This window comes from Zalophus californianus, chromosome 10 (genome assembly GCF_009762305.2).
Source record: "Zalophus californianus isolate mZalCal1 chromosome 10, mZalCal1.pri.v2, whole genome shotgun sequence".
Lineage (NCBI taxonomy): Eukaryota > Metazoa > Chordata > Mammalia > Carnivora > Otariidae > Zalophus > Zalophus californianus.
The window spans coordinates 25,069,986-25,127,557 of NC_045604.1; the positions used below are offsets into that span (position 1 = coordinate 25,069,986).

The window sequence follows — 57,572 nt, forward strand, 5'->3', positions numbered from 1 at the left end:
TCTAAACTCACTTTATTCCCCCTTTTATGTGCCAACCATCATTACTCAGGGCATGGTTCCAGCAACTCAAAGGAATACCGAACTTAGCTGCATGCTAACAGTACTGAAAATAACCGTAGTCTCTTTTAGTACTTCAGGTGGGGCCACTCATCTTCATCTGAGAGCCCAGGGAGATGTCAGGACTTGCCTCCCTGTCCTAAGACTGGTGCGTGCGTGCGTGCGTGCGTGCGTGGCAAGGTGGTATGATGCGGTGGGTGTACAGTACTAGGGTGAGGACCAGACTGTCGTCCTGCCAGGCTGGTGGTGGGACCGAGTCTACTGCACATATGAATCTAATACTTCCACAAACAGAAGGTCCCCTTCACTGGGGGGCTTCCAGCAGCCGCAGAAGCAGTTCCTAAACCAGCTAGAGGTTTTGCATGGTGCCCACTAACCTGCATGTTGTCCTGCAGGCTCTGACCCACACGCTCCCACCCTCGAGCCTTCCATTCCTTGTTCCTCCCCACCCTACCCCGGGGGGGGGGGGAGGCAGCATCCCGTAAACCCAATTCTCACAGGGCCCACCCCATTGAGTGAGCTCTGAAGCCGAGCTTCACATTGCACCCCACCCCCTCCACCCACACAGCTGAGCTCACCAGGGCCGGCCTCTTTTGCAACTTTCCCAAGTCTGTGCATGAGAGGGAGAGGAGGGAAACAGAAGGAAGTCGCTTGGCCTCAACAAGCTGTTCTGATCCAAAGCCTTTTTCCTCTGAACCAGCTGAGAACTTCGCTCTACGAGGAGACCGCCGGACTCAGAGAAAACGCCGCCTGCCCTCGGAGGCCAGATGCTAAGCGGCCACAGCTGTAAGTGCCCTGGAAGTTTTTTTCGGTTCTTCTGTCTGTCCCAGCAACCCCCAGAGGTACTGGGGTTTGGGGGTGGGGTGGGGGGGGAGTAGAGGCAAGGCATGCAAGGATGAGGCTTAGAATCTGGCAGCTTCAGGGCTTAGATCCAACCCCAAGACCCCCCACGCCAGAGAAACATCTAGGGCATGGCAGCAAGCCAGGCAGGAAGGACTTCCCCGCCCAGCCCAGGGAGCTGGGGCCCGGCTCAGGGCTCTGCAACGGTCTCAGCAGGAGGACACAGCTACTGACTCAGCTGAGGAGGGCCAGCTAACGCCCTGGGTCGGCTTGCCACATCAACAGGGCACCTTCTTGGGTGGAACCCTCTGGCCAAAGAGTCTCACCGGGGAAGGAGGAACTCCTAGAGTTAAGAAAGTGTCCTTCTTGTTTTAAATCGTGAATGTCTTCCGGCACGGCTCTGCAATGCTAAGCAAGCAATGAACAGAGCTGGACAGATCTGGGTTCTAGTCTCAGCTTGCCACTAATTAGTTGTTCTTGACTCAGGAACCCAGTGGACTCTGCTGGCATTTTGTAAATTGCCAAGTGCCCTATAAGCGCTAGGCATTATGCATTAATAAAAATAATTTCTTTGAGCTTGTCAATCGATGCCCCAACACACAAGATAGAGATAATAACTAGTTTGTAGCCTCGGATCTACATAGTGCTGATGCATAGTAGGCACATAGTACATGTGCTGGATGGATGGACAGATGGACGGACAGATGGATGGATACATGGGGATGAATGAATGACTGTTTATTGGAGATTCAATATTCCCAGCATGGGTCAGGCTCTGTGGAGGGATAGAGAAGTGGGAGGCAGTGTCCTGTCCTCTGGGCACTGACATTCTACTTAGGGAGACAAGACTAATACTTCCAAAGAACTTAAAGAACACGAGCAAGCGCTGAACCTCCTGAAACCAGGGCTATGGGTGCACTTCCTGGAGGGAGCAGGTCTAGACCTGCTGGGATTTAGGAGGGTAAGGCAGACTTGTGAGCCTTCCCTCAAGGCAATAAAGCTTTCACTCCATAGATAGCTTCTTTTCAAAGACAAACTTTATTCCCATGATTGTAAATCCCATTATTTTTAGGGTGGATATATTTATCATTTTCCAAGATGTGGGATCAGGGAGGGGAGGCACTGAAAGTGGGGTAAGGTAGTAGGAGCAAGGTGGGGAGACTGCCTGCTTCAGAATTCCCCTCTGCCCCTGCTCACTGGCTCCTAGTCGGCAGAAAGGACACCTCACCCAACACCAGCAATGCAGGAGATTGTACCTGGGTCCTGGTTGGGGCCAGTGGGGTAGGGAGAGAAGGAAAGTGAGAAGGTAAGAGCAGAGCAGATCCAAGAGCCCTTGTAAGACTGGCCCCGAGCCCTAGGGCTGTTGTGGGGGGGGGGGGGAGGGCGGACATCAACCCAGTCTTTCTTGCTCCCCAGGGACTGAGCTACACCGTAGCTTGGGTGGGCAGGACCAGGGCTCCAGGCTTAGAAGGATTGCCAGGCAAGAAGGGGAGACGAGTTAGTCACATGCAGTAGACAGTGAGTCGCCTGCACATTTTTCTCTGGGTGGACCGGGGCTGGCTGAAGGCAGCCTGCTTTTTTCCCTGTTATTTAACAGTGGAAGGTGATGACTCAGCCTGGCCCCTAGGAGGATGCCCAGGTTTGAAGCATCCGAGGCAGCTGAGTGAGTGGGAGGAGGCTCAAAAGGGCAGCTGTTGCCAAAGTCTGGCCAAGGGCAGAGCCCAGAGGACATGGGAAGGGACTCAGCCACGTCTGAAATCTGCACATGCCTCCTTGGTGAGCCCAGCCAGTGTCTTCTGCCAAGATGCCTTCCCTCACCAATGACATGGTCCTGGTCACCTTCCTGTTGCTGCTAGTTATCCTGCGTGCAAGGACCAGGCTATTTTAAATAGCAAGCTCAGCAAATATCTACAGCGGCAGAATACTTTAAGGGCACATCCAGGGAAGGGGCCTGGGGGCAGGGGGTTGGGGGTAGGGAAAGGGAGCTCAGAGTCAAAGCCAAGGTGAGTCACAAGGGTTTGAAGAAGAAAAGACTCAAGAAAAACTCAAGGAGAAGCCTTGAAACCTCAGAAGGCCTGGCATGTGGCAGAGGGATTGAGCATGTTTTATGTGGCCCCAGGAGAAATCCACAGCTAGTGGAGGGAAGGAGCTCTATGGGGGCAGGTCTAGCTCTGTCTTCCATGATGTGGTTGAGATGGCTCAAGCATTGGGTGGGGGTTAGACTAGATCATCTTTGAGGTCCCTCTACAGTGCGCTGGAGCTGGCTCCCCACTGGTAGCTTGAAACCAGCCGTGGTGGGTGTATCTACACGGCAGAAGGTGGCAGGTGCTACAAATCTGGTCTCTGCCACCACCCCCATCCCATGCAATTGTTAACCATTTATCTGGGTCTTCCCCAGTTGGGGGAGCCTGTGCTCTAAGAAATGACGTGTGCCACCCTGCAGAATAAGCCACAGCCATGAGCCATGTCTGCTTCACCCACGTGGGAACACACTCACCAAGGTCAAGCAATTCACCCAAGGTCACGAATGTATGGAGAACTCTGATTCCAAAACTCGTGATCAATCCCTGCTACTAGGGGACCTCCCTCTTCTGCCCCAGACACAAAAGTCTTGTCAAGAAGTCACATTCAGGGGTGCTTGGGGGGCTCAGATGGTTAAGCGTCTGCCTTTGGCTCAGGTCATGATCCTGGGGTCCTGGGATCGAGCCCCACATCGGACTCCTGGCTCAGCGGGGAGCCTGCTTCTCCCTCTCCCTCTGCTTGTGCTCTCTCTCTCTCTCTCTCTGTCAAATAAAAATTTTTTTAAAATCTTTAAAAAGAAAGAAAGAAAGAAGTCACACTCAGATGACTTTGGGCTGCCATCCACCCATGTGCTCTTTTTAAAGAAATTTTAAGGTTTTATATTTGATATTGTTTAATTACAATAACACCGAGCCTTATGTAGCAAATTTTAAAACAAGACATATATAAAATAAAACAATAGCTCCTAGCTTCTCATCTCCCTTCCCCCAGCTCCTATTATTCATTTAGAGTGTCTCTCTCCATAGCTTTCTGTATATACAGGACAAGCACAAGTATAATATTAAATATATGGTCAACACATGTGAGGTTGTTGTTTTTATACAATTGAGATCATACTATACAAAATGTTCGGGGATGTTCTTTTTTACTTAAATTGTTATCATATTTTTCTACCTCATTACTTCCCTCTTTTTAAAACCGCCTAGTATTCCAAAGTCTGAATGGATCATAATTTATGTAGAGACTCTCTTATCGATGGGTACTGGGTCACAACAACGTTCTCCAGCAATTATCTTTGTATAAAGGTATGTTTGAGCATAGGTACGTTTCTACAGGACAGATTTCTAAAATTAGAACCTGGGGTATTACATTTTGATATTGTCAATTTCCCTCCAAAAAAGGCCAGGCTTTTCATAGTCTGTCAACAATATACAAATAGCGCTTCTGCTGTACATTTGCCGACACTAAATGTTACCATCAGTCTTTTTAATTTTTGCCACTCTCTGGCATGTAAAAAAAATTGGCATTTTTAAATTTTGTATGTCTCTAAAAATGAGTAAGGTTGAGTATCCTTTCAGAGCTTACTACTTATCATTCATAAGACTTCTGTTGGTTGCTTATTCATATTCCTTGCCCGCTTTTATGTTGTATGTTATTTTTGATTACCTGTTGGGAGTTTCCCAGGTAGTGCATACTGATCCTCTGTTATACACACACACTGTCTACCTCCCCCGCCCTCACCCCCAAATTCCCCTTCGTAAGCACACCAGCTTCGCTGCCCTACGTCAAGCCCACACCACCCAGCCCTGAGCCTCTCTGACAGGGGCACCAAGTGGCAGGTGTGTGATCCTTGTTCTAGTCTTATGGAAGACAGTAGAATGAGCAGGTAGGCCTGGATTCAAATCCCAGCTCCCAGTCCAGGCCCTACCATTCATAGGCTGTGTTTTTAGAGAGAAACTACCTCCCGTCTCTAAACATCTGTATCCTCAGTGGTAAAATAGAGACCAATAGTGTCGGTCCCGCAAGCTCCTTTTGTGTGTTAATAATAGTCATAAAAGGGACGCCTGAGTGGCTCAGTCGTTAGGCGTCTGCCTTCAGCTCAGGTCATGATCCCAGGGTCCTGGGATCGAGTCCCACATCTGGCTCCCTGCCCAACAAGAACTTGGCTTCTCCCTCTGCCTGCCACTCCCCTGCTTGTGCTCTCTCTTGCTCTCCCCCTCTCTCTGACAACTAAATAAATAAAATCTTAAAAAAAAAAAAGAACCAGATAAAAATTAAAAAAAAAAAAGAGAAGTCCAAAAGAGCTAACATTTCTTGAACCTTTAATGTGGGCCAGTAAATGTATTACAATAATATAGTATATGTATTCTCATAATGTATTCACTCATTTAACCTCACAATGAGATGCATATTTGAATTTGCATATTCACAAAATCCTCAACTCAGTGCCAGGCTAACAGCGTATAGTGGGATCACAGACGTCTCCAACATGGAGGCATGGCCCTATCACAGCGCGTGAACACACTGCCCTCCAAGTAAGCATGCCGAGTCTTGACCATGGTGGTCAGTCCTCACACAACAGCTCTTGTTCGGCAGACCTGTTCCCTCTGCTCCCATTTGTACCTCTTGTCCCTTGGGCTGCTTTTCTCTCCATCTCCTCCAGCTCTGCTAGGGTTTTGGGGGGGTACACCACACCCAAGCCCAGGGCCCCAGATCTTATGCACGCAGATTCTACGGGTCCAGACTCGGGAGGTCAGGAGGCAACGTGGCAGAGGAGCTTCTCTGGGCTTCAATTCAAACCGTGGCTCATCCACGTACCACCTGGATGGCCTTGGATGACTTATGAGTGAGGCGGCTTTTCAGAGTCTCAAGGACTCACCTCACAGAACTCTTGGGAGGATTCCCTGGGCTCTACGAGAACGCAGAGCAGGCCCAGCGGGTGTTCTGCCGGTGCGACTTCCTTCCCCTCTGTCTCCACCTCCCTGTGGTTCTGACTCCCTTTCTAAGGCACTGTATTAGCTTTCGAAGCTAAGTTAGCATCTTGTACCAAAGCCTTTAGGAAAGAGCTCAGCGTGGCTCCCGCTCCCCTTCTGGGGTCGTAACTGGTACTCGGAGACATGCTGCCTTTCTGAGGGTTCTGAGACATTTCTCCCTTGGGTGCCTTCCCTCCGGGCGGTGACATCCCTACAAAATGCCACCCTAACTAATACCTGGAATTACCTTCATCTACCTGTCTGGAGCATAGGGAATGTTTGCTGCAAGAATGAAGGAATGAATGAATGGACAGAATCCTTGGTCTGATCCCCACGACCCATCTTAAAACTTGCTTCTTCTCCCTGCTTTCCTATCTCCATAGGAAGATAGGCTGTATTTTTAGAGAGAAACTGCCTCCCGTCTCTAAACATCTGTATCCTCAGTGGTAAAATAGAGACCAATAGTGTCGGTCCCGCAAGCTCCTTTTGTGTGTTAATAATAGTCATAAAAGGGTCTTCCCTTCCCTGAAGCAAATCGTCCACCTTCTCCATTCACCTGTTCCCAGAGTTTTGATTACTTCATTCCCTCCCTCTGAAATATCACCCCCTAACCACAAGTCTTGTTTCTTCAGGGCCCAGTTGGATTGCCGGCTTCTCTCCCCACCCGCAAATTCCCACAGCACTTTCTCTGTGCTCCTGTTGGGATGCTTTACACCTTCTCTTTGGTGTCATCACTCAGCCCTGTGCTTTCTCCCAAGTTCCTATTGGTTCCATCTTTGTGCTCCTCCCTGTGTCTGTCGCAAAAGCAGGGCTTTGCAATGCAATAGACATGTAGGTCTTTTTGGAATAACTGTCATGGATCACCAAGACCTGTTGCCCACCATGCCAACCCAGCCCTCCTAGGTTATGGCAGAAGGTCCAGTGACACCAACTCTGGCTTTTGGGACAAGCAGCTCTGAGCAGAGCCTCAAATCACTCTTGGGCCGTTGCATGGCTCATGGAGAGTCACCAACAGCCCTCAGCCTCTGGGGGCTTTTGTTTGAGCTTTGCACTAACTAGGCAATGCAAGGCAAGCCTCTTGTGGCCAGTGAGTTACAGCTCCAGTAGATAAAGCAGGTTTCAACCAGAAGGGACCTTGAGTCTTTGGGGCCCAACTTGTTCATTCGCTAGTTGGAGAGCCAAGACTCAGAAAGGGGAAGTAACTGGCCCAATGCCCCACAGTGGCAAAGTGAGAGAATGAGAACCAAGGCCTCAGGACATCCAGTGTAGAGCTTTTTCCAAGTACCAGGGGAAACTCAAGCTGGCTCTTTTAATACCTCAGCCAGGCAGAGTCAGATCAAGGTTTGCTCAGTATGCCTACCGAGTACATCCAAGGATAGGAGACTCAGGAGTTGGGAATTGTGTATACATAAGTGTGCATGTAAGGGCAGAACCCAAAAAGCCAGTTAAGCAAACCCCCTGCGACAGTTTTGCTTTAGCTTGTTAAAAAATAATAATAACAATCAATATGTGCATGTCTATAGAAAATGCACACACGCACGTATGTGTATTTCTCTTATAGGAACAATACCTGTTTGCCATGTTTGTTATTTAAAAAAAGGAACATACTAAAAAGCACAGAGAACACATGTTAAATTGTGTAATTTCCTACCACCCAGAATTAATCACTTAAATTTGTTGTATATTTCTTTCTAGCCCTTTTTCTATGTAAGTGGGAACTCATGTCCATAACTGGGGTGGTATTGTATATACAGTTTAGTGTCTTCTGTCTTTCATTTAGACCCCAGGAGGGGCACCTAGGTGGCTCAGTCAGTTAAGTGTCTGCCTTCGCCTCAGGTCATGATCCCAGGGTCCTGGGATTGAGCCCCGGGTCGGGCTCCCTGTTCAGCAGAGAGTCTGCTTCTCCCTCTCCCTTTGCCCGTCCCCACTGCTCATGTTTTCCCTCTCTCAAATAATAAGTTTTTTTTTTTAAATAATTTTTAAAATTTTAAATAATTTTAAAATAATTTCTAAAAGTCTTTAGACCCTATGCATAAGCATTTCCCCACATTAATATAATATTCTCAAAAACTCCACATTAATAGTTCATTGTGTGCCATGATTTATTTACCCACTTCCTTGTTGTTGGATGTTCATAAATAATACTGTGCAGAACATTCTTGAACAAGAATCTTTGCCTGCATTTCAGATTAGTTCCTTAGGACAAATTCCTAGAAATGGAGGGCAGGAACATTTTTAAGGCTGTCAATACTTGCTGCCAAGTAGCTTTCCAGAAACATGTACCAATTATACCCCCACCAGCTGCATTGGAGAAGAGCCTTTTGATTCTGTGATTACAGCAACACCTCGGGATGGGGGAGGGGCACTCTCCCATCCAAAGCCTCTCAGGCAGTCCTGACAATGGACCCCTTGTCCTGCCCCCATCTCCTCTTCCCACACTGCCCTCCATCCCTGGCTCCAGGCTTGACTGTCCTCAAGGCCTCTGTTCAGTCCCGTCCATTCTTCTTGGCGCTCCAGGCTGCCTCCAAGAGCAGGGTTGGTAAAGCTAAAGGGTGAGTGATATGCCTGTCCTATGGGGCCACCACACTTCCAGCCTTGGGGAGGCCCCAAGAGGAAGTTGGAGGGGAGGTGGCGTAAAGGTTGCTGATCATCCATCTCTTTTGGAAAACAACCCCACCTGAGTCTGGGCCCAGAGCAGTGATCTGCACATCAAGGGAGGGAAAGCAGAGGCCAGCCTGCAGGGGACTCTGGCTGTAGGGGACTCTGACCAGCATGCAGCTGACTCCTGTTTCCCTACAGGCTCTGAAGCCCCTCCATGAATCCCCGGAAGAAGGTGGACCTGAAGCTCATCATCATCGGAGCCCTGGGGTAAGCCAAGATCAGCTCAGGGTGTGGGGGTTGGGAAGCAGCCCCTACCCAAGGGCGGTGAGACCTCCTGAATATTTCCCACCTACCATGGGTCCCTTTCTGATTCAGAGTGGCACCAGGGAGGACATCCCACCCCCAGGAAGAGAGCTCAGATGGCAAAAGAGCCTGGGAGTCGGGCTGCCTGGTTTCTGCTTTATTTGGGTGGGTCCTGGCTTCTAGAGTCCATTCCCTAATCCCTTGCTGCTCACTGTGGTCCTTGGACTACAAGTGTTAGAAATTCAGAATCTTGGAGAGATGGCAGCAAGAGGGGCATGGCAAGATCTGAGAATGGTGCGTGTGTGTGTGTGTGTGTGTGTGTGTGTGTGTGTGTGTGTATGTACGTTGTTCACATGTGTCTGGGTATTTGTCCTCAGTGTAGGAAAGACTTCCCTCCTCCACCAATATGTGCACAAGACGTTTTACGAGGACTACCAGACCACACTGGGGGCCAGCATCCTCTCCAAGATTATCATCCTGGACGACACAACTTTGAAGCTACAGGTGAGCAGCTCTGCCTTCCCCTCTTCAGCATGCATACCTGAAAATCATCCCACATTCCCTAGCTAGCCACTCAGACAGTAGTGTGCACCAGGAGCTACAAAGGTCTAGAGCAGAGATCAACAAACTTCAGCTCATGGACCAAATGTGGTCCACCACCTGTTTTTGTAAATAAAGTTTTATTGGAACACAGCCATGTCCACTGTTTACTTATGGTTATGGCTCCTTTCACACTACAATGGCAGAATTGAGTAGTTGCAACAGACGGTATGGTCTGCAAAGCCTAAAATATTTATAATGTTGCCCTTTAAGAAAAAATTGCTGATCCCTGATCTGGAAAAAGAAAAAAAAAAAGGACAAATCCAAGGGTTGGGAGGCCCCACTCCTAGTCTCAGGTTCACTGGAAATCTTGGTAAGTGGCCTTGAGCAAGTCACTCCCAAGGTCCAAATCTATCCGATGAGAATAACTGTGCCTGCCTTGATGACCCAGGGGAAAAATGAGAGTTCAGATGATAGTGCAAAGATGCTGTAGTGTACATGGGCCACAGGGTTAAGATGCCTGTGGGTGAATGGACCACAAGCGCCTGTGTCTGCTTCCTACCTGGGAAAGGAAACTTTGCCATCACGTGATCCAGCTGGGCCCACCTCCAGGCACTCATTGCAGCCCAACGGGGTGGCTGTTCTTCCCCTCCAGATCTGGGACACGGGCGGACAGGAGCGGTTTCGCTCCATGGTGTCCACATTCTACAAAGGCTCCGATGGCTGCATCCTGGCTTTCGATGTCACCGACCTAGAGTCCTTTGAAGCGCTGGATACCTGGCGGGGTGATGTTCTGGCCAAAACTATTCCAATGGAGCCTTCCTACCCCATGGTGGTGCTGGGAAACAAGATTGATCTCGCAGACCGGCAGGTACCGTCCATACTTTCATTCAGTCACCAAACATTGTGTGAGCACCTACTACACACCAGGCCCTGTGGTAGAGCCCACACATAGAGAGCTGAATCAGACACAGTCCTTGCCTTAAGAATCTTGTAGTCTAGTAGTGGATACAGACACTCTAAAAGATGATTATGATAAATGCAATGATAGAGATATACCTTGGATATTTGGGGACCACAGTGAAAGGGCATCTACTCAAGCCCAGAATATAGAAAGGGCTTCCTAGGGGAGGTGGATTCAGCATGAGCAAAGGCAAGAAATAGCATGATGTGAGTTGAGAAGTGAAAGCAATTTTGTCTAGAGACGGGGAATGGAAGAATTAAGGCATCAGAGGAAGGCAGGTGGAATTTGAGTTCTTATAGAACAGTATTTCTACCCAGGGCCAGGCAGGGGATTGCAGTTATAAATTCTTGACTCTATAAATTTTCTGGGAATATATTTTATCAGCATGAGTGTATTCCAGATTATCTGGCTAACCACATGACAGCCGGTCTGCTCCATAGCTATAGTGACCCCACTCGTGTAGGTGTTTACTGCTATAGTGGAATTGATTAGAGCTCTTTCCTTATTGCGTACTAATGAAAAAAACAAGAGAGGTAGTCTTAATTTGTAAAAGATGCTCTTGTGCCAAATGAAGCTTAAATGACACCAAAAAGAGCCATTTGAAGAAGGTTGTCTTAGTGTTTCAAAGGGAGAAAAGAAATGAGGAACTGAGCCATCATATTTGAGCTACATTTTCACAACGGTTCAAATAGAGAAAAGGATAGAACTGAGGCATCATTTGGAATGATGGATGGATGAATGGACAGACAGACAGATGGACAGGTTGGATGGATGGATGGATGGACGGACGGATGGATGGATGGATGGATGGGTGGATGGATGGGTGGATGATGGTGCTTCCAATGAAGCTACCACCATCATTAAGAAGAGCCTTCTGTTCAGAAAGAGATGAATTTAGATGTGCTGAGTTTAAGGAACTTGTAGAACGACTAAATGGAGATGACAGTAGAATATACAAGAATAAAACTTCAAAGGAGATGTCTGTGCTGGAAATAGAAATCTAGGCATCATCAATTCAATGGTCACTTCAGGTTTCAAATTTAGTGTCAACTCTTTAATTGCAAACATCCAGTCTCAGGTAATAATCAAAGTCCTAAGTTCATTAAAAGGCAAGTTGTCTCCCTTTCTTTTTTCCACTTGGGGCAGTTATAGGTGAGAAACTATGGTCTAGGTGGAGGGAATGGTCCTTTGCCTATCACTGCCAACTTTATGTGGCCTACACTCCCTCCCCTTCTCTGGATAATTGTGGTTTCAGACCCTGTCAGGAATGAAGCAAGAGGGAGAAGAAGTCAGCAGAGCAGGAAAATCCTTATTTGATGGGTACTGTCACAAGATAGTTTGTACTCTCTGGCCCCGGCAGGTGTTTCAAGTCGTCTCTTCCATGGGTTACCTTTGGATCCATAAGAAGCCTCCACTGGAAGCATTTACTGTCCCTCCTATGACAAGCGTCTTGCATTTTCCGCCTCTCTCTCCTCGTCTTCTGATTTTTCATCCTCCACCCAACTGAGGGCACCACTTCCTGCAGGCAGCCCTCCTGATGAGATTTACAACAGCCCCAGGCTGGCCAGCTCTCTGTGGAGCCTCCATCTCCTTCACAAGGCTTGCCCTCGAATTCTGGCTCCCTTGTAGGAGCAAGGGTGATTGGTTCTCACAGCAGTCTGTTCTCTCTCTGCCCTGTTGCCTTTTGCCTTAGATCCCTCGAAGGCATGCCAGGCACCTGTCTGCGGTATCCACCAAACTACAGGGGTCGTATGTTAAGCTTTTCAAGTGGCCTCCTTGAAGCCTTCCTTTTTTTTGGCTAGAGGTGAGGCTTTACCTATTCTCCCTCTTGCAGGAGGGTAAGGCATATACCCACAACACAACTATTTCCAAAGAAATCCTTTTAATCCTCCTCTCATCCTTTTATATTCATGCTGTGGGTTTTAGAGCCATCTAACAATTTCTTGGTCATGAACCTTTGGAAATGGGCAAGGTCCTGGGGCGGTCTGTCTCCCAACCCACTTTATATCTGACATCCATCAAATTGTAGTGCCTCTGCTGAAACTTCCATTTTAACATCCTGCTTCATGAACCTGTAGGTCATAGAGTGGGAAGTTGAAGGATTCCAAGCCTGAGAGTGATCTTTTCTCAGTGAAATCAGAGGCACCAGCTTCTACTGAGCAGGAGAAGGAAGGGAACCAAGTAGAAGTCTCAGGAATCATGGTGAAGCTTTGCCAGTTACTCTGGAGAGAAGTCAAGGACAAAGATAAGAACTGGTGGGTGACACTAGAGGCTCAGCGAAAGAAGGAGACCAGGAGTTAAAGCTGGCATCTGCAGGTTGGGTGTTTCTCCAGCAGCCACATGTGGGTGGGGAGCCAGGAACGAGGGACCTGGGACTAAGGTGTTTCCAGACAAGAGTAGCTGAAGAGTAGAGGTGTGGGGGCATGGACAAGCCACCAAGGAAAGAAGAGAGCCAAGGGGAGGTTTGAAGGAGCAGGCAGCTGCAGTGTCCAAGGCGGAAGGGCAGAGCAGAAGGAAGGAGGGCGGAAGGAGGTCGAAGGGAAGGAGACTGTGTCACAGAATGGGAGGCCAGATTCAATATTTGATGGAGGTCCTGAGTCAAGACCTGGGAAGAAGAGGCTGAAGTGGAGAGAAGATGCATTCTGTTGGGGGGGCAGGAATTGTGAGGCTACCCTGAGCGGGGGCGGGGGGCACGGGGTGAGGATGACAACAAGCAGGTGATGACTCCGAGGGGTGGAGGGGAGTCCATCCAAGCCAGGGGAGGGGCTTTGCTCTTCAGAGAGAGGAAGGAGAGAGACCTGAAAGAGGCAGTGAGGGCCCAGGCAAGCCCATTCTGGGGCCTGTGGTGAGCGACACATGGAGATAGCCCCCACTGGTGAGGGCGACAGGGGGAAAGTCCAGAGACTCCAGGAAAAGCCAGGGCTCAGCCAAGCCAGGGAAGTGAGGGAGGACCCTGGAGGAGGGAGAGTGAGGGGAGTTTGTCTTTCTGCAGGCAAGCCCCCCACCAAGGGCATGGCAGGGTGGGGGTGGGGGAGGTAGAGTAAACACCAGAGGTGGGGAAGCTCAGCAATAATGAAATGAGGGCAGGGAAGTGGAGAGGAGGAACCGGTGAGTGAGGAGGGGTGAGGCTGGGAAGCCGCTGCCCTCCAGGGTCTGTTGTTTTGTCCCAGCTTAGCAGGGGGGTTGGGGAACAGAGAAGGCCAGCTGAGAGACGTGCTCTGGGCTCTCACGTGCACAGGGGTGAGTGGGTAAGAGCCAAGGGCCACCTGAAGGAGCGCCTTCTCGGGACTCAAAGCCATGCCTGCTGTGTGCCCCTGGTCAGCTCCAGTGTCCTCACGGGTGACATAGAGCCCAGACTCGGATTTCATGAGCTGGCCTGGGGATTGAAGGTAGTGGTACCAGAAAGCAGCACGTGACGAGCTTAATACACCGCGGGGGTTGCTAGCCTCGCTCTTATTTCCTCCACGGGATGGGCTGAGAAAACATGCAAGTTTTTCCCACTTCATAAAACAGAAATAAATATTTAAAACTATACTGCCAGATTTAGGATGAGGGGAAAGTTCTGGAGATGGGTGGGGGTGATACCCATCCATCCATACCCAACAGCGGGAATGTGCTTAATGCTACTGAACTGCGAGCTTAAATATAGTTAAAATGGTAAAACTTATGTTTATGTATATGTTGTATACGTTACCACAATAAAATACATATATATCTGTGTATTATATATGTATGTATCATATATATGCGTGTATTATATATACATATATTTATCACCAGAATGATTTTAAAGAAATGGTTGACTTTTTTTAAAAAAATCCCTATTCCGTCTATAAAAGGTCATAGTGGGAAAATATCAGTTTGATAGAACAGCTCTGCTAGCACCCAACCTACAGGGAATTTATTCACTGGAATGTGAATTCTTTGCTCTATGCTCAGGTAGGCAATTTCTAACTCATCACTGATCCATAACATGGGAATTGTATTTTCCGAAAATATTCTGTTTTTTTTGGTAGCGGTTTAAGATGTGCCTGACTCACTAATGTTAACATTTATACAATTGATCATTTAAAATGCATAGGAGATGGAGGGGCGCCTGGGTGGCTCAGTCGTTAAGCGTCTGCCTTCGGCTCAGGTCATGATCCCAGGGTCCTGGGATCGAGCCCCGCATCGGGCTCCCTGCTCAGAGGGGAGTCCGCTTCTCCCTCTCCTACTCCCCCTGCTTATGTTCCCTCTCTCACTGTGTCTTTCTCTGTCAATAAGTAAATAAAATCTTTAAAATAAAATAAAATAAAATGCATAGGAGATGGAAAGGCATCATACATAAAATTATGCAAACTGAGCTAGATTTGTGAAACGTTTGGCCTCTGATGAACAAGCAAAATTGTAACAGAAGGAAAACGTTAATAGTATATATTATCAACCGAAAGCAAAATTAACCCAGGTAATGCTTTTAAAAATTTTGTATTTCCCATAATAAAAATAAATAAATAAAATAAGTAAAAATTTTGTATTTCCCAAGTCCCCAAGTAGCACACCCTGAATTTATTGCCACAGTCAGAGCCCAAAGTAAAAAGAACTGTCATTTTATAAATAAAGAGAAGACAAGATGATTTAAACTATCGTGAAACCACAACAAGAACTGGAAGTGAATAGTGAAAGGTGCTGTCTGGGTGGCTTTCTTCCCAGGCCAGCTTGTGGAGGTTGAGTGGGGAAGGAGAAAGCGTGAATGAAAAGAAGGTTAATTCTTTTTTAAGATTTTTTTTTTTTTTTTTTTTTTTTTGAGAAAGAGAGAGAGCACGAGTGAGTTAGAGGCAGAGGGAGAAGCAGGCTCCCCGCCTCTGAGCAGGGAGCCCGATGCGGGGCTCGATTCCAAGACCCTGGGATCATGACCTGAGCTGAAGGCAGAAGCTTAACTGACTGAGCCACCCAGGCACCCCAAGAAGGTTAATTTACAACATAATCTCGACTGACATTTGGGGCGTGTATTTAACCACTCCATATAAACCCAGCAGAGAAAGATCGGGGCAAGTGAGATAAAACGCCTATCACAAGAGGGCACCAGACAGACCCCCGTCACTGTCCAGTGGGAGAGAACAGAGCTGAGCTGTGCTGAGCAGATTGCTGCTGCAGGCTTGTCCTCCCAGCTCTGTTGCTGGGTTCCACGGGCACTAATTCTGCTTCTCACACCACGAAATATAAAAGATCTCCCTACATCCTGGAGAAGGGGAGGCCTTGACGTCTTTTCACTTGACCTCAGTTTTTACTGCAACTCCTGTGCATGCTCATCACCTGGTGGGGCCGGGGGGGTGGGCTGGGGGTGGTTAGAGAGAAGGAAGGCAGGAAGGCACTGTAAGAAGTAAGTCCCGTCCTCCCACTGGAGGATTTTAAAAGGTAGGAAGCCCTTTGCATTCCTAAGGTGCCATCCAGGTACAACAGTGAGTTCCTAATGCTTATTTATTTGTGGTTACTGGTGAGGACAGTACGAATCACCAGCCACCCTTGCTTGACCCTTCCTCCAAAGAGTTCAGAATGTTCCTGAACTGTGAGCCTTCTTGGTTGCTCACCAGGCCTTGGGCATCCGTGCTCCATGGAAGGAAGCAGTCCTGGCCAATTCTAGGGCCCTCCTCCTAAAGGCAGGAGGGTCTTAGAGATCAGAGGCCAAGACCAAGGCCTAGGGTTTCCCCCCAGGACCTGGGCATGGGGTGTGGATGTGTCACCTAGCCCCCAAAAGACAGGCTGCTTAGCTGAACCCAGGCTGCACCCTCCAGTCTTAGGTGGCGAGCCTCCCAATGCCAGGGCAATGCTGGTGTCACTGGGAGAGACAGCTGTGAGCCCCTGGTGCTGCCACCACACGTGAGACCAGGGAAGCAAGGACCAAAGAGACAGGGGACAGGGATGCTTCCTTTAATCCCAAAGAGACAGTCATTCCTAGAACCTGCAGGAGTGAGGGAGGCAATCTGATTTCCCCCTGGCTGCGCTGTCCTCTGGGAGAGAGGCAGAATGTCATTTGTCCATGATAAAAACCCTGGCTCCCTTAAGTAAAATGAAATCATGGTTACAAAGTACCAAGCACAGCAATGTTCGATATATGGCCATTTCCTCTTCCCGGAAATTATTAGGCATTAAACTGAATGGCTCCAATTGTCTTTGGAAGTAACTCACGGGACTTGCCAAGCGCTTTCCAAACCAACATGCTCAAACTCTGATCGGCCGTTTGCAGTCGGGTGGAGATATACTCATTCCGCCCACACCGAGTGTGGCCCATGGTGCCAGGTCAAGAGCTGAAAAGACCCTGAGCCTGAGCTCAAGGAGCCAGTGGTCTAGCGGGGGAGGCGGCTGGGCAGAGTCCTCACGTGGTGCCCTGCAGAGGGCAGCTCCGATCCCACCGGCACACTGAGCTGGGCGTCACTGCCGCTCTGCCTTCTCAGCTGTGTGGCCTGGGGCAAGTTGCTAGACCCCTCTGAGCCTCAGTGTTCTTACCTATAAAGTGGAGCTATTAAGACCCATCTCACAGGGTCACTGGTGGGATTCAATGGATTAATATGACAAGATATCTAACTCAGTATCTGGCGCACAGCAGCGGCTTACCAACTGTTCTTAGGACTCTACCCTGGGGAAGAAGGGTTAGCAAGGACCTGCGTGTCTGCTCAGCAACAGACCTCCTGGGCACAGGCCCTCATCAGCCTGCTCAGGGGACAGAAGTCCTCCACCCTGACTAGCGTGTGTCACGTTCATCTCCTTTTGATGGGACTGAAGAAGGAGCCAATGGCAGGAAGAAGTGCCTAGTGTGGGCCTTAGGGGGGCAGCCTGGTATGGTAGGTTGTGATTCTCTTCCAAGCCTGTATGCAAATCCTGCTCAACCTCACACACCCTGAGCACAGTCCTCAGTTTCCCCATCTGGAAAATGGAGCTAGCAATAACCACCTCATAGAGTTATGTCAAGAAAGAATGCACGTAGGGACGCCTGGGTGGCTCAGTTGGTTAAGCATCTGCCTTCAGCTCGGGTCAGAATCCCAGGGTCCTGGGATGGAGCCCCATGTCGGGCTCCCTGCTCAACGGGGAGCCTGCTTCTCCCTCTCCCTCTGCAGCTTCCCCTCCTTGTGCTTCCTCACCTTCCCTCACTCTCTCTCTCTCTCCCTGTCAAATAAATAAATAAAATCTTAAAAAAAAAAAAAAGAATGCATGTAAAATTTTGGAAACACGGAAGATTCTCGATAAATGGGAGTGGGGGGGAGATGGTGGGGATGTGACGGTGGGCAATATGATGACAGTGGGGATGGTGGCGGTGATGATACAGGGGCGGTGATGATACAGGGACAGTGATCATGTCTTCCCCTCATTCAGGTGCCCCCGGAGGTAGCCCAAGGCTGGTGTAAAGAGAAGGATATTCCCTACTTTGAAGTCAGTGCCAAGAATAACATCAATGTGGTACAAGCCTTCGAGATGCTGGCCAGTCGGGCTCTGTCCAGGGTGAGTGGCTATGGTGGCAACACCTCCAGGGCTGCCCCCAAGGATGGGAAACTCAGGAGCTTCCAGAGAACACACCAGGCGCAGGTAGGGCTGTGGGTAGGACAAGATTGCCCATCGTCTTCATTAGTTCCGGAATGGGCCCAGCAGTACTCTGATTCTGGGCCCCAGAAGGCCAGAAGTATAAAGCTCCCTTAGAGGGTAGAGTCGGTGGCCCCTCAGTCGGGCTGATTATCGTCTATGGAGTTTCTAAAACGTACGGTTCTGCACCTCACCCCTGGACATTCTAATGCAGTAAGGGTTTGAGAAATGATGATCTAGTTCAATCCTGGCTGGTGGCAGAGACGCTCCACAGAGCCGTGCATCTGCCCAAGTGGAAGATCAAAGCTGCAGGGTTTGCTGACATCCTCCAATCAAACAGCCGGATAGCTGTGGACCCTGTGTTGAGTGTATCATCTGTGCGGGGCAGAGTGCAAGGCTCGGGGCCCCTTGCTCTCTGGAGGCAGTCTGATAGGCCCACGTGTGGTCACAGTACAGGTGTGTGCTGGGGAAGCATTTGGCGGGGGACCTCAGAGGAGGGGCACACAGCCCAACTGTGCGGGAGGAGGGGGGAGGACAGGAAGGTCAGGGAAGGCTGCCTGGAAGCGGTAGCAGCGTTTTCATCCCCTTCCAATATGGAGTCTGGAAACTCAGAAGAGGGTTCATGAGTGATCAGCACAGGGAAGGAATCAGCTTGTCTCATCATTCTGCCACATTTAATCAGGATGGGCTTCTCAGAAGAGGGGAGAAGCTCATGGCAGCAATGATTTTGAATTGAGGAAAGGAGCACGGGAGATTGGGGGTTTCCCCTCTGTGGAGGTGCCTGCCGTTGTTGTGGGGGTGCCTGGCCCCATGCTGCCCGTGGCCCTGGGGAGAATGTTCCTTGGCCCTGCCTGTGGGCGTCCACCAGGGAGAGAGCCGGCAACCACCTCCAAGGGGCCGCCTGCCCGGGGAGAGGCCCCAAGCGTGCCATGCAGACCTCTCAGAGCCTTCGTTTCAGGGTTTGCCCCCTCCAGGCTGTTTTTATGCTTCCTCCCCAGCCCCCAGCCCTCGCTGCCTCGGGTTAAAGGGAAACTGGGGGTGCCCGTCTCTAGCGCATGATCAAGAGGTGTGGTTTTATGACACCATCTGCGACGTTGGCTCTGAAAGCCCCAGATGAGCCTGCTTACGCCATTGCCCTGGAAAGCAGAGGAATGTTGTTTGACCTTGTATGGTGGTCTGTGATAAATGATCCTCCACAAACACGGGGCAGTGATTTGCCAGATGATGAGTCACAAGGAAGCTCCCTCAGCCCACAGCCCGTTTGTGTGTGGTCAGCAGCTGCCCTCTCTGAAAAAGGAGTGCCCTTTATTCTTAAAGTTACCTCTTTCCTGCTGTGTCAACTTTCTGGAGCTTTCTACTGGTTCTGTTGTGGTGGTCGTGGTTGTAGTTGCTGTTTTAATACCCCACTTGTTAAAGGAATGGCTTAGCAAGCCCAGGTCAGTCCCTCGTGTCGACGGCGGAAATTTACCGATGAGAAGTCTGGAAGTCACAAGTATGGCGTCCACAGTCCTGCTGACCTGCATTCGAATCCTGCCCTGGTGCTTTCAAGTAGACCCATGGGCAAGTCATTATGACTCCTCTGAGCCGCCGTTTCCTCATCTGTAAAGTGGAAATAACGCAATCCCAGAAACACTTATTGAGTTCTCAGGCTAGGGCTGGAGCTCCGGACCTCGGTGGCTCTGAGGTCAGGTAGAGGAGTAAGACATTCACAAACAGGCTGTCGTAGACGTAAGTGCCCCAGAGGGAGCAAGGTCAAGGCACGGAGATGACTCAGTGGTGGCTGGTGGAGAGGGTGGGTGAGGATGTTACCCAGAGAAGTGGCATGTGACTTGGGTGTTGAAAAACGATACACAGATTGCAAGTGGACACGGGAGGGGGGAAGGGAGGGCAGGAGAATGACAGAGAGAAGGGCATGGCCAGAAGCCCAGGCACCAATCTGCAGGGCCCACGTGAGGAACCAACTGTGGGTCTGTCTGTAGAAGGAAACGTGGCATGAAGGGAAGTGGGGTATGGGGCAAGCGAGGAAGCCCACAAGGTCAACAGCACAGATCATGAAGGCCTGGAGAGCCCCAACCAGGACTCGGATTTCACGCCGCAGGTGCACACTGTCCAGACGTCGCCACTGGACCCGAGGCATACGGGGGCTCACCCGGTACCTTGAAACCCCACTGGACATGTCCTTTACTCAGAAACTTGAAGGAGAAATATTTTCACATTAAAACAAAGCAAACAAACTACCAGAGCATAGAATGTAAAATTCACGTGGATGTTTACAGTGAACCTGGATGTTGCACATCTCTAGTTTAAGGTCAAACACATTTTCAAAGACATTTTCTACAAAAGCTTTCCCCCTCCTTCCCAGGGAGGTAGTTGGAGTGTTTGAGAGGGAGATGTGAGGGGTGGGCAGGGGAGGGAAGCCCCAGGCTGGGGCTCCAAAGCCCAGGACATCTGACATTAAGTCCTGGCTCTTCCTCTTACTGTATGTCCTACAGCAAGTCATGCAGCCTCCCTCAGCCACCACTTGCCTCTCTTTAAGTACAAATAAGAATAATGGGGCTGTTGCAAGGGCCAAAGAAAGCAATTCATTGTACAAGAAGGCATTAAACAAAAGGTAGCTGCTTTAAAACAGGAGCTGTGTATAAGGGTTTCTGGCAGGGGTGTTTCCTGCTTCATGGAGGATGGGCCCCATGGGTGGATGAGAAGGTACCGCAGCAGTCCAGGCATGACAGAATGAAGATGGCAGGACAGGGTGGACTCAACAGACGTTGGAGGGAGAGCCTCAGGGGTTGATGATGGTCGAATATAGGAGAGAAGGAACCAGGAGTTATTTAGGTCGATGACCAGGTTCCCAGCTTGGCTATCGGGGGCATGATTGAATAGAATGCTAGGGACCAAGCTAGGAGAGCAGGAACATCACAAGAGGAGAGGGTGATGCGGTCCATTGGGGCACATGACACTCGTAGTCCCTCGAAACATCTGAGTTCTGCAGTGAACTCTGGTTGGAAAGAGTGGTTTTTGAGTCCAGCACCAGAATAGGTCCTCAGCCAACATGTTGAAAGAAAAGATAGTAGGTAGTTACTTTAGTATCCCAGTCCGGCCACTTTCAAGGAGGAGAGTACTTAGTTATTCCAAAATATGATTAAGAATGCCCTCATGATCCAAGAAGGGACACCACCTGCTTCAGGGGATCTGGGATGATGAGATTTTGCTCAGCAAAATCCAGTTGGCACTCCATCCCTGCTGGGACCGGTCAGGCCTGGTCCCTGTGGAGTGAACGGCAGCTTGGAGGCCCAGTTCCTTCGAAGCTAACGAGACAAAGACATAGTGGCCATGTCCAGGAGGGAAGCAGGCTGGCTGTCTAGCAGGTAAGCATGTTGAAATGATAGGACCTTTTTGAGGTCCTCCAGCTGCAAGATCTAAAAGCACCACAGAGGTGACCAGGCTTGAAAGGACAGACTGCAACAGTCAGTCACATCCCTTAGGCGCATCAGGTGCATGCCTGAGGACACTACTATGCGAATGTACAGCTAGATGCACACATCACCTAGAGGACCGGGGCCTGGAGGAAAGAATTACACAGGAGACCTAACTGTGGCCTGCCGGTTACTCGAAAGTTTTGTGGGAAATCTGAGGAGCCAGATGATGCCATGACGGGCCAAAATGGTGTCACAAATGGGAAGCACTCTGGTAACACGGACCCGTAGAGGTGTGACTATTATTGGGTGTAAGAAAGCTGGTGTGAAGACCTCAGGCTTTGCCAGTGTCATGAGCGAGGAAGTTTCTCACACCTTCCAGAGGCAGCGTTCCATTTGAGTCTAGAAATGCGAAGGAGCTCAGAAAGCTCCACCGCTCCTCTGGGCACCCCCACTCTCCTTCCCCGGAGGCTGGCGTTGCAGACGATGGCACGGGTTTCTGGTCATGAGGGGCTCTGGGGTCCCAGCAGGGCCTTGGGTGGACGTGAGGGTGGGGCGTACTCGAGGGTGATGAACCAACAGGCCCTGCCTCCTGGGTCCAAAGATCCAATTAGGAAAGTTCCAGATCCCAGTCAAGGTCTCTGGCTTTCATGATGAGGGAGGGACGCGGAAAATACCAGACAGTAAGAGAATGCTTCCAAAACCTTCCCCTCAGGCGGAGATGGCTCCCTCGGTGTAGAGAGGGGCTTAGCCGGGGACGCTCTGCTCTTCCTCGGCCCTCGCTGGGAGGTTCAGAAATGTCAGGATTGTAACTATGTTCGCTCGGCGGTGTGAGAGGGCCCCGCACCCAGCAGAAGGGGCCAGCAGAAGGACCGGACACACCCGGGGCGGCAGAGCCTGGGGCCCGCACACCAGGCTGGACGGTGCTGGCAAGAAGGAGCCGCTCGGCCCCATTTCCTCTTCTCAGACACGTCGGGTGGGATTCTGCTCTGTCAGGGTGAGAGCTAGGGAAGCCCTGGGGTGTCCTGGGTCAAGTGTGTAGGCAGTGGGGGATCCTCCCCAGCAGAGGGGGAGATCAATCTGGGGTGTGGGCACATCTCCAGAGAGACAGACCTTCTGCAGAGCCTACACTGCCCTCAGCCCCCAGCACTAAGCCTTCCTGTTAAAATTACTATTATATAAATTCTAATAACTCTAAATAACCTGTCTAGGGATCCTCAAGGCCCATCACGCAGGCCAACTAAGGCCCGCGAGACCCTATGTGGGAGGGCTGAGAAACAAGGGCTCTCAAGAAACAAACTATTTGGAAAAGGGCTGGATCCCGGCCCAGCACCATGAGCTCCACACGTCAGCCCAAATGACCACTCAGTCTGGGGGTGACAGTGAGTCATGGGTCTCAGGAGCCAACATCATCAGGGTGCAGCAGGCGAGCCCTGACACCACCTCCTGGGAGCCAGGGCCACAGCATTAGGGCCGTGACATTCACCAGTGGAAACGGGTGCTGCTCGGGGCCACACCAAGGGGCTGAGAGGCACTCACCCGCCGAGTGAGTGCACACCCACCAGCTCGCACACTCACACACGCAATGCCAGCTGTGGGGGGCATGGACACCTGAGCCTGGTGACCGGTGAGAGCCTGGCAGAGTAGAGAGATGAGGTCCCTTTAAGAAGAGACCCTTTCGCCTGGGAATCCGTCTCCTGGAGGAAGGGCCTCCTTGCCCCACCCCACCCTCGCCCCTGAGCCAAGCGGGGTGGGTTCTGGGAGAGAAGTGGCCAGCTGGGTGGGGAGAGGCTTTCTCCGGACATCGCTGGGACCCAAGCGTTTGGGGAGGCGGGCAGAGAAGCAAATAGGGCCTGGCGGAAACGCTGAGTCTATTTTAGGGAGAATAGAGGCCGTGGGAAGGGCAGAGGGTTGACGGGGCTTCTCCAGGTGCCCGGGCAGCGGTGAGGGGAGGCTGGGAGGTGGACGTGGTGAGAGAAGGTTGGGGTGTGGGGGTGTTTGTGGGGAGAGGTCTCCAGCAGAAAGGAGGAGTGGGCTGTCATCATCTCTGCCTGAGGTCAGATGTCAGCTCAGTTACTCCCTCTGGAGAAGGGAGAGTTGTGGGACCTCGTTGGAGGTCAGGAGACTCGTGCTCCGGGCTCCTGGGAAGAACCTGAGGAGGAGGGGAGGAAAGAAGAGGGTGGGGAAGACCAGGGCTCACCCCCCCACACCCCCCGGGGGCCTCAGCTTCCTAACAACACAATAGGGAGGGAACAAAAAGCCCAACCACCACCAGCCAGCAAGAGACAGAAGGCAGGGGAGGCTCTTTGCCTCTCAGGATGTGAACTCTGGCTTCTCTTTTCTTTCCCCAGTATCGAAGCATCTTAGAGAATTACCTCACAGACTCCATCAAGCTCTCACCAGAGGACCAGTCCAGGAGTAGATGTTGCTGACCATCTAGACTCCCGCCCCAGTGCTCAGCGAAGCCTGCCTGGGGCCTGGGCATCCCGGCCCCCACCAGCCCCCCACCCGCCCAAGCCCAGCCCCAGCAGCCTGGCCTCTGTGGCCAGAGCCCTCCACCCCCTCGAGTCTGTACTGGGTCCAGAACAGAGTACAGCCCCTGCCTCGGGCTGAGTGTAGTGAGGACACGGCTGGGCCTTAGGTGCCCCAATGGAACCCAGAATGTCACAGCCAAATCTTGGCCCTGGAGGAGGCACAGTTCCCTCACTGGCTCCAGCCTTCCTGCCACCCGCCCTCCCCGAACACACCCCTGCTCTAGAACGCACATCTCTGCAGACGGCCAGGCCACTGTCTCCGGAGTCCTGTTCTACTCTCCTGTGAACTGGCCTTCCTTGTCCATGCCACCACACACCCGCAAAGCCTCAGCACAGCTTTGCAACAGGGCCCAGCTCAGGCTCCCTTGGTCACCAGGGCCAGAAGGTGAAGGCCTGTACCTCACGTGGGCGCCTGCCTCAACCCCTGGCAGCCACGGTTCAGGCCTGGAATATCGCTCTGTCCCCTCCAGGGTATGGGACTGAGAGAGCTCAGGAAAAGGCACCAAGGACTGGCTCATTCCTCTCTGCTGAATGCTCAGACGACTCCTATAAATCTCTCTGAGCCTCGGCTTGCTCGTCGGTCAAATGGGGGTGGTATGTGCCCTGCCCACCTCAGAATATATGATTTTGAGGACCAGAAGCTCTGCTTAAATCTCAGTTGCTGTCTTTGATATGCATTTATTTATTCCTTCAACAAGTGTTGTTGAGTGCCTACTATGTACAATGCACAGAGGTCTAGTGACAAATGAAGTCAACAAGGACCCTGCTCTCCAGGACCCCACATTCTGATAAGGGAGAGAAGCCATAGACACAGAATTGAAACAGATATTCTCAAATAGTAGATAAGCACTTGAACAAAGCAAACAAGGAAATGGGATTGGTGCAGTTTCAGACAAAATGGTCCAGGAGGGCTTCCCTGAGGAGTTGTCATTTGGCCCAAGGACTAGAGAATGAACAGACTACACTAGAGATCTAGACAAAGAGCATTCCAGGGAGAGGAGGCAGCAAGAGCCAAGGCCCTGAGGTGAGAACAAGCTTGCTGTGTTCCAGGAACAGTGAAAGGACATTCATTTACATGAAGACTCAAAGCTGCTGTCCCTGAGACAAGCAAAGGGGACCCCGCCCCCCCAGCTGCTCCCTGAGCCTCTGATGACTGGCCACCAGAGGGCAGCAGTGCTCCTTCCCTTGCAGGCTGAGGGGCCAGCCACAGAGGCGTCACACTTAAACGGGGGTGCTTTTCTCTCTGTTCTGATCCTCAAAACTGGTCCTCAGGCTGTGAGCATGTTTAACCCTGTGAGATCTGTGGGGTAGGAGAATCCCAATTTCTTACGCCTAGCAAGAAATGGGCAAAAACTGAAACATGAATGATTCAGGCAAGAAATCCACATCAGTGACAAATACTAGAATGAGGGGCCAGGGGACTTCCAGCTCTATTACAAAGCTGTCATCATCAAGACAGTATGGTACTGGCACAAAAACAGACACATAGATCAATGGAACAGAACAGAGAGCCCAGAAATGGACCCTTAACTCTATGGTCAACTAATCTTTGACAAAGCAGGAAAGAATGTCCAATGGAAAAAAGACAGTCTCTTCAACAAATGGTGTTGGGAAAACTAGACAGCCACATGCAGAATTAAACTGGACCATTTCCTTACACCACACACAAAAATAGACTCAAAATGGTTGAAAGACCCAAATGTGAGACAGGAGTCTACCAAAATCCTAAAGGAGAACACAGGCAGCAACCTCTTCGACCTCAGCCGCAGCAACTTCTTCCTAGAAACATCGCCAAAGGCAAGGGAAGCAAGGGCAAAAATGAACTATTGGGATTTCATCAAGATAAAAAGCTTTTGCACAGCAAAAGAAACAGTCCACAAAACCAAAAGACAACCGACAGAATGGGAGAACATATTTGCAAATGACATATCAGATAAAGGGCTAGTATCCAAAATCTATAAAGAACTTATCAAACTCAACACCCAAAGAACAAATAATCCAATCAAGAAATGGGCAGAAGACATGAACAGACATTTCTGCAAAGAAGACATCCAAATGGCCAACAGACACATGAAAAAGTGCTCAACATCGCTCGGCATCAGGGAAATCCAAATCAAAACCTCAGTGAGATACCACCTCACACCAGTCAGAATGGCTAAAATTAACAAGTCAGGAAACGACAGATGTTGGCGGGAATGCGGAGAAAGGGGAACCCTCCTACATTGTTGGTGGGAATGCAAGCTGGTGCAACCCACTCTGGAAAACAGTATGGAGGTTCCTCAAACTGTTGAAAATAGAGCTACCATATGATCCAGCAATTGCACTGCTGGGTATTTACCCCAAAGATACAAATGTAGGGATCCGAAGGGGTACGTGCACCCCGATGTTTATAGCAGCAATGTCCATAATAGCCAAACTGTGGAAAGAGCCAAGATGTCCGTCGACAGATGAATGGAGAAAGAAGAGGTGGTATATATATATATATATAAAATATACATATATATATACACACACAATCGAATATTATGCAGCCATCAAAAGGAATGAGATCGTGCCATTTGCAATGACGTGGATGGAACTGGAGGGTGTTATGCTGAGTGAAATAAGTCAATCAGAGAAAGACATGCATCATCTGACTTCACTGATACGAGGAATTCTTAATCTCAGGAAACAAACTGAGGGTTGCTAGAGTGGGGGTGGGGTGGGAGGGATGGGGTGGCTGGGTGATAGACATTGGGGAGGGTATGTGCTATGGTGAGCGCTGTGAATTGTGCAAGACTGTTGAATCACAGATCTGTACCTCTGAAACAAATAATGCAATATATGTTAAGAAAAAAAAAAAAGAAGAAGATAGCAGGAGGGGAAGAATGAAGGGGGGAAATCGGAGGGGGAGATGAACCAGGAGAGACTATGGACTCTGAAAAACAAACTGAGGGTTCTAGAGGGGAGGGGGGTGGGGGGATGGGTTAGCCTGGTGATGGGTATTAAAGAGGGCACGTTCTGCCTGGAGCACTGGGTGTTATGCACAAACAACGAATCATGGAACACTCCATCAAAAACTAATGATGTAATGTATGGTGATTAACATAACAGTAAAAAAAATTTATAGAATGAGGGGCCAGGAAAACCCATAGACTTCCTGTCCCTGCAGACTCTTCGGGCAACAGACAGCATAGACAGGGCCCAGCCTGAAGGGGGTGGACAAGATGACCACTCAGAGGTTCCCAGGCCACATCAATGCCCGCCATGGAAGTCGCCTGTCTCCACGGAAGTATTCTGCCCTGAGTTCCCAGCAGAGCTGGGATGTCAGCGTAGGACTTCTGATGTCATCTGACTCTGAAGATACCCCCGGAGGTGGGGAATCCTGGGGGGGGAGGGGTCAGCAGGAAGTTTGGGGAGCCTCGTCTCCCTACCCGGCTGTGGAGTCAGGATTGGCTCATCCCGGGCAGTGGCATGGGTCTGGGAGCAAACCAGCATCTCTGTGTGCTTCATGGGCTGGCATTCTGCATGCGACACGGGCTCTCCTGGGAGTCCGTCAGGCTGTGGATTGCATGTGTGGTGTTCAGGCACGCATATACAGCAGCTCGTGCCCCGCAGCGGACATACGAACTGTTTCTAAATGTGCGCCACAAATTATAAATGTGTCCTTCTTTATTAGTCTCCTTTTTGGTGTTTTGTTATTAAGTTTAAAAAACAAACAAGGGGCACCTGGGTGGTTCAGTCGGTTAGGCGTCTGCCTTCAGCTCAGGTCATGATCCCGGGGTCCTGGGATCAAGCCCCACATCAGGCTCCTTGCTCCACGGGGAGTCTGCCTCTCCCTCTCCCTCCACCTGCCATTCCCCCTGCTTGTGCTCGTTCTGTCTCTCAAATAAAGTTTTAAAAAAATAAAATAAAAAGCAAACAAACATGTTTCCATAGTTCAAAATTCCAAAAGATATTAAAGAGAAGACAACAAAATTTAGGACTGGCTTATATAACAGGCAGGGCTCAGTGTGAAATGAAAATGCCCCACCCCTTGTTCAAAAATGATTAAGAATTTCAAGACGGTGACAACGGATCTTTAAACCAAGCACACCGTCCTCGGACAGCAGGTTACACATACTCGGAGCTGTCCCTGAGGAAGCAGCTCTGTTTTCAGTGCTCTCCAGAGTGATAGAGCCCCTGGCCAGGCCCACCTGGCCTGCAGACACATTACAGCTTGAAGATGAGGGCTCTGTCTTTGCCAGAGCCACGTGGAGCGTCGACCCCAGGCCTAAATACTGGGCATTTTCTCCAGAGTCAGGAGCAGGACAGAAAGTTCTGTCCTGTCACTTTCCATGTGACTCGGTACAGACCCACAGGGGGCAGGTGCCAGCAGAGGGAGGCAGCATGTGGCGGGCTGTCCCTCTGGGCTAAGCGAAACCACCGGAGCCCAGAGTGGGGGGTGGGCAGCACTTCTGGGGGGCCCGTCCATCACCATCCCTTCAGAGAAGAAGACCCCAGTTAATAAGACGGCTCTGACCCAGGCCTCCCCTGTCCCACCACAGCCCTGCTCCAAGGGGCAGCTCCAGGCTGCTAATGACTAACGGGGAGGATCCAGGCCAGACTCTGGGCGGCACACACCACTGGGGCTGGTCGGGGGGTGGGGGAGGAGACCAAATCTTATCACCAGATAAACCTGAGCTGGGCCTGGCTGGGTGCCATGCTGCCCCAGGGGTTTGGTGGAATGCTGACTTCTTCTGCTGTTTGCTCCCACTCGACAGAGGCTCCCTCACAGCCCTGTCACCAGCCACAGGCCACTCTCAGCAGAGTCAGATGTGTGGCCAGCACCCACCAGGCGGTCTTGTCCCCAGGAACACACAGGCTGGTGGCAGCCATGCCGGCGGCAACACCCAAGCCTCGTAGCCATGCGTGGCTGGCCCCGCTGTGACAGTAGGCTGAGGATAGAGGACCTGCCTGCTGGGTGCACACCTGGAGGCTCCCTCTAGGACGTGTGCTGGTGGGGGGACATGTGTGCCTATAGATCTGCATGGTGTGTGTGTGTGTGTGTGTGTGTGTGTGTAGGAGGGGTTGTGGGGAGGGGAGGGGATAGGGACTGAGAGAGCCAGACTGTGGGTTTCCCTCATTGAAGTACAGAAAAATTCTAAAGAAGCTCCTAAGATTGGACAAAAGCAGGAAAATAGGTGCAGGAGTGAGGGGTGAGGGATGGACCAGTTACTGTGGAGAGCCTTCCTTGTGTCAGTGAGGCCCCAGAACAGCCCACGGAGGAGGGGTTAGCCTCAGGCTCCAAGGAGACGGCTGAGGTTCCCTCCAGCCTTGCCGGCACAGCCCACCAAGTCCTGGCAATACCACCTCCTCACTCTCTTGGAAGCCATTCCCTTCCCCCCTCCGCTCTGCTCCACCTGGTCCAGGCGGCTGGCGCGTCCTGCCTAGACCACCCTCGGCCCTTTCCGTGGGGCTCCTGCCAGCCCTCTTGTTCCTCTCCATACACTCCACACACCAGCCCTCCCCGCGGCATCCACACAGACAAAATCCCTCCATGATCCCCAAGGCCCTCCCTGCCGCCCTCCCCACCAGGCGCTGCCTGCTCCCCTCAGCTCTCACCGCCTCCCTCAGCTCCACACACAAGAACTTGTCTCGGTTCCCCAAAGATGCCTGTCTCTTGCGCTTCACCGGGCTATTCCTCCTTAGCTGTTAGTCGTCAGCTAACACATCGCTTCCTCTAGCCAGCCTTCTCAGACCCCCAGACCAGGTCAGGGGCCTTCCACGGGCCCCCAGAGTCCCCCACTCTCTGGGCCAGAGCACCACCTCCACCACGGGGGGGGGGGGGGGGGCGGTTCATCAGCTTTATTTACCATCATCCACCCTGCGCCCAGAGCAATGCCTGACAATTACTTGGTATTCAGTAAATATTTTTGGAAGATTGGCTCCTAGAATACTTCATCCTAGTTGTTGGTCTGCATGCCCTTAGACTGTGGGCTCCCTAAAGGCTGCTTTGATTCATCATTAACCCCAGCACTCAGCATAGACATTGGCACATAGTAGATGATACATAAATATTGTGGAATGCAGCAGTATACCACACAGCTATTAAAGAGAATGATGGAACATTCTGTGTCCTGACACGGAGTACAACATCCAAGAAGCATTGTCACGTGGAAAGGCAATGGTGGAATCATATGTATAAGATGCTATCTTTTCAGTAAAAAGAGGCCTAAATAAGACTTTACATTCATTTTTGCTTGTACATAAAGAAAACTCTAGAAAGATGCATAAGAAATTAATAAAAGTGACAACCTTTCAGAGGGGGGACGGGGCAAGTGGGAGTCAGATATAGGAGTAAGACTCTACTTATATAACCTTATACTTTGAATTTTTAACTCTTTGACTGTATTACCTAATCAAACATTTTTTAAAAGGAAAATGAATAGGGGCACCTGGGTGGCTCAGTAGGTTGGACATCTGCCTTCGGCTCAGGTCATAATCCCAGGGTCCTGGAATGGAGCCCCATGTCTGGCTCCCTGCTCAGTGGGGAGTCTGCTTGTCCCTCTCCCTCTGCCCCTCCCTAGCTTGTGCACTCTCTCACTCTCTCTTGCTCTCTCTCTCAAATAAATACATAAAATCTTTAAAAAAAACAAAAAAAGGAAAATGAATATTGGTAGAAGGAAGAAGGGGCAAAACAAGGGAGAGAGGCCAAACTCCAACCAAGACCTAGCTGGCTTCGGTCAGGTACAATACAGAGTCTTGAATCCAAGCCTGACAGATTTGGACTCTGTTGTAGAAGGACACACATCTAAGAAATCCCCTAAGCCCACATGTTCTGGCCAACATGCCAAGTCTCCCATGTGGGACAAGATCAGCTGGGGTTTTTGGTTCGCCTGGGATGTTGGTCAATAACTGAAGAGGTGTTTTCAACCCCAGAGGCTCAGCACTGGAGAGAAACTATCAAGTGTGCACACAGCTCTGTGAATTACCATGTGAATGACTACACATCGGGCTAGGTATTCCCCAAACTTAGTATCAAGACTAACTAGTCAGTAGTCTGGAGCCCACTTTCTTAAGCCCAACCCTGACCCCAGAAAAGATCCTCCTCCAAGGATGGGCTCCAAGATAAACTGGTACAGCTACTTTGGGGCTATATTGAATAAAAGCCCCACTTACAGCCTCTGCGATCCTGCAGCTCCAGCCCTGACATATACAGCCCTTGCTGGTGGGCACCAGAGGACATGATCAAAAACTTTCCTTGTAGCATTTTTTGTAATAGAAAAAAGAAAAAGAAAAGGAAAGAAAAACAAAACAAAACTGGAAATGACCCAGATGTTCTTCTACAGAAAATTGGATAAATAAAATGTGATATATTCAAACCATGGAATTTCACAGCAGTGGAAACAATTAAACTAAAGCCACATACATCAAGTGGGTGAATCTCAAAAGCATATGGAAGATAACAAGCACAGAAGGAGACATATAGTTACCATTTAAGTAAAGTTCAAAAGCAAGCAAAACTAGACGGTTTATCTTTGCACATATTTATCACAAACATATCTGGTAAAACAACATAGAATAATAAAAAACATACAAACAAGGGGATGATGAGCCCAAAACTTAGAAAGCAGTTACCTTGGATGGGGGTCAGGGTTGGAGAGAAGCAGGCGAACGCAATAGGCACCAGACACACAAGGCAACTAGACAGTGTGGGGACCATCCTGTCCCCCGGTTGGGCTGTGGGGCCACAGGCAGTCATCTTATTATTACACTTTGCATCTTAGATGTATGTTACACATATTCTTTTTATGACTCGAATATCCAAATTTTAAAACTTCAACCACAGCCTGGGCTTTGGAGTCAAGCTCACTTGAGTTTGAACCCTGTCTTTTCCATCGTTGTGTGACCTTGGGTATATGACCTGACCACTCAGAGCTTCCATTGTCTCACCTGTACAGTAGGAGTCGTGATGCTAAACCTCGAAGGGTTCTAGTTAGGTACAGTCGGTCCCCCACTTACCCACAAGGGATACATTCCTAGACCCCCCCCCCAGGGATGCCTGAAACCGCATATATGTTTTCCTATACATACCTACCTATGATAAAGCTCAATATATATATTTACAAATGAGACACAGCAAGAGATCAACAGCAATAATTAACAAAACAGAACAATTATAACAATATAGTATAATAAATAAATACAGTATAATACAATACCCAAAGATACAAATGTAGTGATCCAAAGGGGTACGTGCACCCCAATGTTTATAGCAGCAATGTCCACAATAGCCAAACTGTGGAAAGAGCCAAGATGTCCATCGACAGATGAATGGAGAAAGAAGAGGTGGTATATATATATATAATGGAATATTATGCAGCCATCAAAAGGAATGAGATCGTGCCATTTGCAACGACGTGGATGGAACTGGAGGGTGTTATGCTGAGTGAAATAAGTCAATCAGAGAAAGACATGCATCATATGACCTCACTGATATGAGGAATTCTTAATCTCAGGAAACAAACTGAGGGTTGCTGGAGTGGTGGGGGGTGGAGGGATGGGGTGGCTGGGTGATAGACATTGGGGAGGGTATGTGCTATGGTGAGCGCTGTGAATTGTGTAAGACTGATGAATCACAGACCTGTACCTCTGAAACAAATAATATATTATATGTTAAAAAAAGAAGAAGAGGAAGAAGATAGCAGGAGGGGAAGAATGAAGGGGGGGAAATCGGAGGGGGAGACGAACCAGGAGAGACTATGGACTCTGAAAAACAAACTGAGGGTTCTAGAGGGGAGGGGGGTGGGGGGATGGGTTGGCCTGGTGATGGGTAGTAAGGAGGGCACCTTCTGCATGGAGCACTGTGTGTTATGCACAAACAATGAATCATGGAACACCACATCAAAAACTAATGATGTAACATATGGTGACTAACATAATAAAATAAAATTAATAAAAAAATAATAATAATGAAAAATAAAGACACCCTAAAGACAGAAGATAGTCCAAAAATTTAAAAATATGAAATAAATAAAAAATAACCATAAAAACTAAGTAAATATAGTATAGTCTAATAAATAAAGTTATGTGAATGTGGTCTCCTCAGAATCTCTTACTGTACTGTACTCACCCTTCTCGTGATGATGTAAGAGGATACAATGTGTACGTGATGAGACGAAGTGAGGGGAGTGACATAGGCTCTGACGAAGCATGAGGCTACTACTGACCTTCTGAGATTTGTCAGGAAGATCATCTGCTACCAGACCGCAGTTGACCGCGGGTAACTGAAACCGCGGATAAGGGGAGACTGCTGTATGTATGGTGCCTAACTCGTGGTCAGTACTCAATAGGTCAGTGCTGTATGTATGGTGCCTAACTCGTGGTTTTCATTGGTTCAGGAACAGCTGCAGAGATGTTTGTTTTAAATTTATTTGTGAATAAAGGCATAAGACTCTGGCATCCCCATTGCAGGCCAAGGGTGAATAAATGGGAATTGAATGAATGAATGAGTGAAACAAACAAATGAGCTCCTTCATTCCAACCATTTCTCCACATGTCGTCCCCTGAGTGAGCTCTGGGACCCAAATGGTCTGGTTAGCATCGTGGTCACTTCAAACAAAATTTAAAATACCATTCTCACACCCACCCAGAGTCTCTAGAAGCAGGCAACCGGCAAGATTAACTCCAGGAAGATCCTGCCTCCGCTCTCCAAACTGAACCAAAGATCCCTGTGGGAGGAACTCGCTGGGTCCTCCCTGCCCCTATGGCGGCTGGCACAATTCTGGGTCCACACAGCTGCTCACCAAGACAGCTGCTGTGGGGGAAAAGAGGCCTTTGGTGTGCAGGGAGCTCCCCAGACCTTCTTGCAGCCTTGGGCCGTCACTCTTGAATCCATAGGAGTTTCCCTAGACCTTCAAGTCTCAGCAACATTTGTCTTATATACAATGACAGCCCATGATGAGAGGAAATGTAAGTGGATTTCCAAACCCTGAAAATAGGAGAGACTGATATTCGTAGGCCTTCTGGAATCCCTACCAGTCTCTGATTTGATTTTTCCCCCCGTTTCAGACGATATAGCTGGGGGAGGGAATTACGTGTGAGATCATGGCCAGAGTTGTATATTTGAAGTCAGATTATCTTAAGCTTTTGTGTGAGCTTGAGTCAGTATCCTTTCTAGTATCATCTTAGTTTTCTCTTCTATAAAATGGGGCAATAATTATTTCTTGCCTACTTCACAAGGAAGAAAATCATGACTATGTTGGTGATTTGGAAACTCTACAGCTCTATATAATATGATGTAGAGGGGTGCCTGGGAGGTTCAGTCGAGTGAACATCTGCCTTTGGCTCAGTTCATGATCCCGGGGTCCTGGGATCGAATTCCGCATTGAGCTCCCTGCTCAGTGGGAATCTGCTTCTCCTTCTTTCTGTCTCCCTCTCTCTCTCTCTCTCTCTCTCTCTCTGCCAAATAAGTAAATAAAATCTTTTTTAAAAAATATAATGTAGAGAAAGAATACTGCATTTGGAGTCAAGATACCTTGATTGGTTGGTTGCTTGGTTGGCTGGTTGGTTGTTTTTAAGCTGTCAATTATGAGTTGAGGCTTATTATATACCGTCCACTGCTCCAAGCACGTTATGAATAATAACTCATGTAGTCGTTGCCAACAATTCTATGAACTAAGGGTTGAATTATCATCCCCATCAGACAGCTGGGGGAACGGGGCACAGAGACGTTAAGTAACTTGCCACAGTTGCACACTAGTTAGTATGTTGCAAAGCTGCGATCAAGACCCAGGTTGTCAGGCTCCAGAAGCTGGCCCTTAGCCAGCTATTCTGCCTCCTGCTTGAGAGTTTTGAAGCCTACCTCTGCCATTTACTAACTCTTCTATCCTCCATTCACTCATGCCACGTATATTTACCGAGCACTTACTCTGTGCCAGGTGCTGCCCCAGGAAATAAAACAGACTGATACGGGGCTTGCATTCCAGTGTGGGGGATGGGCCACACACCAAGAATCCCATAAGGTGTCCAGAGGGGCAAGTGCAGTGGAAGAAAAACAAAGCAAGGGTAGTAGTCTATTGGAGTTGCTATAACAAAATACCACAGACTGGGTATAAATAATAAGAGTAAACAACAGACATTTATTCTTCACAGCTTTGGAGCCTGGGAGTCCGAGATCAGGGTGCCAGCATGGTCAAGTTCTGGTAAGACCCTTCTCCCGGGGCGCAGACAGCTGACTTCCTGCTCTGTCTTCACGCGGTGGAAGAAGTGTGCTAGCTCCCCGGGGTCTCTTTTATAAGGGCACTAGTGCCATTCAGGAGGGTTCCACTCTCATGACTTACCACCTTCCAAAGGCCCTACCTCCTAACATCATCAGCTTGGGGATTAGAATTCAGCACATGGGGGTGGCTGGCTGGCTCCGTCAGAAGAGTGTGCCACTTTTGACTTTGGGGTCGTGAGTTCGAGCCCCACGATGGGTATAGAGATTATTTAAAAAAAAATAAACTTCAGAATTCAACATACGAATTTTGGGGAAACACACACAGCAGGGCAGGGGGCTAGAGGGCGACCAGGGGCCAATGTTGTTATCTCTTTGGGCCGCTATTCTCTTGTCAAGTGGGCATACGGAGATCTGCTTTGTCTCAGGAGGTCTACGTGATGCATAAACCGTAAAATGCTATCCCAGCGCAGGCTTTGTAGCATTTGCTGTTCTTTGCCTCTCTGTTCCTGTACTACTTGGATCATATCTCTGTTTGGTGTGTTCCCCCTTGTTTCATAGTTGGCCATGTAGGTTTCTGTGTCTCTCAGTAAACTGAAATTTTTGAAGGCAGGACCAGATCGTGGTACAGAATAAGTAGGAAATAGAGGTATAATTATTCATGCTAATAATTGCTCTGTAATGAACCCCTAGTACATAATGCTGAATTTAATCTTCAGTGTAGAAGTTACTATTATCCCTGTTCCCAGAGGAGGAACAGAGGCTCAGAGGGGTAGTAACTTGCCCATGGCCATTCACCAGTGAGTGACAGAACCATGATAGGAACTTGCATCTCTCTGACTCCAAAATCCATGCTCCATCACCAAGCCCAAGCTGTCGTTGGGTATTGTTATCCACACTTACTCATTTGTGCAACAAATATTTCATGAGCACGTTCCAGGTGCTTTACATGGAGATGGAGGAGGCCAATGAGGTATGTCCATACAGAATGTCCATACAGAAGACAGAATGAATAATTTAACAAATGAATAAGATTGCGCTGCTCTCTGGGTGGGGAGGCGAAGGAGGATCTGTCTGAGATGGGGCCTGCAGAGCTGAGCCCTGAGCGATGAGAAGAATCTGGTCTCCAGCAGACCTTGCAGGAAGAACCAACAAAGACAAAGAAGCTGAGGTGGGAATGAGGTGGGCTTCTCCAAGCCATAGGGTGGCCAGTGAGCCTAAAGAGTCTTGAGAGGGGCGCCTGGGTGCCTCAATTGCTTAAGCAACCAACTCTTGATTTCAGCTCAGGTCATGATCTCAGGGTCGTGAGATCAAGCCCCGCGTCAGGCTCTGCTCTCAGCATAGAGTCTGCTGGGGAATCCCCTTCCCTCTTCCTCTCCCTCTTCCCCCCCCAACACCTCTCTCTCTCTCTCTCTAATAAATAAAATCTTTAAAAAAATAAAAATGAATAAAGAGTCACGAGAAAAAGAGACAGCAGTAAGGGGTGAGGTAAGAAAAGAAGCTGGACCCACACCATGCAAGTCCTTAGAGATGGCAAAAAGGAGCATCCAAAGTTTCCAGGCAGAAGAGGGATGTGATCTGATTTGTGTTTTAAAAGAGATATTATTATTGTTTAAATAGCACTGGAGGGGTGCCGGGCTGGCTCAGTCAGAAATGGCGGCCGCTCTTGATCTCGCGGGTAGTGAGTTTGACCTCCATGTTGGGTGTAAACAAATAAACTTTTAAAAAACATAAATAAATAAATAGCATTCAGGTTTGTTAACAGTAAATATAACAATATATTTATAATGTGTTTAGAAGAGAGCGAGTGAACAAAAGAGGGCAGAAAGGTGGAGTGGGGTGGGAGTGGAGAAAGTCGTTCGGCTAACAAAGGACTTTGCAGGTGTTTTCCTTCGGCTCACGTTCAACTGAATTAAGCCTCATTCATCTTGTATATAATAAAAATGGGCTGCAGATGGAAATAACTAAATCAATGTCCAGGGTTCCACTACAAGAGGGATCAGATTTCTTCTCCCTTCTCTTTGCCCCCCAAGGAAAGAGGTGGCTCATAACCCTGGGGGAAGAGGGGACCCATCTCCTGCTGTCTGGAGGAGGTCTCTGTTGAGCCCTTTGGAAGATGCTTCTTAAGACAAGACCCTTCTCTCCAGGAGCAAGGCTCTGATTTCTCGATCAGTTCACTCTCTGTTAGAGCATGGCCTGGGAGTCAGGCTTTCTCTGGGTTCTTATCCTATAGCCTTGGCTGCCCTATGCAAAGTGATGGGAAGTGGACAGACAAACCCAGCCTCATCTCAGCTCCACTCCCATGAATTTATGAGCAGAAACAAGATCCCACAGGGCTATGGCCAAGGGAGGGCTTTAAGAGGGCATCGCACACACCTCAGGATCCTTGGGAGTCCTGGGTCCTGGCAGAGCCCTGCCTCTCTTTCTCCAAGTCAGGTGTCTTACTGCCTGGCTTCTCCCTGTCCCCTTCACTGTTCTCCTACCCAGGCCTCTTCTCCCTCCTAGAGAGGAAGCAGATCCGCATGTTAGGAAGCTGACAAGAAGCAAAGGAAAGAAAACTCCAAGAAAGAAACTTTTAAGAAGCAAAAAGATTATATTTTAAAATTTCTAGAAAACAGAATAATCCCACCCCCAGAAATTGCAAATAATTATGCAAGTTGTAATGCCAATCACTACACGGTCACATTTCCTCCTCATTACTTCCAGCCCTAGCTTTTTGTACCCCTGAAGTTGTTTAGGGGTGAGGGGATCCTGGCAGAACCCGCTGTCCTAAGAACGCAAAGCTTGCAGAGTTGAATTTTTCAACCTGTCACTCCCAGGATTGCAGATTTCTTACTTGGGCTATTTTCCTCCACACCCGCCACAGGGCAAAGCCCCTTTCCCAACCCCCCCCACCCCACCCCCAAGATTTCCCTTTGTCCTAGTGACTGGATAGGACATTGATGTACCATACTTAGACCTGATGGGGCAGGTTTGGAGGAGGGAGGAGCTGAAAACAGACTCATGCTAATAGAGTCTCTTTATGCTAATGATATGCAAATATGGCAGTTTTGTTTTGTTGTTTTTTTTTTTTTTTCTTTCCTTGGCCCCCTGGAGCCAAGAAATGACTTGTCTATGTGCAGTGGACCGAAAAGAGGCCCAGAGAGAGAGCTAGAGAGAAGGAAAGGGAAGAAAGAGAGGCCAAGAGCCCTGATGGATACCCCACCCCCAGACTCAACTGACCCCCCTGGGCAAAGGCCAGCCCACAAGGCAGTCCTGGCCGCCTGGAGGGAGCTGCAGATTCGGGGCGCGGAGCCGGGAGCTGGGGCCGCAGCAGGATGGGTGGGGGTGGGGGAGTGTCGCCTGTGTCCTGAGCTTTCAGGACAGGTGCTACCCCCCTTCCCCCGCCCCCCCCCCACCCTCGGTGGGGAGTGCCTCTGTGCCTCTCACCACCTCCCTCCACCTGTGTGAAGCTCTGCCCCCTGATGCTATTATCTCCCACAGTTGCTCATAAATGACAACGCCCCCCAATGGCCCGCCCAGCACTTCAACCCCTTCTGGCCGAGGGTGGTTTGCCTGAGGATTAGCTCCTCTTTGGAGAGCCCACAATAGCCCTCCACGTCTTTTGTGCCTCTGTTTGCTGCAAATATTAAAGCTCTCTCCTGAAACCCATTACAGGCCCTGGGGACAAAGGCTTTCTGCGGGTCTCTAGGACAGAGCCAGCGCCAGGATGTTCCTGGCTACCGTACCTGCCGCCTCACCTGCCACTTCTTCTCCAGTTACCCCCGGGAGAGAAATAATCCACATTCACACCAGACAGCTCTATGCCAAGGCAGTGGACCGGTGGATGCAATGGTGCCCACACCCCGCTTGCCCAGCAGGGAGGAAGTGGGGTCTGGGCACCCAGGGGTGGGGGGGTGGGGGGGTACAGGCAGTTGGGAGATGGAAGGATCTGGGGGGAGGGAGCTTCAGGTGGAGCTGAGGACACAGCAGCAGGGGCACCAAGGGCTCCCCTGCCATCAGGCCTTCCCAGATGCTGCTACCCATGCCTGGAACATTCCTCCCTTCCACTTATCAGCCTAATTTTCCGAGGCTAGTTTTCCTCATCCCTCCGGTCTCAGCTTAGACTGTGCCTCATTACCTCCTCCAGGAAGCCATCTTTGCTTCTCAAATTTAGGGGTCCCTCCTCAGTACTCAAACCCAGTAATATAACTGCCTGCTCGGAGTCTGCTTCCCTGTCCCTCTGACACCCCAGCCTCTGAGCAACCCAGGGGGCAGTTCCCCACAGCATCCACATATGGCATGACTTCCAGAGCGCGGCAGATAAATATGGTTGAATAAATGAATGGTTGAATGAATTCAGAGGTGTGGGCCATGCCTGGGCCTTGAGTCCCCAGAATTCTGACCAAAGTAAGGTTGAGTCACGAAGGGACCTGGGGAGGGGAAGGACCAAGAATCTCCCACAGCCTTCTCTGGAGACTCCTGTCTAGTGAATATTACTGGGCTGAGAGTCTGTCTACCAACCATAGGATGTTGGGCAAGTCTCTGATCCCCCCCACCCCCTCACATACACACACCACGAGCTTCAGTCCCCTCTTCCGGCAAAAGGGACGAATAACATTGGGAAGATGGAGAGAATGCTCTGGAAATGGCCAAGAAGTTAATGCATGAGCCATTACGTAGGGAGACGTGAAGAACCCTGGCTCGGGGCAAGGGGGCCAACCTCAGGAGAGGAAACAGGGTTCTTCAGGCAGGGCGAGGAGGTTCCAGCAGGCACCCAGCTGCCACCTGTCACAGGAGCTGGGTGGAGACATGGAGGTCCTGCCTCCAGATCTGAAGGCAGAGTCTGCAGTCTCTAGGACTGGGAACCCCAGGAGGCAACCCTCGGGCCTGAAAACAGTTGGCCCATTTCTTCCTGCCCCTTCACTCTCCTGGTTACCGGAAGCAATAAAGCCTGGGCAGAGGGGGGCTGAATCCAACCACTCGCGGTCCAAGTTACTCCTTCCTCTCTGCCTCAGCTTCTGCTCCTGTAAAACAGAAGTAATCGCAGTGCTGTCTCCCAGGGCCGCCAAGAAGCTTAAATGAGACGATTAAAAGGTTTAGCAGGGCCACCAGCACCTAAGAAGTGCTCCAGGAGGACAAGCCACTGTTCCAGTCTGTCCCTGTACTCAGCCTTGCCTCGGTTTGGGGAAGCACACAGATCATCCTTCCATTTTACAGAAGGAAAGCCCAGAGAGGTTCTGGAACTTACCATGGGTTACCGATGACTCAGGAAGGGGAGTTGGACAGACCTAGGGTGCCCCAGTTTCTACTCCCGTTTCCTTCTGGTTTGGGACTTGAATCATTCTCTCATTACTTCATGCGTCCAAGTCCAGGCCACCCCAGGAGGCAGCGACAGATGGTTCTCCTGTGTCTCTCTTAACCCCCCGGCAGTGCTGGGCTGTAGAAACTCTCAGAAACTAAATAGGGGGGAGGCTGACGGACAGACAGATGGCGAGGCAGAAGTGGTTCCCTGATCACTCTACGTGCCCCAGGGAAACCTGAACGGAGCTGAGGACGCCCGCACCCAACAGGGGTGCCCGGGTGGCCCAGGTATCCAGCAGTGGGGAGCGGTGCCCTGGTGACTCTGGCAGCCATGGGGCGGGGGACCTCCGGGAAGATCCCAGGCCTGGCTGGGGGCACTGGTTCTGAGGCAGGAGTATCCCCAAGGGGACAGTCAGAGGCCAGGGCAGCCTGGGCTGCTTGCCCCCAGGCTTCGTAGTCGTAAGGAAGGAGGCTCCTGTGGAAATGTGGCCCCATGCTTGAAAGCCGGCAGCCAGTCCAGCTCTCTGGATGTTTCCCCACAGGATCATGAAGGCAGTGTCGGGGGGGAAACGGGTATCTCCCCAGGGAGGAGAGTGACGGCGCAGAAGGGCATTTCAGCCTTCGGAGCACCACCTCCCATGCCCACCAGGATCCCTGCTCGGCCTCCCCCCTCCTCCCTCCTCCCACTTTGGGGATCCAAACTGTGCCAGTCTCTCTGAGCGAAAACCACACCTCTGCGAGCCACTGCCACCCAGGACAAAGGCTTTCCAGGCAGGAGGGACTCTCCACCTGAACTTCAGCTCAGGAGGGCAGGAATCCTGCCGTTGTTGATGGTTCTCTTTCCTGTGCTGAGCAAGTGGCGGGCACAGAGAAGACATTAAACCATATCTGAGGAAAACAGCTGAATGAACTGCCCTCAAAAAACACCAGGATAGAAACTCCCACAGCCTTCGTCCTGGACCCGTGTCAGCACCTCACAGGTCCCTTCCTGCGTCTCACCTCGGTCCTTTCTTGTTTAATCTCTGATTGTTAGGTCAAGAGTCTAATAAATAAGCCTCTCCAAGTTCTTGGATGGCGATAAGGCGCCCCCTCAGCCTTTGCTGGAATAAGTAATCCTAAAAATATCTTTCATCACTTCCTTGGCTCTCCTCTTGGCCCATCTCCAAGCCCTTCCTCACATTTCCTCCTTGGACCCGAACCTGAGCATTCCTGGCTGGCTTTGCCCAAGAGAGCTCTCCTGTGAAGAAGCCTGAGGTGGGGGTGGGGTGGAGGTGGGGACTGGGAGGTGAGAGCAATTTTCCACTTCAAGGGCTTCCAGCCAGGGGATTGCCTTCCTGCCTGGGTTTCTGAAACTCTGCTCATTCAACCGGTCTTATATCACCACCACCAACCCAGACTCCTTCTTGGCATCCTGGGAGATTATTCCCTCCAGCGGGGTACGGTGTGATGATCTCATGCCATCTCATGCCGGGGCTCATGGCTCCTGACTTTCAGTTCCTCAGAACCCTTCTAGGGAGCCTGTCAGAATGCAGATGCCCGAGCCCCATCCTCAAAAATTCCAATCGCAAGGTTCTGGGGTGAGACCCAACCAGCTTGACCTTAACCAGCCCACCAGGTGCTGCTGGTCCCGAACACTGCCCCCAGACCACCTCTCCTAGGAGACCAGAGAGCGGGACGAGAGGTGGACGGCTCCCGACAGGAAGCAGAGAGTTGGTCTTGCTGCCCATGCCAGGCGGGAGGCAGATGGAGAGGTGGGCAGGACACCAGCCGGGATCTGGAATCTAGCCACCGTGGGAAAGTGAAACCCTCTCCCACCATGTCCCACCTCAGGGCCCAGGGTAGCAAGAAGCCAGAGAAAGAGAGAGGCAGACAAGCCCCAGAGAAGAGAAGAAATGACACAGCCTGGCTGGGCAGCTTCTGTAGTGACAGAGGTTTCCCTGGGTCCCAGGGCAACAAACAGGTGCAGACGGACATCTGATTGCACGAGGGGGCAAGGGCAGGGCGATGGTCCACCTCCACCTGGGGGAGTGGTCCCGCAGTGACCTGTAAGGCTGTCCAGTTGTCCCTCTAGTCTCTGCCTCTGTCTTTCAGGAGTCATTCCAACAGCCCAGCTCAAGGCTCTTGAGCTTCCCCCAGCCTAAAGACGAGCAGAAAACACTCCCCCATTGCCCCTTCACTCCATCTGGTCCAGGAACCCCTTCACAGTCCTGCACTCCGACCCCCAGATTCAGCCAGGCTCTGTGCGAACTTGCTCTCCCCCAGCCACACACATTGGGGAGCCCCAGGGAGTCCCGGGCAGCATGGTGCTCAGGACAAAGGCCTGGCCCAGGATCCTGGCTCTGCCGCTAACAAGCAGTGGGACCTGGGCCAGGGTCCTGGCATTTCTGAGTCCTGGTTTCTTCATCTATAAATAGGACCCAGAGTGCCCTTGAGGATCAAACCATGAGATAAACTGTCGGGAGGAGCCTAGTGTGCAGCACTCACTTTGAACGTTCTCCGTGTTCCTACCGTAGGCCTGCCCAGGGAACCAACGAAAGGAGACGTCTATTCAGCTTCTCTGGTGCTCAAGGAGGTGACTTCCAAACAAAGATGTCCTCACCAATGCTCCTTCTGGGGGGTATCTGGCACTCTCTGGAAAGGGAGAGCTTGATCGATCAGATGCATGTTCTGTTGCCTAGACACTGGCCACTCAGCGTCAGCTGGCCTGGCCTTGTCCCTGGCCTTCAGACACCCTCCCTCTGTAAACCCAAATCCTAAGCAACTCCGAAGCCTGCAGACTCCAGCCCGCACTGAGTTCTTCCATCACTCCCCAGACCAGGTCACCTGTCAGCCGTCTCTCCCCGCAGAGACTCCACCCTCCCCAAGAGCAGACTCTGGGATTTGCCTGTTTAATCCCAACCTCAAATGATCAGGTTCCAAAGAATTCAAATGTCATGAAAGACACAGCACACAAACCGTCCCCAAGCCCGCCCCTCTCTGGGGACTCGGAAGCTAGCAGAGGATTCTGCAGCATCAGGTGAGGTCACAGTGACCCAGCACAGAAATTCAGGCCCGGGGGCGGCGGGGGGGGGGGGGGGGCGTTCTAGTTGGGGGCCTGCCAGTGTTCACCGCTCCTAGTCGGTGGCTTTGGTGAAAGAGAGACCCCCCGCCTCCCCCCCTCCCTGCCCCCCGGCAGTGCTGGCCACTAGCAGAGACCGTTCTGCTCACAGCCAAATGATAGTACGAGGAACTGCGACGTTTTGCAATACTTTTTACTTTCCAGAGCATGTTGAATATTAGAGCTGGAAGGAGACTTAGAGACCACATCCCCCTCCCACCTCCACTTTGCAGATGAGGAAACAGGAAGTGACCTGCCCAGAGTCACCTTGGGAGGGCGAGGAGGCAGAGCTAGAGTCCAGATTTCCTGGCACCCTGCTCTCACTCTGAACCCCACTGGGAGGGGCAGGATAAGGGGCTAGGGAATTTACCAAGCACTCAGGAATCATCTTTCATTTAGTCTTCTCTACCCTACCCTGTTAGGCAGGTGTCCTTAGGAACATTTTAATTTTATTCTTGTGGAAGGGGGCTCAGCGGGCTTGGGGCACTTGCCTAAATTCACACAGCTGGCAGATCTGGAGCTCTGCCCCTGGGAAGCCAATTATGACAAGCTCTATTAGAGACCTGAGCTCTTTGCGCGTATCTGGGCTTAAGGGAAAAGGGCCCTTTGCCTCCTGGGTGGGAGTCGGAGAGCGCCGGTCATGGTGGGAGATGGAAGGAAACCTCACTTCATAGACTCTTACCCTCACAACACCCTGAGGGGACTGTTCCCAAGATTACACAACTCCTGGAAGCTAGTGGCCGCTCTTGAGACCAGGCAACATGGAGATCTTCTCATTCTGGGGTGGTTGCATCCCTTGGTAGCCCTCCACTTTCATATAAAAGTCCCACGGTGGGGGCAGCTGTGTGACCCAGAACTTATTCATTCACTCACTCATTAAACAAACACACATGGAGTGCCGATCACGTATCAGGCAGTGTGCTAGACCCTGAGGATGCCAAAGTGAATAGGACAGGGCAGCAGAGCCAGAGGGGCTGGGGTCCACCCTGGCCCTCCTCTCTCTTTTTTGTTGTTGTTGTTGTTAGATTTTATTTATTTATTTGACAGAGAGAGACAGCGAGAGAGGGAACACAACCAGGCGGAGCGGGAGAGGGAGAAGCAGGCTTCCCGCCGAGCAGAGAGCCTGATGCGGGGCTCGATCCCAGGACCCTGGGATCATGACCTGAGCCAAAGGCAGACGCCCAACGACTGAGCCACCCAGGCGCCCCTGGCCCTCATCTCTTGACCACTAATCTATACTCTTAATTGGAGAGACAAACACATCAACAAGGAATTGATTGTTCATCGTGCTAGGTGCCTTGATAAGGCTGTGCAGAGGCTCAAGGAGCCCAGGGAGGGGCACCTGGTCCCAGCTGGTGAATGACAGAAGGAAAACGTGGGCTGAGTTCAGAAGAATGTATAGATGTGGGCCCAGCAAAAGAGAAGCAAGGGCATTCCAAGAAGCAAGCATAGACCGCATAAGCAAAGGTGTGGAGAAACATGTAGCAGAGCACGAATAAACTGCACCTGCTTAGAGAAAGATCTGGAAGGGTGTATGCTCAGCTGCTAAGGCTGGTTATCTCAGGAAAATTAGATTATGGAGGCTTTTGCTTTCTTATTTGCACATTACTACTTTGTGTGAAACTTTTGCAATGAGCAAGAATTACTTTCATAAGCAGAAAAAAATAATACACAAGGATCTTTCTGCGTATGATGGAACTTTAAGAAGCAGGGTGTTTGTGGAGCATGAAATTGGAGGGGTAAGTGCAGGGAGCTGTCAAAAGTCCCCAGGGCCTGGGGAAGAAGTGGGTCTGACTCCAGCCCCCAGGCAGTGGCTGGAGTGCTCCTTAATTGGGTGAGGCCTTTCCTGGGCTGCCACAGGGCAGCCCCGGGGGAATGTCCATCAACTTGCGCTGATGTATTCCAGGGAGTAAGCAGATCTTTGGGGCTCTGGTGCCCCCCAGCTAAAGCTCCACTTTCCGTTAGGCTGGGACCAGGCTGGGGTGAAGCTGAGCGGTGGTTTCACTGGCAACAATGAAGGGGTTCCGGGCTCCTAATCGGGGTTTTTCTCTTGGCCCCCGTCTCTGCTCCACCACCTCACTCCCCAGCCTGAACCTGGGCTAGATCAGTGAAGGACAAAATGCCTGAAGCTCTTTGAAGGTCGTTTACAAAAAAATATATATTTCTTTCAACTTTTTGACCTTTCAAAGGAGTTTTCTACAGATATCACTTTCTTTTAACACCCTCAGTATTAGTAGGAGCTTCCTCTATTTGTCCTTTGCCAGAGAAGGAGGAAGCAACTTGCAAGCTCTAATTCAGATGAATCAATCAAACATGCACACATTTACAGTGGGGACTGTAGGAAGTGGTTGCAATTTGAGGGGCACCAACAATGTCCCCAATCCAGAAAGACTTCTTCACTGCTGTTTGAAATTTTATTTTAGGGCTAGGCATGTCTCACCCTCTTCCTACAGATTTTTTTTTTCTTTTTTTCCCCCTACTATAAATGCCCTAGAAAGGAAAGGCTAGGAGGAGTTAGGTCCCCATAACTCAACTCAAGTTTGTTGGTGCATATTTTCCTCTGTGGGGATCACAGACTGAGATGGTGTTGTCAGTTCCACTGCTTGAAGAGCTCAGAGAGGGGCGGAGGGTGTCTGGGGACAGGGGGTTGCGGGGAGGCGTCCAGCCTGCTGAGCACTCGGATTTCCCTTCAGGTCCAGCAGAATCAACTGAGAGTAATTGTCTAGGTCCCTTGGATTCTCCATACCCATTTCCCATTTCCCACCAATGCCTAAAATGCCTTTGCTGAAGTTTGTGCCTTTCCACCCAGGATGTGCTACAGGACGGGGCGCGTCAGAGAACTCTGAGCCACAGGAAATCTTGATACAATCCTTGAGCCTGCTTTGACTCAGAGATTTGGTGGGTTTTGGGGGTGGGGTGCTCTCATATTATGAATAAACCTGAACGAAGTCTATGGTGGGATGGCTCACTCACATGCACTTTTGAGGAAATACACAATTCTTCCATGACACTTTTGAAACTGTTCATCTGGTCTACTCCCCACATTTTTGTTATTTGGGGTTTTCTGGCAGCTGCCTTTGGGTCTTTCAGACACATACCAACTCACCCTTCCTCCCTGGTTCTGCCAGCACAGCATTACTTTTCTTTCATCAGAGTTTTAAGCCTTCGGTGCTAGATCTCTGGGTTGATCCTAATAATGCCTAAAAACCTAGGATAGCTTTTTCAAGAAACATGGCACCCCCTGAGCACTGCTGAGTTAGCTGGGGACACGGTCAGGGCTCCCTGTCCTTAGGGAGCCTCCGTGGAAGTCAGAGAGGCACAGGGTTGGGGAGCCTATCGGGGCCCCATTGGGAGATAAAAGTGGGAACAAGTCAATACCCAGTGGAGGCGGTGACTCCGTGGAAGGCGGTCCAGTTACAGTGTAACCGGCTATCAGTTATGGCGTGTAAATGACTGGTTATCAGATCCTTCTGGGGTGGGGGAGGGGTGGGAGAGGGCATGGGGAAGGGGGTGGGGGAGGGCATGAAGAAGGCAGAGGCCTCGGGGCGCCCAGCCGGCCGAGTGGGAAGAAGATACAAAATGGGGGCCAGGGGAGGGCAGTTCGCAGCAGGGAGGAGGGGCTGCTGAGAAACCTCGCACACCCCACAGATCTCCGGGGGGGCCTCAGCCCTGTTTAGCTGGTCAAGGACAAACAGAATGGGCGTGCTGAGGTTTTGACCATGCCCTTGTAAACACAGCTTCCCTGCATTGAATGAAGATTAGATTTGGGGACTTGGTTTTGGGTGGTTTAAAAAAAAAAAAGGTCTGGGCGCCTGGGTGGCTCATTTGGTTAAGCGACTGCCTTCGGCTCAGGTCATGATCCCAGGCTCCTGGGATCGAGTCCCGCATCGGGCTCCCTGCTGAGCAGGGAGTCTGCTTCTCCCTCTGACCCTACGCCCTCTCATGCTCTCGCTATCTCATTCTTTCTCTCAAATAAATAAATAAAATCTTAAAAAAAAAAAACGTCTGACTTTATATAAAGTAGACTCTTTCCCAGAGAATGTGGAGTCATTTTGCTGAGGGAGAGAAACCTTCCCAAGCATACCTACTGTATGATTTCCATTATACGAATGAAGTTATAGAATAGGCAAAATGAATCCGTGGTAGAAAATCAGGGCAGTTGTTGGGTGGGGGTGGAGTAGGGTTTATGGGGAAGGGGCATAAGGGAACTTTCTGGAGCCGTCATCAAATTCGGTATCTTGATAGGGGTTTGAACTGCACAGGTGTAGGCGTTTGTCAGAATTCATACATGCCACGCTTGAGATCCATGCATCGTCACATGTAAAACTTAAAAGAATTAACTGAAGAATATCGAACTCTTGTTAATGCTATGATACTGGAGTACTGGCTACATGGGTACTCACGTCTGCACCTTTAAAATGCATCCAGGGGCGCCTGGGTGGCTCAGTCAGTTAAGTGTCTGCCTTCAGCTCCAGTCATGATCCCAGGGTCCTGCGGGGAGCCTGCTTCTCCCTCTCCCTCTCCCCACTCGTTCTCTCACTCTCAAATAAATAAATAACATCTTTAAATAAATAAATAAAATGCATCCAAAAATACGAGGGGTTGATGGATGGATAGAGGGTTGGAGAGCTGGATAGACAGGGGATAAAGCGCGTTTCAGGAAACACTAATGGTGGAATCTAGGTGGTGGGTCTGTGGTGCTCACAGACCTGTATGTTTACAATTTTCATAATAGAACGTGGGTATAAAGAGAATCCAGTCATCAGGGAATCATCCTACCTCTTTAGGACCTTCTTCATTCCTCTCCCAGGGCCTCGGTTCCTCCCACTTGGTGGATTCTGGCTGAGCAGAGTGGCAAGTCCCCCTTCTTAGCACTCATCACCAGGTTCCCCTCCTGCGCGATCGCCTGAGTTCCTGCACCTGGGCAGACCCCGTGCCCTGACGACCACTCCAGATGTCACTGGCCCACTGGACACCGGGAAATGCTGCATCCCACACACTCCTTACCATCTCCCTGTTCTAAGGACCAAAGAATCCTGCTTCCTGGATAACTTTTTGGCCAGCAGGCAAGTAGCCCCTTGTGGCTGAATTCCAAGCCCGGAATCCCTCTTTCTCTCCCATTCCCAGGCACAGAAATAAGTAAGAAATAAGTAAGGGGTATAGAACCTCTGCATCCCTTACTTTGTTCTTTTATTGCTTTTCTTTCCGCCTGGGCTTGAAGAGGTTCACAATAGAGACTGCACGCCTTATTTATGCAGGTGCCTCTGGGCAAGTCCAGTTTAAGGGTCTCCCCCACTCCCACCCTTATCCCCATGATAAGGGGTAAGGGAGAGGGATAAGCATATCTTTCACATTTATAACGACTACCACACTTCTTTCAGAAGATTTCACACTGTTCAGTCTCTGATCTAATGTTCTCACCCCAGAAAGTTCTCCTTTGTGTCTAACTTAGATCCTGCATGCTGCTTTTCTATAGAAGCCAAAGGGTTGTGGGGCCTAGGGTCTATGGCTCTCAGCATGTGCGTGTTCTCATGTCGGGTGCACAGGGCTGTGTTTGTATAATTGGTGGGGCAGCAAAATCAGGGGCACTGAGGTTAAACCAACCTTTCTTCCTCACTGGCCCTTTACCCTGCTCTCCACCCAAGCACCGGGTATGGCTGGGGCCGCTCAAGGTGAAAGAGCAAGTCCCCCTCCTCCCCCCAAGTCTCCCCAGGCTGAGGACTTCTCTCAAATGACACTTCCCAGGGACAGCCTAGAGTGGCCTGCCCCAGGTGGGCCTATCTGGGGGCAGCAACCCCAGGATGCCTCTTCCTCCCCAGACCTCAACTTCCCCAGACAAGACTGGGCCCACAGACCAATTCACCTTGCAGTCTTGGAGTAAGGGCAGGCATCGGATGGGGCCAGGGTGCGTGGGAAGAACAACAAACCCTCTGCTTGGTCCAGGAATGACAGGGTTGTCCTTCCCATTTGCAGAAGAAGAAATTAAGGCCTGGGCTGGTTAAGTGGCACAGCGAAGTCTACACAGTACCTCTTTTCAATGTCACTTTCGGTGCCCAACACTTCTTGAGTGTAAGTCAAAACACATGGTTGTTCAGCCTGGCCAGGTAGTGAAGGGAGAGCACAAGGCTAGAAATCAGGAACCTTGAGGTCTGGTGGGAGCCTGGGCATTTCCCAGCGGTGAGTGGGAAACTGATCCCCAGTCTCACAAATGTAAGATGGGAATGAGTAGCCCCGCCCACATCACAGGACGTGGCAGCAATTAGACAACCCACGGGAAAGCACCCTAGACACTGTAAGTGTTCTGCAAATGCAAGGAGTCATTAAAGCATTATTATTTCTTAACTTCCATTAGTAGTACAACTTTTCACATCACCTGCTTGCTATTCCCAGGGAGACTCTCAAGGACAGCCTAGAAGTTATCACCCCACAGGGTGCTTTCCTGACCCTAAAAACCCCTACCCCTTCCCCTGTCTTCTCAAGCAGGAGGGCTGAGCCCTCACCCAGGGAGGCTCACCTTCACTGGAGGCACCCATCGAGAAAATTCTGCTGTTAGAGGTGCACAGGGCTGGGTGTCCCAGCTGACCCAAAACTTGGATCCAGAGTCTGGGTGTGTCTGATGAGCTGGTGAATCAGAGGCCCTCCAGACCTCTCTTTACAGGAGAGGAAGAATCCCTGTGGACAAGCCCATCATTTGGAAGAGAGAAGGAGAACCCAGGAAATGGGTCTCTACCGCCCCTCTGCCAGGCCCCGTCCTGGGAATCGGTCCAGCCCTCGGAGTGCTGGGTGCAGAACGAGAAGCAGAGGCTGCAAGGGACTGTGTTCTCATCACACTCAGGTCCGTGTGTGTGTTAAAGACTAAATCCCAACATACTGCAGAGAACCCTAATGCCGTGGATTGCAGAATATAGGACCATTTCTCTCATACAACAGTCTCAAGGTAAATCGTCCAGCCTGGTGGAGCCCTCAGCTTTCTGAGGTCATTGGCAGGCTTGGGTCCTTTCCACCTGTTGCTTTCCCGTTTGCCAGGCCACTGCCAACATGCACGATGGAAGCTGGGTCACCAGCATGGCAAGAGGAGAGAAGAGTATGGCCAAGGCATGCCCGACCCTTTAAGGCCAGACCTGGAATTGGTTCACCTCATTCTACATTCCACCGGTGAGGGCTCGGTCACATGGCCATACCCATTGTAAGGAGAGCAGGGAAATGGACTCCAGCTTGCCTCCATGTGCCTCATGGCCATACTGTCCCTGATGATAGGTAGCTAGCAGTCTACCACTGCACCCCCGCGGCTGGGCCAACACAGTGTGACACAGACTGGGGAGAAGCCACCACCCACATTTCTGTGTGACACATGACGAGGGTGCCCGTTACAGTGTGCACTGAGATGCTGGGCCCTTGAGGATTGGAGCCCCAGGAGGCAGCCATGCAGAATTCTCAAAGAGGGGCCTTCTCTCCATGGCTGGTGGACAATGGACAACAGACGATAAGAATGAGTTTGGAGCAGAAAAACCTACCCAGAGACCCCCGGAGCCTCCCAAGCCCAGCCATGGGAAACTGCAGCCAAGGAGGGGGCTCAGGCTCTGAGGGAGTCAGAGGGAGAGGGCACAAGCGGGCAAATTGTGGGTAAGTCACAATAATAAGAGCTCACCAGCTGCTGGGGTGTGGCTGCAACTGAAGCCCTCTGTGGAATCCTTGGACCTCCACAGCGCATGGCTGAAACCACAATAAATGATGGTTCTTCTAATTGCCATGGGGCAGGACCCAGGATGGGGGCATTCAGTCAATGGTAAGCACCTGTGTTAGTATGCAGAGTACATTTTGGTTCAAGAAGAACACCACAGAAGCAAAACACCCAAATCCTATGCTGCAGGAAGGGAGCTTTTTGCAAACCATTAGAGCCAAATCCCTAACAGCACATGGTCAAGTGCCTAGCTTCGGTTATCACCTGAGAGCACTGCAGGAGTGTGGGTACAATCAGAGCAAACAGGGCGGGCTTCATGGAGGAGGTGTGGCTTGAGCTGAAGGACTTGGACAACTGAGAAGGGAAGAGAGAACATTTCAAGCTGGCTGGGGAGAGGGCAGAAGAGAAAGGACAGTGTTGGGGGGTGTGGGGACTCTGGAAAGTGCTGGTGCTTTCCCTGCATTACCTTGTTTAATCTGTCCTGTGTCCGTCTGAGGTAGGTGCTGTTATTGTCCACATTTTGTGGATGAGGAAACCGAGAGCTCAGAAAAGTTCAGTAACTTGCCCACAAGCACACAGCTCATTCCCGGGGAGCCGGAGCCAATCCCACGTCTGCTGTGAGCCTCCTGGCCGGGGCCTCCTGGCCGGGGCCTGCAGCAGCATCAGAACCTCCGAGGCAAACTTGCCACAGCCCTTGGCCAAGGGCCCTGATGGTCACACCACAGGCCGATGAGCCCCTGCTGCCTCTGAGCTCCCTGCTCAGTGGAGCAGTCTGGGTCCTGCCCACAAGCCTGGTGCCCTGCCTGTCCCCTGAAGATGTCTTCACTGGGAATCACAGCCAACGAATGTACCAGCAGGACGAGACAAGCTGAATGCTCAAGAGGCTCCCAGGGAACAATGCCGCTCTGTGAGTAGCCCAGGCTGGAGCCCAGCCCTGGAGGGCTGACAGGAACTAGCCCCAGCCAACGGAGGCGTCCCCAGGACTCCCGCGAACCTACTCATGCTGTGGCCTGTTCCCTGCACTCTGGAGGGGAGGGGGACAGGAAATGCACTTCTCGACCCTTGGACCCCAGAGCCACCCAGCCAGCCCCTGTCATCCCCACCTCTGCCTGCTATGCTGGAAAACCCAGAAAAGTGGCCCCAGCTGAAGTCCCAGCGGGCCATCCCCTAACCCCCTCCTGCACCCTCACCCTGGGACCCCGTGCTCAGGGAATTCCAGGCACATCCCACATGCCCCTGACTCCTAGAGGGACAATGGGGCTCAGGCTGGTCGGGGGGAGCAGCCTAAGGGCAGCCCCGGCTCGGTCCCAGTCCGCACCCAGAGCGGACAAGCCCATTCTCTAGGGCTGAAAATCTATCCCTGACCATGCTCCCACCTCTGCCTGAGCCTTTTATGAGTAGCCCGGGCCGAGGGATTTGCTAGAAGGAAGGAGAGGGAGGAATCAGGGTGCTAAGTCCCCTGACCTTGGAAGGTGAGAAAACAACAAAAAACCAGCAATAGGAGGTTAATTTGGGGGAGGGGCACTGATAATTTCCTGGACTTGTCCCCCCAAACAGCCCCTGGGAAAAAACTCATGGTAGACACACCCCCCTCCACCCTCCCTTGAACCAAGGGTAGCTCCACCTGCCAGGCTCTGTTCTTGCAAAGGCTGCCCACGCCTACTCTGAGTCTGACCCTAAAGAGGCTAGTTTATTCCTCAGGCAGGAGGGCTCCAGGACCTAGAAGGCAAGTGGGCTCACCCCAACCCACCAGATGGCCAGCTGCCTCAGGACCAGGCGAAGATGCGGGTGAGGAAGGAGCATGCCCCGAGTCCTGCTCCCTCTTTGAAGAAAAGCACTCTTGTTCAGCCCCTACATCGCAGATGCTCACACACATTCCTGCCCTCTCCCTCGGCGCCGCCCAGACACAAAAGGGGGCTGAGGGGACTGGGGCTCCAAAGCCTGGGGGCAGGAGACGCCGTGATGGTTTCGCTCTACTACAGCAGCTTGGGAGAAGAACCTTCCCGAATCCATGCTGCTAACTGGCTGCCTCCTAAGAGGCTGAGGGCAAGACCTGTGAGTAGAGCTCAACACCCCCGGTTCCCTGGTTCCCCGGAATGAAGGAAGGGGCTCAAGGGGCATCCACCGTGCAGGGGAAGAAGGATGTCCGCTGGCCGAGGTGGGGCTGAAGCAGGGGGTGTCAGAGCTGACGGAGAGAAACGATGGCCGTGCGGTGCGCAGTCATCTGGGGGGTGTGTGTGTGCGCCCAAAGGAAAGGACCCTGCCTGACAAAAGAAAGCACTTCATTTTTGCCAGGTGACCCCTTTTTACAGATGAACAAACCGAGCCTCAGAGAGGTCCATCCTGGGCCCGAGGTCACATGACTAGCAAACCCAGAGTCTCTATCTCGATGCCTCCGAAGGGCACGTGACACAGTCCCTGACAAGGAACTGTGAGGGAGACGACACCCAGCAAGACCTAAAACACCCCCACTTCTGCCAGCAGTAGGGTTCCGAGATGAGAGGCCTGTGTGTTCCGGGTAATCTGGGAGGAAGGGTGGGGTGCACTGGGCCGGGTGGAGGGTACCTTCCGTTCTTACTCTTTCCCGGAGAACGTGAACTAAGAAAGGGGACATAGGAAGGCCTCATTTTCTTATGACTTTCCCAAGGTCACAAAACAACACTTTCAGACCCAATTCTCTTGTTGCCCAAGCTAGACCCTGGAGAGAGGGTGAGGCACGAGAATGCACACTTAGCAATCCCCTGCTTCTCCAGCTGCCTCAGTTCCCCCTGAATTGGGGGTCTCAGGCCTCTACACCCCACCCTTAGAGGCAGCCCCTAACTCAGGTTAATGTGTGCCTGGCTTAAGGCCCCAAAGCACAATGACAGCCAGGAGGCCGTCAGTCAACATTAATGGCCTGGAACTCATCCCCTCCCCACCTTCAGCCGCAGTCTCGGCATGCCCAGGGCGGCAGGAACTGCCTCCAACACCCTCACCCAATCCGCCAGTTTCTGGTTCTGAGTAGAATCTTTTCCTCTGTCTGGAAGCTGCAGGGCTGGCCCACCCAGGAACCACATCCCTGGGCTCTCAAGCCCCAACACGCAGACCTGCTTCCCCCAAAACCCCTCCTTTAACATCTGCTTCTCCCAAACCCCAACCTTAACAAAATCGGCTGGCGCTCAGCGAGCTGGGCAGTCCCTCAGGAATGGCATGTCTCTGGGTAACACCTGAGTGACCCTGAGAACAGAGACTGGGAGGGAGGTCCCCAGGTAATCCCCTGTTCCCTCCGTAGGCAGAGACCCTGGTTTGTGCTTCAGGGCCAGGCTGGAGTCCTGGGGCAAGTACCGACCTCAGCTCGGCACTGCCTCTCTGGGTGACCTTGGGCAGGTCCCTGCCATCTCTGGGGCCTCAAGCCTCTCATCTGTGACACAGAGATGCCCTGATGAATCCTCTTCCCCACGCTCTGTGGGTCTGTGACACTCCCTCTCCTCCGACCTCGGATGCCTGGGGGTCTTGGCCAACTCCAATCTGACTCTCTCCAGAAAGCCCATACCTTCCACACTTCAGAGCCCCCAGCTAGGTTCCTTCCAACATACTGTCCCCCAGCTGTCATCAGAGGTACTCTGAGAAGCCCTCTACCTGCTCTCTTCCGACTCTCGAACTCCCAAGGACTGGCTCGCGTGGGTCTTGTGTTCCCAGCACCAAGCACAGTACAGGGCACATGGCAGGAGCTCAGTTTCCCTGAGCTGAAAGACCAGACACAGCCGGGCATCACCCTACTCACCCTGCCTCCCATCTCCTAACCAGCCGAAGATGCTCACAGCTGAGGGACTGAGCCCCTAGCTTCCCTGCGGAGAGAGGTGAGAATTAGCTGTTCCTTGGGTTTCTCCCCAGCCCGCCCAGTTCCCATGCACTCATGAAACCGGCCGCCGTGGGGCCGAGACGGACCTTACCACTGCAGGGCAGGGTGGTAAAGATTTTTCTGTCCCCAGCCTTGAGGTGTTTGCTTAAGTTGCTGCCCAAAACATGATCCTGCCCACACCTTTGGCACAGGTCCCACACAGAGCACACGTGCAAGAGGCCTGCAGGTGCAGATAAGGCCAGAGGCCCACGGATGGACAGAGGCGGCAGAATCAGCCTCCTTCTTGGGGGTTTAGCCTCAGTTTGCTCATCTGAAAACTTAACTGAACCAGCTCTAAAGTGAGGTGTGTCAGGAGGGTAATTTGTAAATACTTTGGCTTTATCTGCATAACTCGGTAAATCTCCAAAACCTGTTTGGTATGAGTTAGTGAGTGTGTACATGCGCGCGCGCGCGCGTGTGTGTGTGTGTGTGTGTATGTGTGTGTTGAGAGGAGTTGAACAATAGGGTTGGAGGGGGATGACCAAGTTCTGGGTCAGAGGGAAACACAGGATGGGCTTATAGCAGAGAACCTTGCATGGGCTCAGAAGTCAGTGGGCTTGGGGACAAGCTGGAAACACCTTTAAAAATAGTGCTTCCAGAGGCAGCCGCCACCCTACCTCCTCATGGAAGTAGCCACCCTGGGGTTTAGAGCTCAGGTCTCCAGGCTCCAGCCTGGTCAGGCCCTGTGTGGCCCCCCACCTCGCCCCCCAGGGGAAGTCTGCCCTGACCTCTTTCCTCCTCCCCTCAAGGGCTGAGCCTGGTGCCTCTGCTCTGCTCTCCTCCAACACTCCGTGTTCTAGATGACAGTGTTCTCCTCGTCTCCCTGTCTTCCCCACCAGAGTGAGGCCTTTTCAGGGAAGAGATTGTGTCTTAGTTATCTCAGTATTCCCAGAACAGGATAAGGCGTTTTAAATGAATGAATGACAAGGAATGAATGAATGAATGAACGAACGAACACGGTTTTCAATCTTGGATGTGGGGGTAAAAGAGCTTGCTAGCAAAGGACATTCTATTCCGCTCCAGAGAGAGGTACAGGGTGGATGCTCACCTGCTTTCACTGTGAAAGATACAATTTAACAAACCTCAAGACTGAGCTGCTTTGGGAGCAAAACAGTAGGTGCTTTTTGCTCCTCTCTCTGTTTCTGAGTCTTATTTTTCTCTGTACTTCCGCTGCTGCCATCTGCCTGTTTCTCCATGTCTTTGTTTTCTCCCCACCAGCCCTAACTCTGTCCCACAGTTTAACTCCCCCCAAGAGAGCCCTAACATGCCCTTTTGAGCCATCAGGTCTTCTCCCCCTTCTGTCCTCTGCTCATCTGACCTCTGGTCGGACTTCCTCCTTCCTGGGTCTCCCACCCATGACCAGTCCCCAGATTCTGAGACCTCTGTCCAGCTTTCTTGGTGACTTTGTAGAAAACCCTCGGTTCATCTATCCTTCCTGTCCTAATTTTACAAGATCTGCCTAACCCGAATTTTGCCAAAACAGCAGGAGGAGGGTTGGAGAGGAAAGCCAGCAAGTTCTCAGCCCCAGAACCTATTCTGGAGGCCCCAGCCATCTTTGGAGATATACCTAAAAGGGAAACTGAAAGTGTCTAAAGGTGGGGTCTTGTATAAGGTCTCATACCTAGCTTTGCAGCAGGTTCAAACATAAAAGTGATACAGTGGACTAAGCATAAAATTTGAAACTATAATATCCAGGTTTGATTCCTTCTCTTCCTTCCAGATCTTTGTGACCTAATGAAAAGTTATTTCACTAGAGTCAACCTCAGATTCCTCATCTGAAAAATGAGAGCAACATGCCTGCATGACATGATTGTTATGAGAATTAACAGATCACCTGTGTGAAAGCCAAATGTTACAATGGAAAGTCAATCAGACTCAGGGGAGGCTGACTCACATTAACAAAACTCACACTAGACCACAATTGATAGACCAGAATGTCCATGGGTCATTTAAAAAAACAACAACAACAAATGTACCTGCAGGCAGCCCCAGATGCTCCAGTCTGTTGGGCGATGCAGTCTCTGTTCTGAAAGAACCAAATTACAACCAGAAGTTGCCCTGCCGGCATGGTATCCCAGGAAGGGAATTTAGTTGTGTGATCTTGATAGCCACTGTCACCCCACCTATAGGGAGAACCTGATGCCTCATCTGCTTTCTAGGAATTGCCTGCCCAAAATTTAGAACAGGTCAAGCTACCCATGCCCCTGGACAATGCTGGAGATGCATGGATGAAGCCTTGCCCTCTGGCTCTGCTTTGCTTAAAGACTCCATCAGACAGTCCTTCCCTTTATTCCAAAAACAGTCCTCCTACTAAGTGCAGGCACGGGCCTAGGTGGTAGGGATACCAAAGTGAACAAAACAGACACTGCCCCGTCCTTCTTGTGAAGTTCCAAGTCTTTGGAGAAACACTGATAATTGAATGCATAATTACCATCCGTTGTGATCAGTGTATTGTTACCATGGTGAAGCAAAGGGAACCATGGGAACCCAGCGACTAAGCCAGTGTGGGAGTCTGGCGAAGGGCTTCTCGAGGAAGTGTCCATGCACACGTCATCCTTCCTTCAGCAGGTGGTAGGGCATGCACCCTGCCAGGTGGTAGGGTGGCTTGCATTCTAGCTCTCTAGAGTCATGTTCAGGCCCCTGGCTACACCCTGA

The 57,572-nt window shown here is 50.9% G+C and overlaps 1 protein-coding gene across 1 annotated transcript; it reads left to right on the forward strand.

Moving 5' to 3' along the window:
• Positions 1-668: 668 nt before the first annotated feature.
• RAB7B (RAB7B, member RAS oncogene family) lies at positions 669-25,327 on the forward strand. Its single transcript, XM_027613256.1, has 6 exons — positions 669-843; positions 8,691-8,759; positions 9,173-9,299; positions 9,991-10,206; positions 17,647-17,772; positions 23,615-25,327. Exons 2-6 carry the CDS (start codon positions 8,707-8,709, stop codon positions 23,693-23,695), a joined length of 603 nt encoding a protein of 200 aa, XP_027469057.1. The 5' UTR covers positions 669-843; positions 8,691-8,706; the 3' UTR covers positions 23,696-25,327.
• The last annotated feature ends 32,245 nt before the right edge of the window (positions 25,328-57,572 follow it).

Bases quoted from the DNA above. Each gene is read 5' to 3' on its own strand.
- RAB7B (XM_027613256.1), top strand. From the start codon at position 8,707: ATGAATCCCCGGAAGAAGGTGGACCTGAAGCTCATCATCATCGGAGCC. The intron at 9,300-9,990 runs GTGAGCAGCTCT...CTTCCCCTCCAG, and splicing joins ACACAACTTTGAAGCTACAG to ATCTGGGACACGGGCGGACA. The intron at 17,773-23,614 runs GTGAGTGGCTAT...TTCTTTCCCCAG, and splicing joins CCAGTCGGGCTCTGTCCAGG to TATCGAAGCATCTTAGAGAA.